This window comes from Pinus tabuliformis, chromosome 2_2 (genome assembly GCF_031772625.1).
Source record: "Pinus tabuliformis cultivar Carrire ecotype Pingquan chromosome 2_2, CPIR1, whole genome shotgun sequence".
Lineage (NCBI taxonomy): Eukaryota > Viridiplantae > Streptophyta > Pinopsida > Pinales > Pinaceae > Pinus > Pinus tabuliformis.
The window spans coordinates 343,294,663-343,366,751 of NC_142300.1; the positions used below are offsets into that span (position 1 = coordinate 343,294,663).

At 37.9% G+C, this 72,089-nt stretch overlaps 1 protein-coding gene and 2 pseudogenes across 2 annotated transcripts; 1 reads left to right on the forward strand and 2 right to left on the reverse strand.

The window, feature by feature from the left end:
- Positions 1–8,584: 8,584 nt before the first annotated feature.
- Positions 8,585–9,266, reverse strand: LOC149192673 (cytochrome P450 CYP72A616 pseudogene; annotated as a pseudogene).
- Positions 9,267–23,634: 14,368 nt separating this feature from the next.
- LOC149192674 (UBP1-associated protein 2C pseudogene) lies at positions 23,635–26,957 on the reverse strand (annotated as a pseudogene). The gene is made up of 2 exons (XR_016254362.1): positions 25,407–26,957; positions 23,635–23,967 (listed from the first exon to the last, which is right to left on the reverse strand). The product of XR_016254362.1 is annotated as a UBP1-associated protein 2C pseudogene (transcript).
- Positions 26,958–31,602: 4,645 nt separating this feature from the next.
- Positions 31,603–35,214, forward strand: LOC149192675 (uncharacterized). Its single transcript, XM_089407040.1, has one exon. It carries the CDS (start codon positions 31,603–31,605, stop codon positions 35,212–35,214), a length of 3,612 nt encoding a protein of 1,203 aa, XP_089263166.1.
- The last annotated feature ends 36,875 nt before the right edge of the window (positions 35,215–72,089 follow it).

The following is a 72,089-nucleotide window of genomic DNA, read 5'->3' on the forward strand; positions in this document are numbered from 1 at the left end:
GAAAAGAATTCAAAATCTCTGTGAGGAGTAGTTGCTTAGGTGGTCCAATGCATGTTCTAAATGTAGGGAAGTCTTAAATTCTCTTGACTGTCATTCAATGCGCTTAGGAAGTTCTACTGTTGGAAAGTTTGATTGGGCTGCATTGAATTAAGCAAGGCTGAAACATTATTGTTGATGTTGTCATTATAGTTGTTCTGCATGTTGTTGAATTTCTTTGCAGGGTTGGTTTCATCGTCCCCATATGCTAAGGAGAGGGTCCTCTTGGGAGAATTGAATTTGTTGTCATTCTCCACTGCTAATTCTTCTTGTTTTGGGACAACTTCATATCGGCAATCACTATAGTTGTCATTGTTATCGCTGAAATTGTTGTGAGAGAGGTTGGAGGACTGGACTTGAGGTAGCCCGTTGTTGTTTCCATTGCCATCCATGGCTTCATCGTTTAAAAAACCATCTATGAAAGGATCGTCACTCTCCAACAACCCATTGAAAGAGGCAATTATGGGCAGTTGCAGTTTGTTTTGCTGATCAATATCAGGCAAAGAAGCCATCACTTCATCTGCACTTGGTGATTCATCTCATTCTACCCCTTGTAATCTCTGAGAATGACCATTTTTCTTGTAAATTCGGCACAGCACCCAATCATCAAGCTGGAGAACAGAAGTACCATCAAAATCAACAATACCAATTTTAGTTGAATGAATCAATTCCTATTCATAAAGAATCAAAACGCAAGAACTGTTAAAGGAAAATCATTCATATTGATCAATATTCAAGAAGACATCACTTTGTAGGGTGTGTTATTTATATTTACACAATTGATTTTTTTATTCAATCAGCTATGACATTCTGTGTGCTTTTGCTGGGTTCCTTCATCACCACCATCATTGGGAAATTCATTTCCCTCTTGAAGTATGAAACGAGTAGCAATTCCCAATTGATCTCACACTACCACCACAAAGAAGCTAGCAATCCTGATATAAAAATCGAACCAGGCATCCTATCAAGCAATCCATGTAGTTCTCAATCTATAACTTTGATAACCCAAAACTCAAATCTTTTATATCTAATATGCACATAAATTTTCACATTAATATGTCTGGATCTCATTCTAAGATCTTTACAGATCTGATACAGAGGTAAACTAGATTTTTCATACTATGACAAGCAATATTAGCAAATCTTGGAGTCTCTCTTATGTAATGTCTCCTCCTTATTTGATATTGTTGCTTTAGTATGGTTTGATACAGAAACTTAATTGTAGATATGGGTCTCCTGATCTCTTCCAAACATTCTGATCTGATGATTGTTATAGCTATGCATCCCATGAATACTATGGAGATTTTAACTGCAAACCTTCTGATTGAATATAGGAATATTATCATACAAGTTTCTACTCTTATGCAGAAATTGGAAGTATAAGCCTTCTCATCTTTAGGAAGGCTTTTGTATGAACAACTTGTCTACTCCTCTATAAACAATAATATACCATAGTGAAAATGCTACAATGGTCTGATGAATAAAGGCTTGAAGCCATAGACAGTTTCTTTGCACCTGATACACTGATTGTATATACCTATTGCTATACACAGAATATAGCAAGCTGCTACTGTTCATTCCATGCACAAATTATGACAATTTTCATGTATACCATAGAAACTATTATACAGATCAGTTGTAGAAAGAACAATCTATTTTGAGTTAGTATCCAAAAAATTTTTACGTATACCAATCTTAGTCCTGTTGAAAACAATTCAAAATCTCTGTGATGAGCAGTTGCTTAGGTGGTCCAATGCATATTCTGAATGTAGTGAAGTCTGAAATTCTGTTCACTGTCATTCAATGCGCTTAGGAAGTTCTGCTATTGGAGTTTGATTGGGCTGCATTGAATTAAGCAAGGCTGAAACATTATTGTTGACGTTGTAGTTGTAGTTGTTCTACATGTTGTTGAATCTCTTTGCAAGGTTGGTTTCATCGTCCCCATATGCTAAGGAGAGGGTCCTCTTGAGAGAATTGAATTTGTTGTCATTCTCCACTGCTAATTCTTCTTGTGTTGCGACAACTTCATATCGGCAATCACTATTGTTGTCATTGTTATTGCTGAAATTGTTGTGAGAGGGGTTGGAGGACTGGACTTGAGGTAGTCCGCTATTGTTTCCATTGCCATCCATGGCTTCATCGTTTAAAAAACCATCTATGAAAGGATCGTCACTCTCCAACAACCCACTGAAAGAGGCAATTTTGGGCAGTTGTAGTTTGTTTTGCTGATCAATGTCAGGCAAAGAAGCCATCACTTCATCTGCACTTGGTGATTCATCTCGTTCTACCCCTTGTACTCTCTAAGAATGACCATTTTTCTTGTAAATTCGGCACAACACCCAATCATCAAACTGGAGAACAGAAGTACCATCAAAATCAACAATACCAATTTTAGTTGAATGAATCAATTCCTATTCATAAAGAATCAAAACACAAGAACTGTGAAAGGAAAATCATTCATATTGATCAATATTCACCGGTATATGAACAAAAATACCATCAAATATTATCACAAAACAGTCAAATTAGAAGATTTCAACAATATTCTGGAGCCCAGATACAGGAATTCAACTAATAGCTATACTTACTCTCAAAGAACCCTTCTTGTTAGGTATGTAATGGGCATCCTCCATTGCACAGTCAAAATGCCAAGATTGCCATTAGCTTATGTCGTTAGCAATAGCCAATTTTCTAGGCATAACAAGGAGTACTTTATCAAGTTTCTACAGTATACAAACTGGGTTTTTTACACCAAAATCCAACCTCCCTTACATTACAAATATATATTCTAATGAAAGAATATATAGGAAAAACATAATCCTCAAGCTATTACAAGATTTTAGGAATAAAATCCTAACAGTAAACTAAAAATAAAATAAATTAGAAGTTGCTACAAGGGATACGGAAATGATAGAAAATCCTCTGCCATCAAATTGGAAATTGATTCTTTGACTGTTGATATCCTGCCTGCAAATTTGAATCTGTTGTAAATATTCCTGAAAATCTATCGACCTCCCTTTAAACAGGGTCAACTACGCCACCTGTTATCCAATGGTCCTTTTATCCAATTTTGAAAGAGACTTTTTTGTCATCTGTTGAAGTATGGTTTATAAAACCTTTTGTTTCATATAACTTATTTGAAAAATATACTCTACTTTATCCATGGGTTAATTCCTCATGTAAAAATATAATTAGTGGTAAAATTCGTAGGATAAATTAATTATTCTTTTGCTAGACATCTGGCAAAACTACAAAAAAAAGTGTCTAGCTATCGAAAACCATGGTTTTCATCTCTTTGATATCCTAATGCCATAAAACAATGATATAAGAGTCCATCAATAATTGGAAATCCATCGTGTTTGGGGTTTATCAATATTTGTACGTTATTTTCCTACCCTCTCTTTTCCAACAAGAGTTACGAATGTACCTATGACAACATCACTGGCAGTCAATTCCCTCATATATGGCTCTGCATGTGCTTCAAGGAAAATAAGCTCCTTCATGTGAACAACTTGGTCATAGACACCACTGAAGCCATCTCTATTATCAACATTTTGCTGCTCTGTTTTGAATCCATGACCAAATTGCAGAGGTAGCATCTTCTCGTGCCTAAGAAACTGCATAGATTGAGATTGATGGAAGCCATCATTAGCTTACATACATAAACTTGTAGCTAACATACACATTATACAATATTAAATATTGAATATTTCTCCATAGACCTTGACCCCATAGTAGACCTATAAACAAAAACCTCAATAATATGTTGTACAATTTTGACATTCACTTGCTTGTTTGCAAACACACTCTCCAAATTATCTAAACAGCTCCTTGGATTGGCAAGATCAAAAATCCAGATCAGCATCAAGATGATACCAAACCAAAGCATTCTCTTTAGCTTCTATGGAAAAACCATCAGTAGTCTCAGTACATAATTTCATAACAGGCTTTGTTGTTTTCTTCCAGTAAAAGTTTGTAGTGGGTTGTTGTTTTTCATTTAGTATCTTGGTTCATTTAGCAATTAAAGGTGTTCCTTTCTTGCACTACTTTTGGCTATTGCATATTCCTTTATTCTTTTGAGCGACATACTTCATTTTATCCTCTCATCTAGCTTTCACAAGAGTTGTCCTTTCTTTGTCTGTGAATATGTCAACTAAAGGCCTGGGTGACTAGGAAGGCCAACATAATATACTTTCTCTCTTAGAGAATGATATAAAAAAATTCTGCAAATTTCCTTGCATTCTTCTGTTGTTTCTTAATGCACAAAGTCATTGTATTTATTCTTCATAGGCATAGCCAAGAGTGAAATGAAGTTAGACCAAACCTTCTGCATTATGTAGGAAATAAATATCTTTGGCCCAACTTCCCCCCTGAAATTGTATCTTTTGGACTCATGATTGTTACCAATACTACAATAACTACCTGTTGATGGAGAGCCTCAAAACTTTGTTGCATATTTATACTACACATAAGTGTTTTTTCACTTGCTTCAAAATATTATATGAATTATTCCCAATGTTGTTCTCTAGTGCTTGTGGATCTTCAATCGAAAGTATGTCGTCGCTTAAAGTTTGAAAATCGTCTTATACTAGATCTACACGATACCCCAAGATTTGATATAGACAGAACTTCAACATTCTCAAATGTTAGTCGGAAACTGGACCAAGGTCTTGGAAATTCCCTTTATAACAAATGCAATTGGTTAGCAGACTCAAGATATTTGCTTTTAGAATGTGCTCAGAGGCAAATTTATTAAGCTATGTATGGGATGAATAAAACTGAATGAATACAAAAGAGTTATGAATAATCTTCTCTTGAATATCAAAACCAGTGACTTCTAAAACTCTGATAGGAGATGCACCCAGATCTGAAAAAGCATTTTCATGATATCAAAGCTTCTAATTCCAAGCCATGAAAGAAACATGCACCCAACAACCAACCTTCAAATAAAGGATCAGTTGTTTTGCAAAACTCGGGCATGCCAAAAACTGAGTATATACCCTTTAGAAAACCAACAAAATCTCCCAAATTGTTGACAATTTTAAAAAAATTCTCGTGTCTCATCTAATTGAGGGCATTTTTCAAAAACCCCATTGTTTGGAATTTTGAAATTCTCCTTCAATTTCTTGGAAACTGCACCTAAAGTTCATTGTTGGAAAATGCCCACGAAATTTTGATGAGTGGTTTCCAAAAGCAATTTCTCAGTGGAGGGGGAGAGGAGGGATGGGTTCCATGGTATTGAAAACTGTCAAGGGGGTGCTACTATGAACCTGCTGCTGCCACATCACCAATAGTTTTTTTCACTCCCTTTGTTAAACATTGAACAAACAGAGGGGGTTCACGATTTATAATAACTATCGATCTGCTATCATCTTATACTAGATCTACACGATACCCCAAGATTTGATATAGACAGAACTTCAACATTCTCAAATGTTAGTCGGAAATTGGACCAAGATCTTGGAAATTCCCTTTATAACAAATGCAATTGGTTAGCCGACTCAAGATATTTGCTTTTAGAATGTGCTCAGAGGCAAATTTATTAAGCTATGTATGCGATGAATAAAACTAAATGAATACAAAAGAGTTATGAATAATCTTCTCTTGAATATCAAAACCAGTGACTTCTAAAACTCTGGTAGAAGATGCACCCAGATCTGAAAAAGCATTTTCATGATATCAAAGCTTCTAATTCCAAGCCATGAAGGAAACATGCACCCAACAACCAACCTTCAAATAAAGGATCAATTGTTTGGCAAAAATCATCCATGCCAAAAACTGAGTATATACCCTTTAGAAAACCAACAAAATCTCCCAAATTGTTGACAATTTAAAAAAAAATCTCGTGTCTCATCTAATTGAGGGCATTTTTCAAAAACCCCATTGTTTGGAATTTTGAAATTCTCCTTCAATTTCCTGGAAACTGCACCTAAAGTTCATTGTTGGAAAATGCCCACGAAATTTTGATGAGTGGTTTCCAAAAGCAATTTCTCGGTGGAGGGGGAGAGGAGGGATGGGTTCCATGGTATTGAAAACTGTCAAGGGGATGCTATTATGAACCTGCTACTGCCACATCACCAATAGTTTTTTTCACTCCCTTTGTTAAACATCGAACACATAGAGGGGGTTCACTATTTATAATAACTATCGATCTGCTATAGTCTTATACTAGATCTACACAATACCCCAAGATTTGATATAGACAAAACTTCAACATTCTTAAATGTTAGTCAGAAATTGGACCAAGATCTTGGAAATTCCCTTTATAACAAATGCAATTGGTTAGCAGACTCAAGATATTTGCTATTAGAATGTGCTCAGAGCCAAAATTATTAAGCTATTCATGCGATGAATAAAATTGAATGAATACAAAAGAGTTATGAATAATCTTCTCTTGAATATCAAAACCAGTGACCTCTAAAACTATGGTAGAAGATGCAACCAGATCTGAAAAAGCATTTTCATGATATCAAAGCTTCTAATTCCAAGCCACGAAGGAAACATGCACCCAACAACCAACCTTCAAATAAAGGATCAGTTGTTTTGAAAAACTCGACCATGCCAAAAACTGAGTATATACCCTTTAGAAAACCCACAAAATCTCCCAAACTATTGACAATTTTAAAAAAATTCTCGTGTCTCATCTAATTGAGGCCATTTTTCAAAAACCCCATTGTTTGGAATTTTGAAATTCTCCTTCAATTTCCTGGAAACTGCACCTAAAGTTCATTGTTGGAAAATGCCCATGAAATTTTGATGAGTGGTTTCCAAAAGCAATTTCTCGGTGGAAGGGGAGAGGAGGGATGGGTTCCATGGTATAGAAAACTGTCAAGGGGGTGCTACTATGAACCTGCTGCTGCCACATCACCAATAGTTTTTTTCACTCCCTTTGTTAAACATCAAACACACAGAGGGGGTTCACGATTTATAATAACTATCGATCTGCTTCAATGAGGAAAAACGTTCAAAATTGATTCTGGACACATGGTAAAATTTGCATTTGGAACTTTCTACTAAGTATGTGACTAGATATAATCTCTAACCATATGCAAAATGATTATTCTGATTAGCTGGAGGGAAAGCATATAAGACTTCTCACGTTTTTGTATAGCATGGTTTGGCATGGACCGCCATGGATGATCCTTTGGAGCAGGTTGAGCAAACCAAACATCTCCACTGTAACCTGCATTGCAGAAAGTCCCAAGAGTTAGCAATTCTGTGAAAGGGAATCTTCTCCCTTGAAGTATATGTCTAGCATATCCTTCGTTCCGGCTGCATGCCTTATCTAAAGTAGAGATTTTATAAACAATTACTCAGAAAACTGTGAAGAATATCTCAGTATTTTTTTATGATTCCTACTGCTGCCGAAAGCAAACTCGTTTGAAATATCCATGCCTTCTTGAAATGGCAGTAATAACCTTTCCTCCTCACCTGCCCGATTATTGCAATGAGATGAGACTCCACTCTGCCCCGGTGTCCACAGCCTACCGTCATCCATTGCCAAGCTGTGCTACCGGGGCCACCAGATTGAAAGTAGGCAAGGAAGGTAGCAACCAATAGTAAGGTTATTGTAGAGGCAGCCACGGGAATAGAATTATCCTCTGAAGTTGATGACTTCTTCACTTTATATTTAGATTTCAATTCTCCTATGGTTGTAATGAGTGTTTCAAATGCACTTAATAAAAATGTATCCGTTGTTGACTCTAGTGGAACGTTCTTCAGCTCTCTGAATAATAATCAAAATGCAGGGGGAGATGATACAATCACCAGTACCCAACAGATGTACAATTATCAAAGCACTCAAGGTTGCTATTCCAAGCAAGTTAAAGCAATCAACTCAGCACTTGGGATCAAATCCCACAAAGCAATTCTATCCCTGCTCTTCAAATTCCTTCAAGCTTTTGAAAGTAAAACCAATGAATTATCAATATAATTTTACAATAATAAAAAACAATTAGAAGGCCTTAATAGAATTGATATATATTGTTTCCCTATTTCATTTTTCTTGAAAAAACAATTTTTAACATTTAACATTATTTTTATCTTAATTATTTTTTCTTAAATTATTTTTTATATACTTACATTATTATTATTATATAATTATAAATATATATAATTGATTTCTCTTAAATAACATACTTTAATAGAACTGATAATTCCTATAACAAAGGAAAAAATAATAATAATTAAATATTATATTGTTTCCCTATTTCATTTTTTTATGAAAAACCATTTTTATCTTTACCATTATTTTTATTTAAAAAGACACGTGTATTGACAAAGTCACGCATAACAATCATCTTAAATAGAAAATGTACTTTTCCACACAATAATAATATAAAAAATAAATAAATAATGCACAACTAAAACTGAATAAACTTTAAAAAGCACCACTAGAAATTACATATCAAATAACCATGGAAAGGGAAAAAATGGAACAGCAAAAGGTCACGTCCTCCATATTTGGGTACGCGGTTTTGAAATGTCTATGGGAGTATTGGTTTGCTACATAAGCATCTAGTGATACGACATGAAGGAATCATTATGTTTACACTTCCATACGTTTAAATAAGATCTACATGCCATGTTGAGGCTGTACGGTAACCATAGCGATGGGAGCATGCCTGTATGCAGGTGAAAGACTGGATGAGAATCTCTGCAAAATCATAGCTAACGCAGTCTTGGCCTCCAACATGGCAAAGTTTTGGCCAATACATGTTCTTGGAACCATTGAAAATGGTAAAAAGGCATTCGGGTCAGTAGCTGCCTTTGAGGGACCATCTGCAAATCTTTCGGGCTTAAACATGTTTGCATCTGGCCCCCAATACTTCTCACTGTGATGCACTCCCAAAATTGAGAAACTCAGGAGTGCGCCTTTTGGAAGTGAAAACGGGCCGAGCTTCATCTCCTTGCATGGTTCTCTTATTATCGAATGCGCAGGTGGGTATAGCCGTAGAGATTCTTTTAACACCATAGTCATCTGCCAGCGAGAAAAAAAACAGACAACAGTCACTATGCTACCTTAAATGAGAAATAATCAACAAATCGAATGAGAAAAGTGATGGAATACATACTGATTTCATCCTGCTAAGCATGTCTGCATCTGGTATGCCCGTGCCACAAATACTGTTAACTTCTTTTCCTAATATTTCCTGCCAATCCAGGTTTATTGCAAGCAAGAATATTGTCTGGACACATGCTTCCGTGCTCCAATTCACTATTGCCAACATGCCCTAGCCTTGTCATTGAATAAAATTTGTGTGAACATGCAATACCAACAAAAACTAATAACAGGCAATGAATTTCTTGAGATCTAATGTATATTTTCAAGAAAATAATCTATAAACCATATACGTCTTATAATGGATTGGAAAATTGAATAATTCTGCATTTGTAATGATATTTCTAGGGACAGCTCGGACATTAGGGGAATTTTGAGTTCTAAAATGGGCCTCCTAAGGAAATTATAAAATAATAGTGGAAATAATAAAATAATATTATATTACATCATCAAATTTTAGAGGGAAAAATTAAAAAACTATTTTTTCAACTCGTATTTTCAACTTATCTCGCTATGGGTTTACTCAAATTTTAAGCAGAAACACTCGTTGGATGCAGAATTTTATTCCTCATCCAAGAAGTACCCATGTTGCATACTTTCGATGGATCCTGCTACACAAATAATTTCTCCAATAATCTCGCATTTTGTTATTAATGGAAACAATATCCTCGTATCTACTCCACTTGTTGAGCCACTCCCCCTAAAATTGTGTTGCTCCACTCGTCATCATTATACTGGGCCCTGTCATATTCTCCCCCTTTGACATCAATAGCAAAGGGATGCAAAATATATGACCCCCATATTTTGACAAATATGTCCAAATACTTCTTGAGGTAGAGGTTTTGTGAAAATATCGGCAATTTGTTCCTTGGTGTTGACATACTCGATTTTGATGTTCCCCTTTGCAACCTATTCTTGAATGAAGTGATACTTGATTGGGATATGTTGTCTTCGAATGCATGACTAGATTCCTTGAGAGGTTGATTTTATTAGTGTGTTCACAATATATGGTGATAGGTTGATTTGTTTCTATGTTGGCATACTTCATGGTTTCCTTCATCCATAGGATTTGTGTACAACAATATGTCGTTGTAATGCACTGGACTTCGGCTATGGAGACATATTCTAATGATTTTTCCTTACTAATCCAAGACACAAGACAATCTCCCAAGAAGAGTGCATTCCCACTAGTACTCTTTCGATCATCAAGGTTTCCTTCCCAATCTTCATCAAAATATGTTGTCAAGGTAATATTTGTGCTCTTAGGATAACATAATCCAAAGTCAAGATTTCATTTTAGGTATTTTAGGATTCTCTTTACACCTAGCATATTAGATTCCTTAGGGGCTGATTGGAATCTTGCCAACATTCCTACTGCTTGTATGATGTTTGGTCATGAAGTTTTCATATATAAGAGAGCTTCAATCATTGATCTGTGAAGAGTAGAATCCACCATAAGAGATTCATCATCCTTACTTATCTTGCAACCTATAATGATAGGTGTCCTCATAATGGCACATTCTTCCATCCCAAATAACATAAGAATATCTCTGAGATAATTTTTTTATGATATGAACATAACTTCTTTAGTTTGAGTTACTTGAAGTCCAAGAAAGTAATCCAATTCACGAATCATCGACATTTTTGATGATTTGTCCTTGTTCATTCATCTTGTTCTTGAACACCCACTTGGTTCTTATGGCATTCTTGTCCTTTGGATGAGTTACTAGCTCCCATGTTCCATTATTTTCAATTTGACGCATATTTTCTTCCATTTCTTTGGTCCAGTGAGGATCCTTCCTTGCTTCAGTCAAATTTTTTGTTCCATTGTGGATAGTAGGGCAATGTCATTCATTTTTTGTGTATTTTTCATCTTCTTCGACTTTTTATTCCATCATCTACATCACCAATTATTTGATCTTTTGGATGATGTTTTTGAATGAAATTTACCCTTGATGGAGTTTGAGATGGTTCCTTTTGATTTTCTGGCTCCTTTTCTTCTTTTGCAACATCTTCTTTTGGATCTCCAAGAATAGGATCTTCTCCATTGATTTCAACTTCTTTCTTAGGAAGAGCCTCATCAATATTTACATCAATACTTTCAACTACCTTTCGCAATTGATTGTTGTAGCATTTGTAGGCCTTGCTTCTTGTAGAGTATCCAAGAAAAATTCCTTCATCAACTTGAGAATCAAACTTTCCTGGTGAATCATCATTGATCTTCATAAAGCACTTGCTTCCAAATATTCTAAAATATTTCATTGAAGTAGGTCTTCGTTTCTATAATTTATATGGATTTTTATCACTATTTCCCTGAAGTTATCCCTTGTTCATACTATATTATTTCCCCAACTGCTTCTCTCGAAAATTTAGGTTGTAATTCGGTTGTTAATGACATTGTACTTGCAATCTCTTGTACAAATATGTTCTTTCAACCACTCCATTTTGTTGTGGAGTCCTAGCAACGAATCCCTCTTGATTCCATGTTTTTCACAGAATTCATTGAATTCCCCTTGAAGAGTTGGAGTTCAGTTTGGCCCGCACGGATCTACATGCATTATTTCTATATGCTTTGATGATGAGTATTATGTTGTCTTGAAGTTGACCCTTGTTTGCTTTCCATGTTGACATGGTGCACAAATAGCCTTTTCAGGTTCACTGCCTAAGTTTTGTTGATCTTCACTTGAGCCATAACCAAATTTCATCTACTTGACTTACGTAACATTTTTATTCTTGAATTTCACTTAGAATGTATATACATTATTTGATCTTATTACTCATTTTCCCACAATTTTTCCTAAAGACTACCTTCTTATCTCACAATCCTTGTCAATAAAGATGGTCTCATGTCCTTGGTCAAAAATTTTGTGATGTTTAGAAGATTTTTCATAATTCCTTCAAAGAATAATGAATTTTGTGTTTTTCTTTTACCATTTATGATCAGTGTACCTTTTCTAGAATTTTTTGCAAATCTACTTCCAAAATTCACATTTCCATCATTCTTGTTTAGTGAGATGAACTTCTTTTGCTCACTAGTCATGTGCCTAGAACATCCACTATCTACGAACCATTTGTTTTCCTAATTTTGTGCACACAAGGATAGACCACACTTTTCAAGGGTGGTTTCTCTAGTCTTCCTTCTCCATACCCTTTCTCTTGGTTCTATTAGACAATGTTGTGCTTCATGACCTGTATTATTGCATTTGGAGAATTCTAGACCAAACTTTGAAAGAGGAGAAAATGAATTGTAAGTTTTAATCAAGTTTTGTCTCCTTTAATCAATAGTCTTATTTTGGTAATTAGTCCCATATGTTCTTGGGTCAGCATTATTACCTCCATAAGCCTTTTAATGTTTAGCCTCACGACCAAAATTTTTGAAAGGAAGCAATGACCAAGGAAAATAGTTTGATAGCTCTTAACATAAGCTTGTCTTGATGTGGCATTCCTTTTTGGATAAGATGGCTTCTCATTCTTTGGATTATTGTGAGGAGGTCCCTTTGGTGTGTCTAATTGCTTCTCACTTCTTGAATTATTGCAAAGAGCATCAACATAGCTTCTTTCATGATGGCCATTAGTGTTCTCCCTTATTAGAGGATTCACATGTATAGCCAAGTCTTGATTTGTCATGTTATGGTATTTGAGTGTTGAGGATGACATCTAGGGTTAGATAAATTTTCAAGGTTTGTTGATCAATACTTCAACACTTTAATAAGATAATGTTACAAGGCTTATTACACCTTTCCAATTAAGAATTGGTACAAGTGACCAAGCTAAGGCCAAGGCTTTCAACCCAAAAATTTTATATCTCCTTAATAACTTTTTAGGAGCATCTCTAAGGCCTAAAATTGATTTCCATTGGGGAAATACTTTACTTCATTTACTTCTGAAGCCTTAAAAGTCTTTAAAAATATCAAGGGATCTCTCCAAACATTACTTCCAATCAAATAACTCTAAAAAGGAATACAATAATGACCAATATCCCAGTTGAAAAGAGATTTCTCCTCTTTCCTTCCCTTGCAAAACAAATATTCCAATGTATTATATTATATTATAAAGAATAGGTTCCCCTTATGGAGAAAATGACTTTCAAACTTAGGAACTAGAATATGAGAAATCCATAGCTATTTTAATCCACCTTTGGACTGATAAAGGCTAACCTTACAGATAAAACATGAGCATAGTCTTAGGATCAAAATAACTCACACATCTTGTCTCTCACACTCTGCAGTCCATAACCATAAATATCACTTTCTTAAAGAAGACATCTACATATAGTATTCATTCATTGATAAGTATAAGTTATTAACCACACACAATAGAAGGTATATACAATTATTTGGAGCACTTAGGCTAGTTGGAAATTAAATTTATTCATGTTATAACAAAAATACCAACCCCTGAACCTTATACATTGACCTCGCTTCCTCATGGCTTCTAATTTCTCACAAGTCCCTTCCTTTTCCTTTAGCTTCTTGTTCATTAATCCTATCCACTTTGCTTCCCTTCCTTTTCCTTTAGCTTCTTGTTCATTAATCCTATCCACTTTGCTTCTGTTTCAATTTTGAGAGAAACGATTTCTTGTGATAATTTTCCATTATTTATCCTTAGTTTTCCATTTTCTTCAATGGCAATAACCAACAATTCATCCTCATTTCCTACTTCTTCTTTAGGTTTATCTGTGTCATCTATGAATTCCATGATTAATATTTCTTTGCTCACTGCACAATCATCATATTCATCATAACCATCACTATCTTGCTTAGAGAATATATTTCTTTTATTTGAGCCTTTCTTCTTGAATGTTCTTTTCTTAGGTTCATCTTCATCAGAATCATCACTGTCTTGTTTAGAGAAGAAGTTATTTTTGTTTGAACCTTTCTTTTTGAAAGACCTTATTTTAAGCTCATTTTCATCATCATTTTCATCCTTGAAAGGACACTTGCAGCTTAATGTCCTATTTTTCCACATTTAAAAACAAATGAGAGGGTACTTACCTTTGAGTTTGGATCATTTCTTCAATTTCTTGAAAAATTACTCCAATTATGTTTGGTATCAGAACCATCATTGTTGCAGCCACAACTCTTCCCCTTCTTTGATGTCTTTAATGATTTGAAAGTAGCTTCTTTATGAGTTGAGTTTCTTGTTCTCATTTCATATGCAATAATAATTCCATGAAGCTCATCGATTTTCAAGTTGTCCAAGTATTTTAATTCTTCTATGGCACTAACATTGGCATCAAAGTAAAGTGTCAAAGTTATCTTAGAATTTCCTGGACAATTGTCTTGTCTTTGATGTCTTCACCTAATCCTTTGAGAGAATTGACAACTTCGTTTACTATAAGAAGTTAAGAAGCAATGTCTTCTTCTTCATTCATTTTGAGACTTTCAAACTTCCTTTTATAGGTTTGGAGCTTTTCCTTCTTGACTTTATCATCTCCTTCATAAATGCTAATGAGCTTGTCCATCAAATTGGGGGACCCTAACATCCTTACTTGCCATTGTGATTCAAAAATCCTTCTTCTAGTTGTCATGCTCAAGTACCAATTGTTGGAAACACTAAGAGGGGAGTGAATCAATATTTCTTTCAATTGTTATTTTAAGCAAATTAATATTATCACAAAATAGACCAAAACGCAAAGATAAAACAAAAATAATTCTATTGATAAAAATAGTGAGGACTCCAATCATCTTATACAACAAATCATGCTCCAACCTATATAATAATATCTTTGAATTTTTCAAAACTCTAATATTGAATAGAACCAAGTTCCTACTTGCTCAAAATGAGGACCCCAATCCTTTCAACAACTTCCAAGCTTCAACTTGGTCAATAAATTAGGACTCCAATCCTCTCACATCCAAGCTCCAACTTGGTCAAATCAAATTTTACAAGAAATACTTCAAAATGGTCCCAGAATGTCTTCAATAAATACTTCAACAAAGCTACTTCGAAGATGTCTTCAACAAGCTTCAACAATGATCCAACTGATCTTCAATAGTCCTTCAACAAATTTGCTCCAAAGATGTCTTTAACAAGCTTTAACAATGCTCTAATTGATCGTCAATGATCCTTCAACAAAGATACTCTATAGATGTCTTTAACAAGCTTCAGTGATGCTCCAAGATGCTTAAATAATGTCTTCAAATGTACGCTCCAAATAGAGACACAAGTTTTTCTTCCAAACAACTCCAAATCTATCTTCAAGGAAGGGTGAAATTTATTTCAAAAAAGTGTCAAATATTTCTCTCAAAGACTACTCTAAGATGAAGTGAAAATATACACTTTATGTTATCCACGGTAGGGCCAAGTTTGTGCCTTGACACAACGATAAGATCAATCCTTAGGAGGGGTCGAAATTTAAGATCAATCCTTAGGAGGGGTCGAAATTATGTTCTGATGCACTAAAGACTCTGCTTCAAAAGGCCCAAAAAATTATGTGCAAAATTTTAGGAAGGTCGTGAAATCTTGTTCTAATACATAAAGAAGTTTACTCCAAAAAATTACCAAGAAGCCTCCTTTGAAAATGGTTGAGTCTACTCTTAAACAGAACAAGGTCTACTCCTGCAAAGGTTGAGATCTTCTTCCTGAAAAGGCTAAATTATGCTACTGAAATATGAGATCAAAATCCAAGATAATAACTAAGTCAAAGCTTTGTATAGATGACAAGGGTTCGAGATCTGTCTTAGCCTTAGGGCCAAGCACCAAGAGCCAAAATCTTAGGTATAGGTCACACAAAAAGGTATAGAAAATGAACCATAGAAGTATAATTAAAAACAAAAACAAATTCTCCTTTGTCTTGCCTCCTTGAACACCTCCTTAGTTCACGAGTTGTGAATTTCTACACTCTCATTTCAAATCATGACTTTTTTGTGTGCAAGACCGATTTGGATGGGTGAAATGAAGAGCCACAACTTCTATTTATACTTGTTCGACCATAATTTGAAGAGACACGTCCATTGGAGAGGGGTTAGTTGGAGAGGGGCCAACTCAAATTCATGTACGCTTGACAAAATATGGGTCTTCAACATGTAAATTAATTTTCTCTCCAACAAAGAGGAGTTAGGGGGCAAGTAAATGCTCGTTGGAAAGGGCTTGAAGTCCTCTACAAGCCTACCAGGTGAAGATAATTTTAAATAGAGGAGGAATGACCTATTATAGAGTTTTATGAACCCAACGTTTCAGACTACCAAGTGAGTCCATCATCAAGGGTTGCGACAATAGATATTCTAGAAATATTAATGATGTATTCATGAACTATATTTAAGGTTATATATATAAATTATGAAAGAAATTAATCTAAGAAATTAAGTCAGCCAATCTCCCCCTTTATTATTGATGGCAAAAATCTCCTCATAAACTACTCCCCCTGTCGTGCTACTCCCCATGTCATTGTGTTTCTCCCTTTGTCATCGTGCTACTCCCCTATCATATTCTCCCCCTTCGACATCAATAGAAAAGGGAGGCTCCAATGGGATGCAAGAGATATGACCCCCATCTTTTAACGAAAATGTTCAAATTCTTCGAGGCAAGGGTTTTGTGAATATATCCACCGATTTGTTCCTTGGTGTTGAAATACCCCATTTTGATGTTTTTCTTTGCAACCTTTTCTCGAAGGAAGTGATACTTGATTGGTAGACATTTTGTCTTTAAATGCATGAATGGATTCTTTGAGAGGATTGTTCCACTAGTGTTGTCACAATACATGGTGATAGGATAATTTGTTTTTAAGTTAACATCCCTCAATGCTTCCTTGATCCATACAATTTGTGTATAATAATCTACTTTGTCTGTGTACTCAACTTCAACTGTGGAGAGAGATACAAATGATTGTTTCTTGCTAAGCCAAGACATAACACAGCCACCCAAAAAGAATGCATTCCCACTAGTACTCTTTCGATCATCAACACTTCCTGCCCATTCTACATCAGTGTATGTTTCCAATGTAATATTTGTGATATTAGGGTACCATAATCCAAAATCAAGAGTTCCTTTCAAGTATCTAAGGATTCTCTTTACAACTAGCATCCACCACAGGAGACTCATCATCCCTCCTTATAGCTTGTAACTTGTAATCATAGGTGCATTTGCAATGGCACGTTCTTCCATCCCAAATCGCTCAAGCGTATCTCTGATATATTTTTCTTTTAATATATACCTACACTGGAGTTTCTTGAAGTCCAAGAAAGTAAGGCAACTCACCAATCATCGAAATTTCAAATACCTTCATCAAGTTTTGGGCAAATTTATAACTCATTTCATCATTGTTTCTCCCAAAAATTAGATCATCCGCATATAATACTGTCATTAGTAGATTGTCTATGTCTATCTTCATATAAATATTACTTCCTGCAACTCCTTTCTTGAAGCCTTACTGTTGAAGGTAATTATCAAGCCAAGCTCTTGAAGCTTACTTTATTCCATACAAGACCTTCAATTTGCAAACAAAATATTTTCCTTCGTTCTAGTTGATCCATGTCTTTAGGTCACTATTTATAAATGATGATTTTAAGTCCATTTGATAAAATTTGAAGCCTTCAAAACAATTAAATGCCAAAAACATCTTTATAGCTTCCAATTTTGCAATGGGAGCAAAGGTTTCTTCAAAGTGAATTCCTTCAATTTGAGAGTACCCCTTCCACACCAACCTTACCTTTTTTTTGATGATCAATATTTCTTCATTCATCTTGTTCTTGAACACCCACTTAGTTCCTATGGCATTCTTGTCCTTTGGATAAATTAATAGATCTCTTGTTCCATTATTTTTAGTTTAATGCATCTCTTCTTCAATTTCTTTTTTCCCATGAGTATCCTTCCTTGCTTGAGTGAAGTTTTTTGGTTCTATTGCGAATAGTAGGGAAATGTTATTCCTTTTTGGTGTATCTATCATCTTTCTTCGTTTTTGTATTTCATCATCCATCTCAACAATAATTTTATCTTCCAAGTGATGTTTTTGAATAAACTCTACCCTTGATGGAGTTTGAGATGGTTCCTTTTGATTTTTTGGCTTCTTTTCTTCTTTTGCAACATCTTATTCTAGATTTCTGAGAATAGAATCTTCTCCATTGATTTCAACTTCTTTCTCAGGCAAAGCCTCATCAATACTTTCAACTACCTTTCGTAGTGAATTGTTGTATCATTTTAAGCCTTGCTTCTTATAAAGTATCCAAAAAAACTTATTTCATGAACCCAAAATCAAACTTGCCTAATGAATCATAATTGATCTTCATAAAGCACTTGATTCCAAATACTCTGAAATATTTTAATGAAGCAAGTCTTCCTTTCCATAATTCATATGGATTTTTATTATTGTTTTCTTGGAGTGGTGCCTTGTTCATAATATATATTGTTGCTCAGGCTACTCTTAAAAATTTCGGTTCTAAATCGGTTGTTAATGACAATGTTCTTACAGCGTGTTCTACAAAATTGTTCTTTCTTTCAACCTCTCCATCTTTTTTTGTTTAGGTTCCTAAATCAATTGTTCTTACAGCGTTTTGTACAGAATTGATTGTTCTTTCTTTCAACCTCTCCATTTCTTTTTGCATTCCTAGCAACAAATAGTTCCCTTTTGATTACATGTTTTTCAGAGAATTCATTCAACTCCGCTTAGGTAAATTCTCCACCTCTATCTGTCCTTAAACATTTGATTTTTTACTCACTTATATTTTTAACTATTGCTTTGAAGTTGGTTATTGCTTTCTTTCCATGTTGACATGGTGCACAAATAGCCTTTCTGATTTTGAAATTACAAAGATATCTCTCATTACCTGAGTTTTCTTGATCTTCACCAAATTATCAAAGTTTGGATGTCCCAATCACTTGTGCAATAACCAAATTTCATAGACTTGACTAATGTAAGTATAGGGGGTTTACGCAGTGCATTATATTAGATATCATTTTTGGAATTCCACTGCGTTAAGTAAGTCATTCATGTATGACCCTTTCCATGAGAGGTAGTCGTAAGTGACTAATTTCTCATGATTTGAATAGTTCACTTAGCACTCATTGCATCGGGTGATGCTCACAGGGGTGAAGAAGTGGGGTTGAAACTGGTGATATAAATCACATAGCGTCAATCATCACTTCCGGGGCTTGCACCCGGTAACCAGGACTTCCCAGGAGGTCACCCATCCCAGATCTCCTCTGGCTCAAGCGCGCTTAACTGTGGAGTTTTCCCCACAATCAAGCCCACTTAGCTTGCTACCCCATTTGCAAAACCTTAGCAAGTATTAACTAATGTAACATTTTTCTTCTTGAATGTCACAAAGAATGTATACATTATTTGATCTCCCTTTCCCACAAGTTTTCCTGAAGAATTCCTTCCTATCTCACAATCCTTGGCACTAAAGATGATATCATTTCCTTGGTCACAAATTTGATTGACGCTTAAAAGATTGAGCATGAGTCCTTCAACAAATAGTGCATTATATGCGTTGCCTTTACCATTACAAGACTCACTATGCTTTTCTAACAATTTTCACAGATCCACTTCCAAAATTCACATTTCCATCCTTCTTGTTTAGGGTACTTAACCTTTGAGTTTGGATGCTTTATTTAGCTTCTTGAAAAATTGCTCCAATTTTGTTTCAATATCAAAATCATCATTGTTGTAGCCACCACTCCTACCCTTCATGTTTTTAATGCTTTGAAAGCATCTTCTTTGCAAGTTGAATTTGAAATCTCATTCATTTTCAAATCACCCAAGTGATTTAGTTTTTCAGTGGCATTGAATTTAGCATCAATGCGGTCAACCTGACAAACCACTTGCTATAGAATTCAAAGTCTTTGAATTTTCCACATCTGCTTTCTTCCCATCAAGATCTATTGGAAGACGAAAAGGGATCTTGCATCAATCGTTCACAGACTTCCAAACTTGGACTCCAAGAGACATGATTAAAAACAAGACGGCCAAGATTGTTAGAGATCTATGGAGTAGCATTGTATAAAGAGCGTAATCTGTCCAATATGATCATGGACAAACATTGTATAGTGTAATCTGTCCAATATGATTATGATTATCTGTGTTGGTCTCCAATCACTCAAAAAATAAAAATTAAAAATTAAATGATTAACAGTGTTAGTCTTCAATCACTCAAAAAATTAGATGCTAACTATATCAAAAATCCTTGGCATCCTTTGCTTATGACATACAAATCTACTTTATTGTTCAAATTTTATATATTTTTCTATTTTCAGCCTATGTTTCACAAACTCCTTGGAACACACTTTCCGATATCACATTTTCGACGTAGCTTGTTTTTATCAAGACATGTATGTATATATTTGATGATATGATTCTTTTAGGGGTTATACGTATCATGGCTAATTTAATATTTTATTTGCTGATTTTCGACTTTTTGGGTGGTAATATGAACAATGGCTAATTTAATACATGATAATATTTTATAATAAACATGTTTGTTGTTTATGACATGCATACATAATGTTGCGAGACAACGAATTTATTTCAGATTAAGTTCCGAGTGATGAAGCACTTTATTTCATTTAGATAATTACTTGATGTTATTATGTTGCATGATTTCATGTAAGAATCACAAGGGCATTTCAGTGGGCAGCAAACTTTTGTGAAATTTTCCGTTTGTCTTTGCGAAAAGCTTTTGTTGATTTAATCATTATGAAAATGGTCGGTCCCAAAAGGAGGTTTTTGTTATCTGAATGTCTTTGTACAAATTCTTTGCATCATACAGCGGGTTGTACTCTAACTATATTGAATTCAATAAAGATCAATATATTGAATTCAACTTGCTGTGAATTGAGCTCAACAGATGGGTGTACTCTATTATTAATAAAAATCAACCTTTCACCGCCATATTTATGATACATACCTCCTTTACAACCATATTTACTGTACATAGCTTTCCGGAATTTCATTTATTTTAATGTTTGAATTGTGTCATATGCTTATTAATTACTAAGATGTTTGTATCCCTTCAAATTCTGATTAACCATATCATTTGCATGCACTACTTCACAGTATCGGATATTTTTAAAATTCAAATTCTGATTAACCATATCATTTGCATGCACTACTTCACAGTATCGGATATTTTTAAAATTCAAATTCTGATTAACCATATCATTTGCATGCACTACTTCACAGTATCGGATATTTTTAAAATTCGAAAATGCAGTAGAGATTTCAGGTAAAAATCAATATAATACCCCTAGTTCACCAAATTTGATTACACTTATACGCTACCCTTCAATTCACTTCGGTAATCGCATTCACGAGTAGAGTCATTCTCAAGTAAAAATAATACCAAACTTTTATTCATATTCCAGAGTATTCGAATAAAGTTCTTTCCCATTTATTTTATTTTATTTTGTTCATTTAGAAAATATTGTAGCAAACCATTTTTAATTATTCTATCAATGAGATTCCCGACAAACACAAAAGCCATTTCTTTGTTTTATAAATGCATATATTCTACAGGATATACTCATTTTGTAAAGTTGCAAACAGACGTTATAATAATGTGACATAGGAATAAAGAGCATCGCATTAAAGTAGAAATTTGTGTGATAAGTTGGCCTCTGAGCTATACTACATGTGTGCCAGTCTTATTCTGACCGAAAGTGTAATGCCCCTTTGCTATTATTTCATCTTTATATTAATTTATTTATTCAATAAAATTATTTTAATGCTTTTATGACTTGTTATACCATGATGGTGAAATATGAGAAAAGAGTGTCATTTACCGATTGCTAAAGATTTAAAGAATAACCCAATAACCAATCACCTGGCCACAAAATAATACTAGCTATTTGTCAATTTGAACAAATCATTCGTAAAATATGATTATGTATATCCTTAAATATGGTTATCAGGAGATGTAAAATATTTAATTCTTTTTAAATCACTGGTTATATATAGCCTACACGATTATCCCGTATTTGAGCATGTCATTACACCGATTCCCTCTTCTTATTACTGCAAAGTAAAATCTCTACCCTCTCCTCTCAGTGCCGTGTCTTGAAAGTTTAACCATTTGTCAAATAGATTTCCTTTATCCCAAGTTGGCTACCTATCCAGGGATTGTAATTTCTACAAGATATTATTATTACACTGATTCCCTCTTCTTATTATTGCAAAGTGAAATCTCTACCCTCTCCTCTCAGTGCCGTGTCTTAAAAGTTTAACAATTTGGAGAATACGTGGGACAAACCTCTACCACTGTGAAGTGACAGTTGCAGGATTTTTAACCAACGGTGGCAATATCACCTGAACCATAACAAGGAGGTGCAGACTGCAGGTGTGCAAAGGATACGGACGGACTTAACACGCTGAAGCCCCGAACGGTACGGAGGACAACATTATCTATGATCCAACTATTTTTGACTCAAAATCAATAGTAATTACGAGGGTAAAAAATATCAAACAGAACCCTTATATTTCATCTCGCAGATAACATTGTTACAAACAGAACCTTGCCTTCTGTACAAGAAAGATACATCCACAAAGATTTGTGACTTCAATTCATAATCATAAAATATTGTTAAAACCAACATGGAGCCATTCACTTCGAATCACTTGGAATCAAGATCAAAAGAAGAATCTAACAACAACAAATAAGTTCATACACCTCTATGAACATCAAAATGAAAAGACATAAGAAAGGTAGTCGCCAAACAGCAACCATTGAAAGGAACAGAGTGCAAACCATGCAATACATAGATTTACAAGGTTAGATTGATAGGAGTTACGATGTGGCACTGTAATCTATCAAAAACAATACACAAAAACATCGAGCAATTTACAATCGAGCGCACATGAGCAATCAACATTCACATGAGTAGCAGTGTATCACAGCCATGCTCTCAAAATTATCAGAATCTATCCCCATGATCTCAAAAGGCAAATCCAATGTATCGCCAATAAAAAAAATAAGCAAACCAAGCCATAATATAACTTGCTTTAGGCAAAACGTGCTCAACCAAATGTATGATAAAATTAAAGAATATAAAAGCACATTCAATCTCACGGATGATAAAGGAGCACCTTGTCACCAAAAAAGATTATGATATAACACCACCTTGTCACTGAAGGTAAACTGCATTACATATAACACTCTTCCTAAAAATATCAATTACAAAATAAGACACACATATAGAAGCCAAAAAGGAAACACAAGGTAATCAGAAATTGTAGGCATCATATACTAGTTTGGAAATCAGAACACGGATCAATTTGTCCAACAATAGAGACAACTGCATTTGAACATATTACTTCATAAGAAAAATTAAACAAGCAATCACTAAATCTAGCATCATTAAAGATTCAAGCTCTTACAAAAGAGATGAATAATTTCAGAAAACCATGCCCTATCAGGAAATTAACATTTTATTAATCAAGCAATAAGTAGTAGACTTGCAACTGTGTAACTGCTAAACATGAGATCCTGGTCTATATTTACAGACAAGCCTTAAATACTTTAGATCTTCCGCATTTGTTCTACCGAAAGAAAACAAAATCATTTAACCATAAATCTATGCTACTTGTATATTACGCTTGACCAAACTGAAGACAAAATTTCATGATCATTTTCCTTGTAAATTACATAGATACTTTAAAATAACATAAAGCAATGTCACAAGTATTTCATAGCTCGTCGTTAAAACTCTCAAGACTAGCATTAGTGCACATAAGCAATTCAAGTAGTGAACTTCACAAACGGAAAGATTCCAGAATGGAAAATCAATCTCCATCCTAGGCAAGAGAAATCATCATCAAAACTTGCAAAACGCTTGAAAGCAGCAGCACTAATCAATCATGTCTTTACTGAGGCATAAAGAAGCTATTCAAACTCCGCGCTTTCATTCGATTAAGAAAGTCTCATGCATCCGTCAAACACCTGAATCACATTAATTGTCAAAATTCAATCACTTACAAATATCAAACTCACTCCTACTCTTGGACAACAAACAAAACTAGTTTAGCTTCTCACTCCTTTTCTGCATTGAAGGGCAGAAACAAATTAGTTTCAAATTGTGAACTAGGCTCAGATATCCCAAACAAAAGAAAACATATTTTAGAAGTGAAACAACTACAGTGACTAGTCAAATCATACAAAACACATCTCTCAGCCACCGAAACCCAACACACCCCAACAATCATTGTATTGTGTCTTCTGAAAATATTGTCCAAAAAAGGGCAACTATACAGAAGATCTACTCCAGCTAAGAAAAATTTCTACAGTGGACAAATTAAATACAGCACACAATTGCAATAATGGAGACCAGGAACATCAAACACGTAAACAGTTCAAGTTCAGAAGCTCGAATTTTTAACAGACATGTATCTTACAAAAGAGACCATGTGGATAAAATTAAATCGATAATTATTAACAATCAATATATAGGACGGTCGGGCAGAACTATGGAAAATATCACAACAGTGCAGCTAGAGAATAGAATGTGCCAATCACTACATAAATTTTTTACTGCCAATGTTCCTAAACAAACAAAAATGACAAGCAATAACAAATTAATACCCAACATCACGGCTAATAACTTAATATAATATATATTAATGCTGTCGAAACACTGTTCAAAACAGAAAGCACAACACCAATAATCAAGCCCATACCTAAAATCAAGTTACTAATAGAAATAATTCAAACAATGGTGCGCAAGATCACATATTACATAAATCAAGAAACAGCCAGCAAAATGCAACTAGGAAAAAATAACAGAGCAGCAAACACTGAGAGTATTAAGTACAGAGAATTAAGTATGTGAAAAGGCATTCGAGTCAATAACTCAAACAACGTTGTGCAAGATCACAAATTACATATAACTAGGAAAAGAAACCAACAAGAGAAAATAACTGCACGGAAAAAACCTACACCAGTTGAACAGTGTGAATTAAGGATTCAAAAAGATGTCTTCTAGATAGTATAGAATAATTACTATAAAACAGTGCAACGAAGTAAAACTCTAATTATATGATCTCCAAAAAGTACTCTGCAATACCAGATTGGCTCGAATTCTATGATGCCCAAAAAGTACTCTGCAATGCGGGATGGGAATAACCTCAAAGATGATACAAAAATTATGCAGAAACCTAGAGTTCAGTGGATCAGTGGCCTCTGCCCTCGTGACAACACGAGTTTCAATAAGGATTAGAACAGCTAAAGTCAGCGGGCAATTTGAGACAGATAGAATCACAAGCCTGGGATCTAAGGCAAAGGAGGCAAACGTGTTCATTGATTTAATCAAACGCAAGAATGTAATCAAATTTTAAAGAAAATAAAACTTGAAATTAAAGAGAGAAAAGAGCAAAGATACTCACCTAGACAGAGTAAAACGGTGGCACGCCTTGATATACCCCTCCTCCGGGAACTCTTGGAGCTGGTGATTGCCCTGATTGCTGATGCTGATTTTGGTAGGATGACAATGGATAATGGCTTCCTTCTGGAAATCCACCCGACTGAGAAGCTCCCGAAGTCGGCGGTACTCCATACAAAGATCCTCCTCCAATACCACCATACCCTCCTGCTGTTTGACCACCGCCGTAACCACCAGCTTGTGGAGGGCCGCCATATGGACCCAAACCCCCACCATGCCCTCCATAACCACCCATCCCCAAAGATGTAGGGACTTGGCCTGACCCACCATGCATACCTCCATGAGAAGAGAGCCCCGGGTTCATAGAAGACGGATTCATGGGATGATTCATGGAACCACCAGGAATCCCACTAGGGTTCGGGTGGCCTCCGAGACCAGATAAAGCAGAATTTCCTAACCCATGATGACTCAAACCCTGATGTGCGGCTAGTCCTGTTGGATTCGAACCCTGGTTAACCCCGAGCGCCGGATTCACAAAACCATGCCCCATACCACCATACTGCATTCCAGGGTTCGAAGGTATTACATTTCCGGGCTGGTTCAAGCCATTGATATCGGACCCATCTGGTTCCCCGGGAACATTAATGCCGCCGGGCTTCGGCTTCTGCCCTTCGCCGGCCAACTTACAGAACATCTGATGCCCATCGATAGTCTTCATGGGCTCCTCCAACGCACGCTTAGTTGCGTCCACTGACTTGAAAATAAAAAGCGCAAAACCCCTCGACCTGCCCGACTGCTTATCAAACCCTAGTGGCCCCTCTTCGATCTCTCCATACTGAGAAAAAAGGCTCAGCAGGCGATCTGCCGCCATGTCCATGGGAACATTCCCAACATAGATTTTCCGGGCAGAGACATCAGCCGCCGGCTGGGCAGGCTGTGAACCAGCAGAGGCCAACTGACTGACGGTCATGCGGCCGTCGATCTTCTTGCTGGGCTCCTTTAGGGCATTAAGAGCACCGTCCATGTGCTTGAAAGTAACGAATCCGTAACCCTTACTCTTACCGGTGTTCTTGTCCATAATAACGACGCCTTCCTCCAGCTCCCCGAACTGGGAAAAGAGGGCCTTGAGAGACTCTGTATTTGTATCCCAGCCAAGGCCACGGACGAACAACTTTCTCTGCGCAGGATCCTTGTCCGCGATGGCGCGCACCTGCTCCAATACGTCCAGGTGCTGCGTCGCCGCCTCCTGCAGAATATCCAATAGTTGCTCTCGGGTGAAGGGTTCCAACATTTTCCGAGCATCTTCCACGGCTATATCGACCACGCCATTCGCTTCTTCGGCCTTTCGCTTCTTCGCAGACACCTCCATTTTTAAGTAGGTCTATCGCCTCCTACTTGCCCTTGGCCTCTCTGCAACGAACCGCTTATACCCTCGGCCAAAAAATCAGAAGAGAGCAATCGTCTTCGCCCCGTGAGCGATTGTAATTTTCCAGGCGTACGAATAACCACCTTGACGCTTATCTTTATAGGAGGAAGAAATGAAAAATCTCCAACAAACCCTAACTTTGTTTGTAACCACTACCATGATTCGCTATCCTTTTTATATAAATAGGTGGTATTACGGTTTCTCTCTTTTGAACCGACAAAGGGGGTGACTTTACCCTATTTGCGAAGGTTGTAGTTTGAGACGTAAGGGTGTATTCGTCCGATATAATTTTTATAAAAATATGTTTTTTTTTTTTTTTTTTTTTAAATTTCGGGGTTAGTTTAATGGGTTATGGATTTAATTTTTTCAATATTCTTAAAGGTTAGGTTTTGTGGTTGAGCTAAAAAAGTGATCCTTTTGCGTGAATTTGTAAAGTACAAATATTAGCAATTGTTCCAAAGTGTAAAGAAAGGTTGATAGATTTTTTAAATTAGAAAAATTGTATAAAGAACACATTTGTAGATATGTATGCCATATGTTATATATTTTGACATATTTTAATTTATATAAATATTGTAAAATATGATATTTTAGTTTTATGGATCTTTATTTTTTATATATATTATTTCTAGAACTTAAATTAAAAACACTAATTTGATATATCTCTAACAAAATACTAAAAATAGAGAATAACCCATGTTAGAAACCACCATTTAAACTCAATTAAAATGATTGGATTATAAAGTTATAATAGAATTATTATTTTTTTATTATAGTGGGAGCAAACCTCTTTCCTCCAAAATTTAGGGTAGAAACATTGTGTAAAACAATTTGTGTACGTTGAGTTTGTTGGTTTAACAAAATACTAAAAGTAGAGAATAACCCATATTAGAAACCACCATTTAAACTCAATTAAAATGATTGGATTATAAAGTCATAATAGAATTATTATTTTTTTATTATAGTGGGAGCAAACCTCTTTCCTCCAAAATTTAGGGTAAAAACATAGGTGTAAAACAATTTGTGTACCTTGAGTTTGTTGGTTTAACTTGCATGTTGTTTAGAATTGAAAAAAGGTTGAGAGAGGGTTGATATGAAAGATTATGCAGAGATGTCATGCTTAATAAGTCGATGGTATCAAAATTATTAATAAAATATATTTTATGGGGTTGATAATAGATTATTTTGGTGGTTGGATAGTTATAATAATGAATAATGAATATCATTTGCATATTCATAAAAGTTTATAAACAAATTGTACATTCATAAAAGTTTTAAAAAATGATGTACAATATAGTTATGAATTAAAGGTAATGGAATCTAGGGGAGTAGTTCAATATAGTTATGAAATTAAAGGTAAGGGAAACTATGGGAATAGTTTAATTGGCTATGAAAATGTTATAAAATAATATGTACAATATGAAATTTAAAGTTTAAATCCTCATTGGTTAAACAAAAAAAATAACTAGAAGTATTGACGAAATTGAAATTAAAATTAAAATATTGAACGTTTAAATATTTAAATTGCCTTTTGGGAGGCTCTTCATTAATTAAACTTGGATTTTATTGACCTCTTGAAATGTTGTTAATTTAACTATGAAACAATGTGAACTTGCCACAAATATAAACTTTGGTATTGTATTCCTTGTTATATCATTTTTTAATATATCCCCATATATGGTTGCATTGAAAAACTTGCAATATACAACAATGTTGTCATGAAATACTTGTAGTGACAAAAGTTGGTGTGTGGTAAACGACTTTGATAAGTATCTGTCGCCATAAGGTATCAAGGGGTATAATACAAAAGAAGGCCATTTCAGCCTCATTAAACCCTATTAAAGGAGAAGTGGATAATTTGTAAGACAAAGTAAAGAGGACTTTGGCTATGGCTTTGGCTATGTAGTCTTTTTCAGAATTTCTCTCTGGAACCATAAACAAATGGCCATGTTCCTGGATAATAGAAGTTTCAGATTTGTTTTCTAGGACATTAGGGGAAGGATGTTCAGCCTTATCAATTGTTGTAATCTCAGAGTCCATATTTATGTCAGACATCAATTCTCTATTGACGTGTTCATACACTGTAGATATGCAGTGTAGATATGGGTTGGGACTATGAAAGAATCGCCCACTAAACATTGCCCATAACATTTTTCTCTGCACAATTTATCACTATTCTCAGTAATTGTTTTCTCAACATCAATCATGGCATCTGATTGTGAATTTGTAGGAACTAATTCCTTTTGAGTATGTTGCTTAGAAACATTAATGAACCATTTGTTGTTGTCCTCCAATGACACCCTTATCTAAATCCTCAACGAATACTTTATTATCACAATAGCCAAGTCACTGGTATGATGCATGTAATAAAAATGAACATTAATGAACCATTTGTTGTTGTCCTCCAATGACACCCTTATCTAAATCCTCAACAAATACTTTATTATCACAATAGCCAAGTCACTCGTATGATGCTTGTAATAAAAATGGTGTTCATATAAATCATCAATCCACCACCATCACTATAATGATAATCACAATATCATGATCATTATAATGAGAAAATCTATAAAAGATTTATAAGTGTGAAATGGAGCAAAATCTAACGAAATATTAGCGCTCTGCGAATCGAGCTAGGTCTACCTGGTTGCTTGCTGCAGCGTTCAGGGCTGCCAGAGCGGCGCTCAGGCCCGAGCCTGAAGATTTTCTGTCGTGCAGGTGGAGCAACGCATCTCTTCTCGGCTGGGTATTGGCGGTGGGCTCCTGCTCTTTTCGGGGGTGGGCTTTACGCCCCCTCCTCTCTGCCCCCTAGTGCAGAGCGCTTTGATGGCTGCTGTGTAACCATTGGTTGCCTGTCCGAGTGCGATCAACATGGAAGCAGCAGGGGCGTCAGACCCCCCTCCTCTGCCACCGGAGGTCTTGGCCTTCAAATCGTTGGTGGCTTCAGGTCCAAAGCGACCTCCCTCTGCGGCTATGCAGAGGTTTGTTAAAAAGATGGACACTATCCCAACAGTGGCTCTGCCCGAAGAAGACACATGCAAAGCAGCCCTGAATCTGGCTGAAAGAGGCCTCATAGGCCAGTTCACAGGCCTCTGGCCCTCGCCAAAATCGGTTGAGGAGTGGACTCAAAGAAACTGGAAACCACTCATAAAAGAGGGAGTCAAAAGCTACTTTGTGGGTAAGGGATTCTTTGTTTTTGTATTCGAAAACCCAGAAGACAAAGGATTAATTTTCAGAAATGGGCCTTACTTCATGGGCCCTCAGGGCCTTTACCTAAACAAATGGTCGCCTGACTTTGACCCTACTCAGGACGTTCCATCGGCTGTCCCGGTATGGGTTAGGCTTCCCCATTTGCCCCTCCACTGTTGGAATCAAAAAACCCTGCAGATCATAGGGAATGCCCTGGGAAAATACATAGATCAAGCTGCAAGGAAGGACCAGTACTCCTGCGCACGCATCTGCGTCGAAGTGGATCTGGAAGAAGGGCTACCGGAAGCCATCAAACTCACAGTAGCTGGGTGGACGTATGTTCAAGAGCTAGACTACGAGCAGCTGCCGTTTAAATGCAGACATTGCCATGGCCATGGACATTTTGCAAAGCACTGCAAGAAGAAGGCAGAGGAACAAATGGATAAGCAAAACGGGGACCAGTGGATCCTAGTGCAGAAAAACGCAAATACAAAAAAAAGTATAGGAAAAGGCAATAAGAATGGAGAAACTAGCAGATCCAAAACAAACCAAGAGGAGGAAGTAAGCCCAAATGGGACAGAGGAGGAAGTAAGCCCAAATGAGACAGAAAGTGAACAACAGATCCACCAAGTTAGCCCAGCAAAGGAGAATGAGGAGCATGATAACAATCCACCTTCGCACAAAGAGGGAGCAGAAGCAACCCAGAGCGATTCCAACCAAGGTAGCCCCACTAACCTAACATATGCTGATATAGCAAGGAAAAAACCAATCGAGAGCTCAGATTCTTCGGAGGATGAAATCTACGAGCGCCCATCAAAAAAAGCAGGAAGGAAATCCCGAAAGGAAAAAAGGGAGGAGGAGGCAGAAAGACTTAAAACACAAGGCAGTCAGCCCACAATAGAAATGTCCATCGGGAGAAACACCAGGCCAAGGCCTTCCAAGGGAGGTCTCACCCATCAAAATAATAAATAATGAAGCTGGTCTCTTGGAACTGTAGAGGACTGGGGAATCCCTCCAAAATCGAGGCTGTAAAAGACCTTTTGAAAGCTGAACCCTCAGATATTCTCATGCTCCAAGAGACAAAAATAGAAGGGCAGGCCCTTCTAGAGATCAGTCGAACAAAGTGGAACAAAAAAGCAGGCAAAGCAGTCAGCGCAAGGGGTACCTCCGGAGGCTTGGCTACCCTTTGGTCTGAAGATCTCTTCCACCTGAACAACTTCCGAGAAACCCAGCATTGGATCTTTACGGAATTGAATCACAAAGCAAGTAAGTTAACCATCTCTCTATTCAATCTTTATGTACCAGTTTCTTATAATGAAAAAAGAGAATGCTGGAACAGCCTCTCCACCTTTTTAGATATGTCCTCCCCCAACAATATCATTATAGCAGGCGATCTAAATATCATAATGAAAGCAAAAGAGAAGAGGGGGGGAACCGCCAGCAGGGACCCCATGCTGCCCATGGTTGAGGAGATCTGTTAGATTTCAACCCTGTTCGGGGTATATTTACCTGGTCCAATAACAGGGTTGGCCCGGATCACATCTCCGCTCGCCTTGATCGCTTTCTGGTGCAAAGCTCCATTATGATGAATAAAAAAATCATCATCACAAAAATTCTTCCTAAGCTCACATCTGACCATAAGCCAGTTCAGCTCCTCTTGGAAGAAGAAGAAGATCTTGGTCCCATCCCTTTTCGTTTCAGTCCCCTTTGGATTGAGAGAGAGGGCTTCTTAGACACGGTGAAAGAAGCTTGGTCTAAACCCATCAATGGCTCAACTAGTTATGTTTGGGAGCAGAAGTTAAAAGCTACAAAACAAGCTTTAAAGGACTGGATCAAGAAACCAACCTATACTCCTCCTGATCTCAGAAAAGAGGCAGTATACTCTTTGCAAAACCTGCAAACTGATATGGAAAGTAAAGATATCACAACCGAATTGTTGGAAACAGAAACACAAGCACAAAGATCAGTTTATCAATCATTCCGTAGAGAGGAAGAATACTGGAGAATTAAATCTAGAAGTCTGTGGTTAAAGGCGGGAGATCGGAACACTTCATTCTTTCACAGGCAATATAGAGCAAGACTGTCAAGGAATTATATTGCAGAAATTAAAACAGCAGACGGTCAAATCTGCAAAGGACACAATCAAGTTAAGGCAGCTGCTGAAGTTCACTTTCAGAATCTCTACAACGCAGATGCTCAAAGGAATGATGAAGAAACTGAGGCTTTTCTTTCAAACATTCCCAAACTCATTAGTCATGAAGACAATGCAATCCTCTGCAGTCCCATAACGGAGAAGGAGATTATAGATGTTATTTGGGCCATGGAGGCGGACAAGGCTCCGGGGCCCGATGGATTCACAATCCATTTCTATAAAACTTGTTGGCATATCATCAAGGCAGATCTGCAGAAAATGATAAGAGGATTTATGTCAAAAGCCAAGATAGGAGGAGGAACCAACTCCACTTACCTTGCTTTAATCCCTAAAGACACCAATCCTGAAACTTTTTCTAGATTCAGACCAATTTCGCTGTGTAATGCGTCCTATAAAATCCTGGCCAAATTGTTAGCAAACAGAATAAAGCCTCTTTTAAAAAGGGTGATCTCCAACTCCCAAAGTGGTTTCGTGGAAGGTAGACATATTCTGGATAATGTAATCCAAGTCCAGGAGACAATCCATTCCAGTAGACAGCGAAAAGAGAAAGGAATGGTGATAAAATTAGACATGGCAAATGCGTTTGACAGAGTCAACCGCAATTACCTTAGCAAAGTCCTTCTCACTTTTGGTTTCTCGCCTTTTTTTGTCCAGCTCATCAAAGCTTGCATTGACAATCCATGGATCGCTCCCCTTGTCAATGGACGCCCAGCAAATTTCTTCAAAGCCAAGAGAGGAATAAGGCAGGGATGCCCTCTCTCCCCCTATTTGTACATCATAATGGCAGACTCATTAAGCCGAAAGCTCAATGCAGAAAAAGTTGCAGGTATCTTACCAGGCCTCAAATCTTCAATAGGAGCAGAGCCTTCGAATCATGCACTTTTTGCAGATGATTCTCTCCTCCTTGGAGGTGCCTCCATAAGAATTGCTCGAGCTTTTGACACTGTCCTCAGAAGCTTCTGCAAAGCCTCTGGAGCGGCAGTCAATGACAGCAAGAGTGAAGTTTTTAGCTGGAATATCAATCAGCAAGAACTTACAGGCATAACTTCTATATTGGGATTCAAAGGACAAACAACCTGGGACAGATTCAAATACCTTGGCTTGCCCATTATCTCTGGAATCAATAAAAGAGCTTTATGGAGCGAAATAATCTCAAAAATGAAAACCAAGATTGCAGCTTGGGGGGGTTACTGGTTGACTAAGGGTGGCAAAGTTATCTTGATTAAATCAGTGTTGTCAGCGCTCCCAATCTTCCAGGCCACTTTTCTTCTGGCTCCTCGAAATGTGATGGAGCAGATCTCCAGACTTCTCAGAGATTTCTTGTGGAAAGGAGGGAAAGGCAATGAAAATAGAATGCATCTGGTGAACTGGGATGTTGTAAAGAGAACGAAGGAGGAGGGGGGACTCCAGATAAGAGACCCTCAGCTAGTTAACTTGGCTCTGGGAGGCAAAATCCTGTGGAAATTGATCCACGATCCAAATCACCCGGTCAGTATAACTCTGCGGTCAAAGTATAGAGTCAGCAAAGATCTCAGCAATGTAATCCACATGCCCACAGCCAATAGCACGCAACTCTGGAGCTTGTGCTGTAAAAGCAGTAAACATTTTATAAAACACCTGTATCGAATCCCTGGAAGCGGCAAACACATTAATTTGTGGACGGACAACATCATGAGAAACGCACCCTTAGCAGAACAAACGGATATAACAGAGCTAAGATCCTGGTTGGAGCGTGCTGGAGTTAAAAGTCTTTATGATCTGTCGAAATGGAACCAGCGTGGAGAGTGGGAGGGCTGGGACTTCCATGGAATCCCGAACAGATTGAAACACCAACAAATGCTGCTGGAAGACTGCCTGGAGGACGCTGCCCCTGTTCACAGATCCGCAAAAGACTGCTGGGGATGGGGCAAATCTGGCGTTTACTCCACTGCTGCCGGATACAGCGCACTGCAAGGTATAAGAAGCAGCAACCACCCATCGACTCTCTGGAAAATCGCTTGGGACTCATTCGCCACTCCAAAAGTTAACTTTTTTTGTTGGACGCTGATACATAATAAAATACTCACGGGAGATAATCTGGTGAAGCGGAATATTATAGGTCCCCACAGGTGCGTCATGTGCAGAAACAACTCAGAAACAGCGCATCATTTATTCATGGATTGCTGCACAGCAAAAGAAGTCTGGAGACTCATGTTAAGGGATCTGGCGCCGGTTCCTTCCTTTAACTCCGCAGCAGAGCTTTTTTCCTCTTGGAGGCAACACTACCCCCATCATATACCACAAAAATCATTCTGGAGCAGAATCTGGGCAGCTATTCCAAAATACGTTTGCTGGCAAATTTGGTTGGCACGTAATCAGCAGATATTCAAAGAGGTGAGATACTCCCCGATGCAAATAGCTGCAAAAGCTAAGGCTTTTCTGATGGAAGCTGCTCAGCAACAGTATATAAAGGAAGATTCTTTGCTTCTGCCTGAGGAAAAGATGTGGTTAGGCTCGCTGGTGCCTTATCCGAGCAGAATCTATCCTAAACCACAAAGTGACAATCAGGATTGGCGCATAAGAGACAAAGAGGAAGATTTTCAAAACTGGTGGAGGACACAAAAAATCTCAACAGCCTTCTTTGATGGGGCGTCTAAAGGGAATCCAGGGACAGCTGGAGCGGGGGGAGTCATCTACTCCCCGGACGGTAACTCTAAAGACATCTTTTATTGGGGACTAGGTCAGAAGTCCAACAATCAAGCGGAGCTCCTAGGGCTGCTCAAAGCCTGCCAAATTGCTAGAGACAAAGGAGTGAAAAAGCTGCAAGTCTTCGGAGATTCAGAGCTAATAATAAAAAACTTAATCATGGGGAATCGATTCAATAATCCTAGCCTCAACAAAACGATGAAAAGGCTGAAAAGAGTTCTTCAACATTTTGACAGCTGCAAATTCTATCATATTCTCAGAGACTTAAACAGTGAAGCGGATCAAATGGCTAACAAAGGTAGCGCTATTATGAAAGGGCTTATTTTTGTTAACAAAAATAGTTTTGTCCAAATGCCCTGAATTTTGTAATCAAGGAAAAGAGGCAGAGTTCAGAAATCTGCATTGTATTTGGGGACAGCCCAAAAAAGTCCCATTTGCTTTCAGATAAATAAAAATCCTATAAACGTTTCAGTGAAAAAAAAAATGGAGCAAAATCTGCTTAGCAAATCATAAAATATTTGGGTATATTTGTATTCAAATATTTTAATTTTTAGGATTGTTATATATATTTTTTAGAATTTTTATATCCCACATGATTTTTGTGAATTGTATTAATCTTTAAAATTACACATGACAATTGTAAAATGTTTTACCATATTTGTATTAAAATATTCGAATGGATTATATATATATTTTTAGAAAATTTAAACTACTTTTAATTATTTTTTTAATAAAATATATTCATCCTATACAATTTGAGTTAATTATTTTTTTTTAATAGAAAACACACAAATTAATTTTAAAAAATGCAAAATCAACTCATTGTGAAACTATGCCCTTATATTTTCCAAATTTTTTATATATTGAACATACCTTAAACCTTAAAAGAAACAAGTGCATCTTTTTTATTTGAATGAGCCATGATCTTTGTTATCCTTTTGATTTGAATCGGCCATGATTTTTGTTGACTGTAAAAATCTATGCCAAACCATCCGTTAAACAAAGACCCAAACTTCAAAACCAGATATGCAAAGACATAAAAGAAAATAAGGACCCAAACTTCAAAACCAGATATGCAGAGACATGAGAGGAAATAAGGACATCCTAATATTAGCTCTTATAAAAGAAATTCAACATCCTAAGAAAAAACTAAAACCTAAACTCAAACATGCCTTAAAAGAAACAATTGCATTATTTTGGTTTCAACCGGCCATTATCTTGTTCTCTGTAAGACAAGTATATATCATAATGTTGTTGATATTATCATGTATCTTCTAAAAATAGAATGAATTTGGGCAAGCTTCAATAATATAATAGACAACTTGAGCAAGCTTCAATGGCAAACCAATTTTCAATATTTTTGTACATAAACTTTGAATAAAGAAATCATCAAAAAAATAATGAAACATATTAATTTGCACATAAACCTTGAATAAAGAAATGATTAAGAAAATAACAAAACATATTAATTTGCATCTAGATTTGCTTTAAAAAAAATCACTTGAAACTTAATACAAAATATATCATTTTTTAATATTTCCCCATATATCGTTGCATTGAAAAACTTGCAATATACAACAATGTTGACATTTTTAAAATATTCCAATATATGGTGACCGTGAAAAACTTGCAGTGACAGAAGTTGTTGCGTGGTAAACGACTTTGATAAGCATCTATCCCCATAAGGTATCAATGGGTGTAATACAAAAGGAGGTCATTTCAGCCTCATTAAACCCTGTTAAAGGAGAAGTGGATAATCTGTAAGACAAAGTAAAGAGGCAACTCTTTGGAGAAGAACAAGACATGCGAAAAATTCAATAAGATGGAAGTAATCTTGTCAACAAGTATAGAGACCGGAGCATAAGGATTGTTTGCTTATACACCACAGGAACATCTGTTACATGAGGAGGAACATGGGGAAGAAAGTTCCAATTTAGCCTTGTATCAGTCTTATCCCTGCTTGTTTCAGCCCTTTTACATTCATTTTTTAAGTTATGCAGCAATGGGGATTCTGTAGAATCCACTATAACTGTATTGTGTCTTCCTTTGGAACATTTTCCCACCTCAGTCCAAGATTTAAATTGAACAAACCATCATTTAAGCAATATGTGTCCACCTTCAGCATGGGTTGTAGGTCATGCTCAACCTGCTTTGATGGAACTTGAAGGAGATACAGTTGTAGGCCTGACTCGATAATGCTCTAAGTGTTTAAATGGTCCCCTGAACATTGTGAAAGAAGCACATCGATGACAATCAATCCCTGTTGATTGGTTTTAAATAAATCTATATTTTGTTGTGGAATGTTTGAATTACCCAGTACTAAATTGAACCATTGATCTTTCTTTTTGGGTACGGAGGATGAAGATAAGAATGTCTTAAACGAATCAAAATGTTTTTGGACACTTATAGAAGGTATTCTTGCTTCCAGAATGATCTGTAAGCTCTTGACAAAGCACTCGGAAACAATTTGTTCCATTTTTGCTCGACTCCTTTGACCTTTGCCAGAGGCCATTTTTCAGATTAGACATGCCGTCAATGGGAAAGTTTCTGTTGTTTTTAGCCTATTTTCCCATGGAGCTTGGGTTTATATATTTGCATTTACAAAGGCTAATTTTAAGCATGATTTTCCCTGTGCTATAACTCACACCAAACCCCTTTACAAAGGTGGCTCCTTTCATCCACCGTTATTGCTTTTGGTTGGCATTCTTAAGGAGTTATCATAAGTGAAAATAGGTTTTAGGGTCGATCTTAAAATCTAGAACAATTATTCAGATCTGAACATTTGTTAGAAATGATTGCAAGATTCAACAACAAAACATCTTGGATGCAATATTTTGATTTTCAAGCACATTTTATTAGCTTGGACTCGTCTGGTATTATCTTTGAGAGCCCAGTCTACCGAACCAGAACTACAAATATGTGCAAATGACACTTATAACCAAGTGAAATCCATCAAATTAAAAAGGTTTAAACCCTAAATTAGAGCATGGACGAGAGAATAAATAAATTTATAATATGTTTATAAATAAAATGATGAACAATTACAAAGGTTGATTTACAATAATAGCTCCCACAAGAATCTAATTCAAATGTGTCAAGCAAGTTGTTTGAATTAGACATTCAAAGCAAGAATTTAACCTGGCTCGGAACAAAAATTGTGGCAAAGATAAAGCAAAACAACAATATAGGCAAAGTGAGGATCGAGTTTAAAATGTTGTGCACAAACTTCAAAGAATGCTAAACAATAATTGTTGCCACTGTACGAGACCTACCAAGATATGGCTCAAATATCTCTAACTAAAAGGTTGCATATTTAACGGTTGCAGGCAAAATACAAAAGAAGATATCTTTAAAATATTAAAAATTTGAATCAATCATTCTAATAAAAAAAAGTTTTGAAGCTTGGAAAGAAGCGTTACAGAGAATAGTATTAGTTTTACCTTTGGCATTAGAGGTTGAAGGGGAAAATCAATATGTATACCCATATATAGAGCATAAAAACTGGAATTTGAGGCATAAATAGAAGACTCTATCAATTTTTTGACCGAGGAAGACAGATTTTCATGTGATTACATATGCATGAACATTGCATATATCAGTTTCATTCAGATGAAAAACTACGAATGTGACGAGATCTCTGGCTAATAACTATGGGCAGATATCAATTTTCTAATCAACAAATCTAAATTTAAGGGCAACATTGAGCGAAAAAAGTGGGACTTTGTTAGGTAGTCATTAATTCCCTGGGGACTCAACGAGTCACCAAGCGAAATGCTCCGGGGCTCTGGCAAATAACAGATCAGAGACAGGGAAAAGAGTGCCAGTTGTGTAATTTGTGCCAGAGAAATATAAGACTATGTGCTGAAGGAAACATACACGACAGAGCCCGACGTTTGCCGGTCTAACCACTCTACTATCTCAATTTCCCGAGGTCCCTGGATTTTGTTCCTACCGGGAAGATTAATTGTCAGCCCGACAACCCACAAAGGTTTATTGCCACCGCTTCGGCTTCCAACACATACACTTTCAAGATGTCGGAGAAATTTTGGCTCCATCTCCATGAACATGTTTAGTAGCAGCCCGTCGGCTAGCTGTGCATAATCCATTTGTCGGCAAATCTCGCTACCGCAAAATCCAGTAACACCAAACTGTCGGTGGTGTCGACAACCTCTGTTATCGTTGGTGGCTCGTCCCTTTCCCAGAACGTGGCCTCCAGGTACAACCACATGTGCGCGCTTATGGTGTTAAAAATGAATGACTGGACAGACACTTGCGCCACCACGACTACGGAAAAGCTCATGAAGGTGTTTCATTATTACTGTAACTAATTCCTCTACCATTTCGCGATGGGAAAAACTTGGGCAATACATAGATACAATAGCAAGGGAGATGGCGTGTTTAAAGCCTATGATTGCAGTGCTCCTCTTCCATTTGGTGACATGGAAAATTCGGGCGAAACATAAATATGATAGCAACGTGTTTTACAAATCATGGGTCAGGTGTTAAACAGAAAATAAAAGTGTAGATGACTAACTGATTCAAAAGAAGGCTTTTCGGCCTAATTATGTGGACGTAATGGTCACCGATCTCTGGGGTACATGAACCACATGATATAAATTTTCCCGATACAAATATTATGTAGATGTAGTGGTCACTGATCTCCAAGGGCCATGAACTACATAAAATATATCATGATAGAAGAGTGATTTTGTTTAATAGTATTAACCTATATTGGTATGAAAATAATATATGTGATAGTGAGATGTTGTTACTATGATTGTGTAAAACTTGGTTGAGTCTCAATGTTCTTTAGGAGAGTGTATCTCAAAATTAGCTTCCACTCTCCACTTCTTCTCATGAGATGCAATAAAATTCACAATTATTTAGTTTCCACTCTCAATGCCCCCTCATGAAATGCAGTGTACCTTATAATTAGGATTGTATACTCCCAAAATTAGCTTCCACCCTCAATCTCTCCCCGTAAAATTTAAATTTTCAACCAAGTAGGAACGAAACCCCACACAACCCAACTAATCTATATCTCATGAATCAAATCTCCTAGTTGTATCAATATACATATTCAAATAATCACTTTTAATGATGTAAAAAAAATCATTATAATAAATAATATTACAATGTGTTGTAAATTAAAGATTTTAATATTAGTGCAATATAATTGTGTAAAAATAATATGTTTTGATAATGAGATGTTCTTACTACGATTGTGTAAAACTTCATCGAGTCTCGACGTTCTTTGGGACAATGTACCCCGTAATTAGCTTTCATTTTCAACCCATCCTCATGAGATGCAACGTATCTCACAATTGTTTAGCTTCCACCCTTAACCTCTCCTCATGAAATGCAATGTACCTCACAATTTTTTAGCTTCCACCCTCAACCACTCCTCATGAAATTCAGTGTACCTCACAATTGAGAGAATATACTCCCACAATTAGCTTCTACCCCCAACCCCTCCCCATAAGATTTGAATCTTAAACCTAATAGGAATTAAACCCCACACAAACCAACTAATATCTCATTAATCAAATTTTCTAGTTACATCAATATAAATCTTTGAATAATTACTTTTAATGATATAAAAAAAGGTCATGTTACAATGTAGTGTGAATTACAAATTTTAATATTAATGTAAAGTCATTTTAATTTTTGATTTATTGATAGAGCCCATTATATAGTAGATGTGTAGGTGTAATGTAACTATGTAAAGAATTTTAAATGTCAGCTTAATTAAAAAATAGAAACAAATTAAAAGTGATATGAGGATGAGTGTAAACATTTAAATGTTGGCTTAATTAATAATAAAAAGTGAAAGTAATAAAAATCAATTTGTTATATTTGATTTTGTTATTAACATGTGAATAGGCTTTGTTACAATACTATGGACCAATATCACGGCTTATCAATACCGACATGCCCAAAAACCATAACTTATTTCACAACCAAAATACTTTATAACAATATGACAAGATTCTTAACCATAGATATTCACCCCCACTTTACCGTGGATATCATTAACTTGTAAAAAATAGGTTTTGTTACAATACCATGGACCAATATCATGGCTTATTAATACCACATACCCAAAAAAACATAATTTATTTCACAATCAAAATATTTTAAAACAATATGAAAATATTCTTAACCATGGATATTCACCCCCACTTTACCATGGATATTATTAACTTGTAAATAGACTTCGTTACAATACCATGAGCCAATACCATGGCTTATCAATACCACATGCCCAAAAAAAAAAACTTATTTCACAATCAAAATAATTTATAACAATATGACAAGATTCTTAATCATGGATATTCACCCCACTTTGTTATTGATATTATGAACTTGTGAATATGCATTGATATTATGAACTTGTGAATAGGCTTTGTTATAATAGCATGGGCTAATGCCAAGGCTTATCAATACCACATGCCAAAAAACCATAACTCATTTCACAATCAAAATATTTTTAACAATATGACAAGATTCTTAACCATGGATATTCACCCTCACTTTACCATGGATATTGTTAACTTGTAAATAAGCTTTGTTACAATACCATGGGTCGATACCATATGGAAATAACATGGCTTATCAATACCACATGCCCAAAAACCATAACTTATTTCACAATAAAAATAACTATGTCGTAAGGCGTTCCCCTTTGAAAAAACTCCCCCAATAACATGGCTTATCAATACCACATGCCCAAAAACTATAACTTATTTCAGAATAAAAATAACAATGTCCTAAGAGGTTCCCCTTTGAAAAAACTCCCCCAATTGCCACTCTGTAACAGCCTAGGTGAAAATTCCATGTAATAAAAGTTAATAAAGGAAAAATAACAACCACGGTTGATGGGACACTTATTCCAAGTTGAATGTTGAGCAAAATCAGTCCTAAGAGGTTCCCCTTTGAAAAAACTCCCCCAATTGCCACTCCTAGGTGAAAATTCCATGTAATAAAAGTTAATAAAGGAAAAATAACAACCACGGTTGATGGGACACTTATTCCAAGTTGAATGTTGAGCAAAATCATGGTGATGGGGATCACTTGTGATTAATTAATGGCTAAGGAAATTGGCAAAAGCGATGACAAAGGCTTTGGAAAGGCAAAAATGGCATTTTGGCACATTTATTTATGAAAATAATGGAAATTAGGAGAAAAGGAAGGTGAAAGATCACAGGTTGCGTATGAGGAGGAAATTGAAGGAAAATAATGGAAAATGAAGAAAATAGAGGCCTCATTAATTCCAAGTTGAATGTTGAGCAAAATCATGGTGATGGGGATCACTTGTGATTAATTAATGGCTAAGGAAATTGGCAAAAGCGATGACAAAGGCTTTGGAAAGGCAAAAATGGCATTTTGGCACATTTATTTATGAAAATAATGGAAATTAGGAGAAAAGGAAGGTGAAAGATCACAGGTTGCGTATGAGGAGGAAATTGAAGGAAAATAATGGAAAATGAAGAAAATAGAGGCCTCATTAATAAAAATGCTTCTAAGGATCAGTACACGGACTTTGGTCAGTTCAATTTTGGAGCTCTCTCTCTATCCTCTCTCTCTCTCATACTCTTGGACACTTAGAGTTTTCTTGGAGCACTCATGGAGGAGTGTGGCATACTTTGAGTTTTGGAGCAAGAAGGCAAAGGAAGATCAGGAAAGTGCAAGAGGACATCAGGATCAGTAGCTACAACGGGTTTTGCTTGTAGGTACCGAGTTGCATGTATGTTTTCCTCACTAGTTTTAGCAAGCATGGCATATGCATGTGGTTTCCTGGTCATGATCTATCACTGGCATGGAGGATTGCCTGGATTGACAGTGGATTTGCCTAGCCTTGCCATTTCCTAGATAATCATGGTGTTGTGGGTTTATTTCTTTGTTTCCTGGTTGGTTCTCATGTTTCGTTTAGCTTGGGTTGAGTTATTAGTTCCTGGAAGCCATGGTTGGACAAATGCTCTGGAAGCCCTGCAATAGCTTGTGTTGAGCTATTAGTCCTGGAAGCCTTGGTTGGACAAACGCTCTAGAAGCCCTTGGTGGGTTGACTTACTAGTCCTAGAAGCCTTGGTTGAAAAAATGCTTTGGAAGCTCAGAGTAAGTTATGCGTTGAGTTACTAGTCCTGGAAGCCTTGGTTGGAACAAACGCTCTGGAGCTTTGGAAGGCTTGGGTAGAGGCCAATCTGATGATGGTTTTGTGATGTCTGACCATGAGGTGTTTGACGAGTTGAGGTGGTTTGGCCTCTGGAAGCCCTGGATGGTTTTGATTGATATGTTTTATGAGATCCCACATTCAGGCTTGGAATATGGCATGGGGGTCACTGGCTGAAGAGAGATTTGGCTCAGCCATGTCTACAGTCGGGTGGTTCGAGGAAGTCCCACAACTGGTTGACCTTTACATCATTGATATGAGGTTATTTCTCCTCATTATTTCATGAGTATTATGTTGGTTTATATGTGGATTATATGGTTGTTGTTTCCTTGGTATTTATGTTGCTATTACATTGGTTATGAACATGTATTATGATGGTGGCTATGTATGGATCTTATCATGTTTTTACTTGTAAATGAATTAACAATGTATCTATGGCCTAATGGATGAAACTGCAGCCAATGTGTTGAGGCATCAATGCTTATTAGCGCTTCTCAGATGAGTATGAGACCCATGTGCTCAGATCTGTTGTTTAAACTTGTAGATTTCATATTTGTGACATGTTTGATGAAATTCATGTCATGGATAATAGGGGTCCATTTAAGTCCTTGTTCAAGTAATTGCATTTGTATCATTGTTATGTAGTTATTCTTTAGTTCTGAAAGTGTCATTTAGTTCTAGGCTATGGGCCTGAAAAAATGGCTCAAATCCTGAAGACGCAGGCACAACACTTGGAAGAAAAGTCCCTGGACACATGTATACCCATGTTGTGGGAGTGTCTAGAGCCTCCTGTACGCATGCTTGCCTATGTCAAGGGAGAATCCGGGGGTTAAATGGTCAAAAACTTAGTGGCACCTAGGGGTTGGTTACCTGAGAGGTTGGGATGGTTCCTGGGAGTCTTGTTGCTGATGTGGAAGGTCTGTATGATGTGTTTCCATCGCTTCCACTTCCTTAAGGTGACTTAGGAGGTCGAATCATATCATAGTAACTTCTCATCACATGTTTACCCCGGTTAGTCGATTGCTTGGGTAGATGTGGGAAGAGTGTGTTACACACTCTATACTCGTCTAGAGAATTGGATGGAGCATTAGACGATTGAAATGAATCCCACCACAAACCCCTAATTGAATTGTGAACCGACTCCATGGTCCTCTGGCTTTTCAACTTCTTCAACAGTCAGGATTTCCACTTTTTCTTCAACAGGAGGCTCAATCGTGGTTGGAATAGGCTCCTCGAGCTTTTCAATTTCTTCAACAGTCGAGGCTTCCACTATTTCTTCAACAGGAGGTTCAGGTATGCTTGGACCTTTGCTAATTGTGCGAGGTGGAGTCTAGGGCGATGGGGGATTCTATGGGAGACTCGACCCTTTCCAGGTTATCCTTCTCTCTTCTACAATATTCAACAGGTGATTAACTCCTCCTCCAGGGTTAGTTTTTGTTTTCCCTAAATTCTTTGTTTCTCTTGCTTAGCGAAGAATTTATAAGAATATGAGGTATGGGTTTTGAATTGCAAGCATGCGAAAAATAGGACTGACTGAAAGGATAACCCTTCTTTCAGGTATATTTCTCTCAACAATGTCTTTCTTTCAAGTTACCTTGGTAGTATATGCGCCCATATTGCTTGTAGTGACTTCATGTTGGAAATTTTGTTTTTTAACAGTTACAGTTTTGTCGTGGCGGTCTCCAACAAGTGATTTTTTACTAGGGCTCGTTGGCTTTTCCCATGTTACTTTTCTAATTAATTATCCCTTTGTCTTTCCAGGAGATGAGCGTAGATTTTGTTAGGGTTTCTTAGGGTTTTGGAGCTTAGGACAATTACAGTCATTGTAACCATAAATTGTTCAAATGATATGATCGTTGAAGGACTAGATCCTACTAAGACTTAGGGTTTTCAATGCTACTACAATATTATCTTCTGTTGTATTAACTTTAACAAGCCTACAACCACAACTCCCTAGGTTTTGGGGAACACTTGCTACAAATTTTCTTCTGTATCGAATTACTTACAACTCTTTGCTAATGTTAATTTTTGTTTGGATTGTGTTATTATAAGACTATAATTTGTAGTTACGTTTTGTTCACAATATTGTATATTTTTTTTATCAGTTAAAAGGTTCGTTATCTATCTGTTCTTATTGTTTTTATTCTTTTGATGGTGTAATCAATATTTCTCAGATAGTTAATTCCTATATCCCTCCCATAATTAGGATTTCTGATGGCGTATCTCTTGTTATACAGTGAGATGTTGAGTTTCTATCGGTTAAGTTGAAAGAATAGTGTAGTATTGTAAGATTCCCTCTTGGCTCTCCTAATTTGTTTATTGTCAAAGGGTCAGGATCAACTTTGGTCATCTATAGATATTATGTTTGGATCGTGTTAAAGGGTTAATGCAATGCAGGTCGTTTCATGTTTAGATGTTCTAGCCCGATCTAATCTGATGGTTATGAGAGCTTCTCCATTCCTTGTCCTTGCCATTTTACCATTTAGCGTTGTTTTTTCTTGAGCATTTGGTCAAAATGCATGTCATGGCTACTATTGCATTGCTCTTTTAGTTTTGCATCACACTTTCCAATGGGGCAGCAAACAAAATCATCAGTTCTTACAATAGTGGCATCCTCGTCTCCACCAAGATTTTGCTTAGTGATGTCATCATAACTTCATGGTGGCCTTCATATGTGTGGGCAAGAATGTTGTCTTTTTCAACTCCTAGGCGTAGAACCTTGTTTATGACAGTAGAAATACCTCACCCCTCAAAATTTCTTCTTGATTTGGAGTATCATCATCCTAAAGGAGAGCTAGAGGACCTTCTTTTTCATTTTCATCAAAGTTGTTATGCATTTGCTCTTTTGGGAAAGAAAGGGTATTATATTCAAATAAATAAGGCCAAGTAATTGAGGTTACCAAGGCTAGGGTAGAATAAATAAAGCAACAACTTATGGTTGTATTGGATCGGGGATTGTCAACTTGTTCAAAAAACGAACGAGAACTGTAAATTACACAAAAAGATTTGTCATGCATTCATGTGAAATTGGAAGAGGTTGAGAACAATAATTTTTCTCTTAATGCTATAATGGACCAATCTTTAAAGTAACTCAAGGATCTTGAAGAAGAATGTTCACGACCCTTGTCAGATTTGGATGCTTAAAAAAGTAGTTGGGATGATGAGAGGCAAACACATCAATTTGAAAAGAAAGAACTTGAATAGATGATGACAAGACAAATGATGGTTACTGAAGACCTCTCTGGCACACAATCCAAACTACAACATATTGAGAAGAAATAGGTTGAATCAATGTTAACGATTGAGACTCTTATGTTAGAAAAAAAGAAACTGGGAAGTTGAAAAGGAAGGTTTGCTTAAAGAGTCATCTAATGCTCATATGCCTCGAATTTGCAAAATTTTATTCAATTTTCCATGCCAGACTTCACATATTAAGATACAGTAGGAAGGATATAGTTGAATTTATTCATCAATTTAAACATAGTAACAGTCGCACTAGAAAAAGAGATGAAATAAATATATGCTTCCAGTAATGTACGAAGCATTCAGATTTGGTATATCAAAATTTACTGGTAAAATATTACTAATCCCAAAAGATGAAAAAATCCTGAGTAAATTCCTTCAAAAATATCAAGAAGTGGTCTTCAACAGTTTGTTCATGAAGAAGCAAAGCAACAAAGAGCTAACAAAGCACTCTTATACCATTCAAGCTGGGTTCAAATCATCAAGCTAGAAGTTGCCCCAAACATGCTCATTTTTTAATTTTTATTTTTGGAAGCTATGCAAAGGTTCTAGTGTTTCTTGTTGCAAATTTTCTCAATGCCTGTTATCTATGCAAATGACAGTTGAGCCATGGGAGGGAACATTTACATGTACAAGTCTGTTATAATTATCATACCATGTTTTCTATTAGATATTGCTTAAAATCTTAGAGAATCACATTGAATTTATTATAGTTTTCCCTTAGCTAGGCCAATGATTCTTTTTGAATTTTAATGGATTTTGTTTTCAAAAGGTATTTAAAACTTCGGTTTCAAAGCTTTCTCATCCTTTGCTTGTTGATTATTGCAGAAGTGACAAAGTATTCTGTAGCGTGGAATGTCATTACCAACAAATTTTGATGGATGAACAGATGGAAGCATTTCTTGCTTCTACACCATCTAGGTTAAGTGCTTCTTCTTACAATGGATCTTTTTTTAATCGGTACAGATGTATTGCATAACAAAGGCATAAGAGAAATATGGGCGCATATATTACCAAGGTAACTTGAAAGAAAGACAGTGCTGACAAAAATATACCTGAAAGAATGGTTATCATTTCCGTCAATCATGTTTTTCTCATGCCTGTAATTCATAACCCATACCTTAGATTCTTATAAATTCTTTGTTAAGTAAGAGAAACAAAGAATTAAGGGAAAACGAAAACTAACCCTAGAGGAGGAGTTAGTCACATGTTGAATCTTGTAGAAGAGAGAAGGATAACCTAGAAAGGGTCGGGTCTCCTGTAGAATCCCCATCGCTCTAGACTCCACCTCGCACAGTTAACAAAGGTCCAAGTAGACCTGAACCTCATGTTGAAGAAATAATGGAAACCTCGACTGTTGAAGAAATTGAAAAGCTCGAGGAGTCTATTCCAACTGCGATTGAACCTCCTCTTGAAGAAAAATTGGAAATACCGACTGTTGAAGAAGTTGAAAAGCCAGAGGAGCATGAAGTTAGTTCACAATTCAAGTAGGGGCTGGTGGTGGAATTCATTTCAATCGTCTAACGCTCCATCCAACACTGTATATGAGTACAGAGTGGCAGCTAGGGGAGTTTTTCCAAAGGGGAACTCCTTACAGTGTAATTATTTTATTGTGAAGTAAGTTATGGTTTTTGGGCATCTGGTATTGATAAGCCATGGTATTGGCCCATGGTATTGTAACAAAGCTTATTTACAAGTTAATAATATCCATGGTAAAGTGGGGGTGAATATCCATGGTTAAGAATCTTGTTATATTGTTAAAAAATATTTTGATTGTGAAATACGTTATGATTTTTCAGCATGTGTTATTGATAAGCCTTGGCATTAGCCCATGCTTTTATAACAAAGCTTATTCACAAGTTCATAATATCAATGGCAAAGTGGGGGTGAATATCCATGATTAAGAATCTTGTCATATTGTTATAATTTTTTTTATTGTGAAGTAAGTTATGTTTTCTTGGCATGTGGTATTGATAGGCCATGGTATTGACCCATGGTATTGTAACAAATCCTATTTACAAGTTAATAATATCCATGGTAGAGTGGGCGTGGATATCCATGGTTAAGAATATTTTCATATTGTTTTAAAATATTTTGATTGTGAAATAAGTTATGCTTTTGTTGGTATGTGGTATTGATAAGCCATGGTATTGTAACAAAGCCTATTTTTACAAGTTAACAATATCCACGGTAAAGTTTGAGGAATTTATGAATTTTTTATTATTTAGCAATGTCATTCATTGTAGTTTAGTCAAGTTGACAAACCATTAAGCTAACAAAAACTATTATCCATTACATTGTGAATTAAAGGTGATATAAGATTACTTGTGCTATGAAAAAAATGAATAAAAAATGGAGTATACTTATAACAATCCAAGGAGATATTTACCCAGTACCAACCTCGGTGGGCATGACACAACATGACATCAATTTGTTGGCAAATGCAAAAGCTTTGGGATTTACTTGCAATGTAAATTACAGTCGCTCTAACCATAAATTGTTCAAATGATATGGTTGTTGAAGGACTAGATCCTACTAAGACTTAGAGTTTTCAATGCTACCATAATATTATCTTATGTTGTATTAACTTTAACAAGCCTACAACTACGACTCCCAAGGTTTTGGGGCAGACTCACTACAAATTTTCTTTTGTATCAAATTACTTACAACTCTTTGCCCATGTTAATTTTCGTTTGGAAAGTGTTATTATAAGACTAGAATTTGTAGTTATGTTTTGTTCATAGTATTGTATATTTTTTTTATCAGTTACAAGGTTCGTTATCAATATGTTCTTATTGTTTTTTAGTCTTATGATGGTGTAATCAATATTTCTCATATAGTTAATTCCTACACCCCTCCCATAATTAGGATTTATGATGGTGTATCTTTTGTTGTACATTATTATGCTAGGTTTCTCTCAGTTAAGTGGAAAGAATATTGTAGTATTGTAAGATTCCCTCTTGGCTCTCCTAATTTGTTTGATGTCAAATGGCCAGGATCAACTTTGGTCATCTGGAGATATTATGTTTGGGTTGGGTTGAAGGGTGAATGCAATGCAGGTTGTTTAGTGTTTACAGGTTCTGGTATGATATGTTTAAATGGTTGTGAGAGTTTCTCCATTCCTCGTCCTTGCCATTTTACCATTTACGTTGTTTGTTCTTGAGCATTTGGTTCTGCAACACACTTTCCAATGTGGCAACAAACAAAATCATCAATTCTTACAGTAGTGGCATCCCCGTCTCCACCAAGATTTTTCTTAGTGATGTCATCATAACCTTCATGGTGGCCTTCATATCTGTGGGCAACAATGTTGTCTTTTTCAACTCCTAGGTGCAAAACCCTATTTATGATAGTAACAATATCTCACCCCCTAAAATTTCTTCTTGATTTGGAGTACCATCATCCTAAAGGAGAGCTTGAGGATCTTCTTTTTCCTTTTCATCAAAGTTGTTATGAATTTTCCCTTTTAGGAAAGAAAGGATATTATATTCAAACAAGTAAGGCCAAGCAATTTAGGTTACCAGGGCTAAGGTAGAATAAAAAAGGCAACAACTTATGGTTGTAGTGCATCAGGGATTGTCAACTTGTAAAGAAAAGGAACAAGAACTGTATATTGCACAAAAAGAATTGGCATGCATTCATGTGAAATTGGAAGAGGTTGAGAACAAGAATTGTTCTCTTAATTCTATAATGGATGAATATTTGAAGCAACTCAAGGATCTTGAAGATGAACATGCGCAACTCTTGTCAGATTTGGATGCTAAAAAAAGTAGTTGGGATGATGAGAGGCAGAGGCATCAATCTAAAAAGTAAGAACTTGAACAGATGATGACAAGACAAATGATGGTTACTGAAGACCTCTTTGCCACACAATCCAAACTACAAACTATTGAGAATAAGTTGGTTGAATCAATGTTAACGATTGAGATTCTTATGTTAGAAAAAATCTACTGGGAAGTTGAAAAAAAAGGTCTGCTTAAAGAGTCAGCTAATCCTCATTTTAAGATTTCTGATAAGGAAGATGAGGTCTTATCTTTGCATGTTATGTTAACTGATGCCAAGTTGGTTGCTTCTGAAAAAACCAGTGAGGGTGCTGTTGTGTTTAGGAAGTTTGAGACATTTATGATTTTGTTATTATTTAGTAATGTCATCCATCGTAGTTTACTCAGGTTGACAAACCATTAAGCTAACAAAAACTATCATCCATTACATTGTGAATTAAAGGTGATATGAGATTACTTGTGTTATGAAAAAAATGAATAAAAAATAGAGTATACTTATAACAATCCAAGGAGATATTTACCTAATGCCAACCACGGTGGGCATGACACAACGTGATATAAATTTGTTGGCAAATGCACAAACCTTGTTATTTACTTGCAATGTAAATTAGAACAAGGTTAAACAAACTAAGTCCATAACAAAAACTTAAACCCCAAAGGAGTACTGGTAGCATACAAATACTACATATGCCCCAAATTTGCAAACTTTTATTCAATTTTCCATGCCAGACTTCACATATCAAGATACAGTAGGAAGGATACAGTTGCATTTATTCATCAATTTAAACATAGTAACAGTCACACTGGAAAAAGAGAGGAAATAAATATATGCTTACAATAATGTATGAAGCATTCAGATTTGGTATATCAAAATTTATTAGCAAAATATTAATGATATCAAAAGCTGAAAAACTCCTGAGCAAATCCCTTTAAAAATCTCAAGAAGTGGCCTTCAACACTCTGTTCATGAAGAAGCAGAGCAATAGAGAGCTAACAAAGCTCTCTTGTACCATTCAAGCTGGGTTCAAATCATCAAGCTACAAGTTGACCCAAATATGTCATGTAGTAAGCAAGTAAACATCATTGTGTCACAATCCATGGTCCAAAATCGGCAACAAGACACATATATTCTTATTATGGTATGGAGAATGAAATTGTGCAATATCGTGTTCGAAAACAAAATGAACAGGGAATATGGAATGTTGAATTGCTACCTCGAAGCTATGAAAAGGTTCCAGTGTTTCCTGTTGCAATTTTTCTCAATGCTTGTTATCTCTGCAAACAACAATTGAACCATGGGGGAGACATCCTTGGGGGCTTCATTGGGGGAGTAATATCATACCACATGCATGCATATTGGGGGATATATATTGAGGAAAAAATGACATTATACATTGAGCATATATTAGGGGTTAAAGAGTTTTTATATTGGCAGGTATAAAAAATGGAGCTCAAAGTTAATGAAAAAATATAAAGGGGTATAAAAACGTTAATGGAAAAATGGATACCTACAACATCTAGTAAAAATAGGGGTTTTCTAAATTGGGAAGGTGTATTGGCCTCATATTGGTAGGGGGTTAAATAATGTGATTTTTAGAGATATTTTCCAATATGTAGTCAAACTAGGGGTATTGTTTAGTATGCCATGAACGCACGTGATATGTCAGAGGTTCATTGAATGAAGCTCCCATGGGGACATCTACATGTACAAGTCTATTATAATGATCATACCATGTTTTCTGTTAGATATTGCTTTAAAGCTTGGAGAATCACATTGAATTTATTATAGTTTTCCCTTAGCTAGGCCAATGATTCTTTTTCAATTTTAATGGATTTTTTTTTCAAAAAGTATGTAAAACTTCAATTTCAAAGCTTTCTCATCCTTTGCTTGTTGATTATTGAATAGGTGACAAAGTATTCTACAACATGGAATTTCATTACCAACAGATTTTGACGGATGAACAAATGGAAACATTTCTTGCTTCTACACCATCTAGGTCAAGTGCTTCTTCTTATAGTGGCAATTTTCTTTTTAACTAGTACATATGTGTTGCATACCAGAGGAATAAGAGTTGTCCATCATCCATACTATGTAAAATAAAATATGTTTTAATGTATGTGTTGTTGCCTCTAAGGAGTCGTAGCAAAATGCACAGGTTTAGATGACATAAAATATGTGTTTTAATGTTGAGGAAAAGGGATGGGATGGGGTGGGATTTTCTGAAGCACACTTTTTCGAGACAAGCTTTTTGTTGTGTACATTGACACAAGTTTTAAATCCCATCACAAGCTATGTACAGGGATGGGCCCTAAATGCTTCCCAATGTACCTGAGTTTCTTAATAAGATACTTTCCTATAGTCAATGGCATATAAATTTAGAAGGTTGAAAGAGTTGAGGCAAACTTGGAGGGAGGTAGGCTTATTCAGGCATATGCTCTTATGTTTTGTTATGATGGTTGAAATGCCAACTACAATAGAAAACCATATGCTCTTATATTCGGTATAATGGTTGAAGATGGTCATCATGTTGAGAGAAGATTAGTTAAGTATATTGTTGGTTGTTTATGATGTTTTCCACATATTTTTATCGAACTTTAGCACTAAATGCTCACAACTCGAGCTTTATTATGTGTTCTCTAAGTTTTGTTTGGGGATGAATTGTACTGCATTGGAGAATGATATTTTTTGTTTATGTTGTTTCTGCAGATTATATTGCAAGGATGATGTTTTGTTTTGAAGTTTCACAAAGAAACTTGAAATATTGAAGCTTTATATGCGTTCACTTAATTTTGTTCCATTGGATGTTATTTTCTTTAAATGTTACTTAAACAACACATGTTACAACAAGATTAGTCAGATTTATTTCTTAGGGCACATAAAAGAAGTATAAGGTTTGGCTACAATGCAAGATCTAGACCTTCTACAACTTTTTTGAAACTCGTAGAATTAGTCTTAACTATGTTTGATAATTCTTATGGGACTATTTTTTATCATTCACTAAATAAAATGGGGTGCCATTCAAAACTTATGTGTACCTTACTTTTCAAGGAAAAAATAGTGTCTCCACAAGCATCTTTACTCACATCACTGCAATTTATCAAATGCACTTCAAAGAAAACTCTCAACAAAATTATTTTGATATAAGTTTCAACAAATAGAAGTGATCAAAGAGAGAAAACAGGGACATCATCATATCAAAGACAAGAAAACAACTCCATCTGCATAATTACAATATGAAAAATGCAGCCTCGAAGATCAATTGCAATTGAAGCAACTGCCATAAATGCCAGTCTAGTAAGAAAACGAAGAACCATTCCAAAGATTGCATTCATTTTCCCAAATGCTATAAGTCAAGGTTTAAAAGCCATGAATAAACCTGTCATCCAAAAAGTTTTGTGATTCATTTAGCTTTGCATGTCTTCATCAAGAAAAACTTAGAAGAGACAGAATTTACACAAGCTACAAATGCCTTAATCTATGTGATATATTGTCCATGGCATGCTAGAACTTGTGCCAACAAAGATGGGGAAGGCATACAAGGTCATTTCCTTTGCGATTTATCAAATGCACTTCAAAGAAAAATCTCAAAAAAACTATTTTGATATAAGTTTCAATAAATAGAAGTGAGTAAAGAGACAAAACAGGGACATCATCAAATCAAATACAAAAAAATACTCCACCTACACAATTGAAATATGCAAAATGCGACCTCGAAGATCAACTGCAATTAAAGCGACTATCATGGTTGCCAATCCAGTAAGAAAACAAAGAACCATTCCAAAGATTGCATTCATTTTCCCACATGCTATAAGTCAAGGTTGAAGACCCATGAATAAAACTCATCCAGAGACATTTACAATACATCCTGTTTAGAAAATGAAGATAACTTTTGCTCCTAAGATAACATTACTCTACACACCCGTTGGGTGTTCTTCAACAGATTAACCGGTATTTAGAATACGTATCTAATTTTTCTTTCTGTAGCTTACATCCAGGTTTCTAGTTTATTATTACAAGTTCAAGATTAGATGTAAGGCCAATCCTATTAAAAGAAAAGACATGGCTAAGCAATCATACATTAATGACATTGCACAATGAAGATAAGTATTTCGAAAAAAGTATCCAAATTCATTGAACTAAGTGAACAACTATTGTAAGCCAATGCATGGAGTTCAAATTTAACTCATCTAAGTCTTCTTTCACAACTTGAAAGCCTTCAATGGACATGAGTTGGTAAGATTCCAGCCACAAAACTTTGCATGTACATCTAAGGTATCAGAATAGAATAGATTGAAATTAAGAATATACAAATTCAATCAAGCAAGTTGCATTAAGTTATTTGAAAATGGTAGCTTTGAACACTCAAGAAGTTACCAAACTAGGGAAAGTAGAACAAATATTATAGATTATCATTTGTAGTGCCAACACTAGTGTACAAGCATGTACCACAATTTTCCCTATGTCACTACAACTCCTAGTCATAATGGCACTAAGCACCCCAATATGACATGCTAGAGAAGACGCGATTTACATAAAGCAAAACAATTAAAAGTTAACAACCACTTGTCATCAAATCATAAATGTCCCATCAAGCAAATATGCTGAAGTGTATGTCAGTCATCAAAAATTGAAAAGGATGAATTGCATTACAATCAACAACCATAAAACTATGAGGGAAACACATCAACACTCTCTCTCTCACACATGCATACATCCCACTGAGAAATTCCAAAGGGAAATCAAATATTAGCCTCCTCGACGACTCTTGTTTCTACGAATTTCTACAATGATTTCGACATCACATGGGGCAATGATCGTGCTAAAATCCTTGACAATGGACAACAATTGCAGCTTACTCTTGACCACTCTTCAGGTAATATTTGAAGTTCTCATGCCATCACGCTTTGTTCTTCTTATGCACTTATTCTGGTACCTACCCCTTTGTCTGTTAATTAACTTCAACTAATCTTATTCTTTGATGACAGGTTGTGGTATTCAATCCAAGCAAGAGTATCTATTTGCCAAGATTGATATGCAAATCAAGTTGGTACCTGGCAACTCTGCAGGCACAGTCACTACCTTTTATGTAATTAACTCCACCTTATTTCTATTCAATTCAATTAATTAGCACTACCTTGGTTCATTAGACTGAAGGTATAAATTATGCTAACATGTTGTTGTTGTTGTTATGACTTTGTACAACTATCATCTCAAGGTCCCAAACACGACGAAATAGGCGTTATATCAATAAATCTTTCTAAAATATGTTTTAAATATGTTATAAGGGATAAATTATTTTATATTGGTATTTTAAATTATATATAGCCACAAGAATAGGTATTTTGTTTCACATGAAATCAAATTGTTTTGGTATTGGTATTTATGTTTGTATAAATATATTCTCCAACCAATATTTTGTTTTTTTGTTCCTAGATTTGGGGTAAAAATGAATCAATAATAGTTTAGGTGAAAGCACAGGCCAAAAGAGCCAAGCAGTTAGTAGTAACTATGTTGTAGACATGGGATGTTGACGTTCTATATTTTTGAATGTTTCTAATTGAATATACATAATGATTGAATCATAGTGCAATTTTCTACCTCAATTGATTCATTATCATGTGAATGGAAGGAAATACTTCCCTTTGTTTGGTATAAACCAATTCCATAACAATTGCCAAAAGTAGTAGAGAAATTTATTGTTTTGGTTATAGATGATTTTTGGAGGATCAAATTGGATGCAAAACTCTATCTAAGAAGAATTACATAGCCTACCATGCTAAATCATTTTCTTGCAAGGTATCCTAAGCAATCCATAAATTGTTTTGTGGTTCCTTTTTGATATTTTATCACAATGTCAAACTATTACACATAGGTTATTGCTCCATGTGGTATGCATTCTTCATCTTGATTCTGTAATGTTCCTTCCTAAATTATTTTGGAACAAGATTAATTTCTATATTTTGGGGCCGATTTTGGAGGTGATGGGGCCAATTCGATTTTTATTAGGAGATTAGACTTAGGAGAAGTTATTTTGTTGTGGTTAAATTACACATGAGGGCCACCCACACTAGGGAAAGACACACTTCCTAGTTTGGTTTGCATGAAGGTGGTTAAGTTTTGCATGTAGGTGGTTAAGTGAGGGCCCACGATGGAGGTAAAATTAGAGGGAAAAGTGCTCCACGAAATATATATAAGGAAGATAGCTCTCCTCATTTCAGTCATCTTATTGGAGTATATCGATCTCTCTTTGGTTGCTTGAGTTGCTTAGCCGAGTCACTGGCTATTTAGCACGAGTTCTTCAGGCAAAGAGCTCACCCTTTCTTCAGGGGACTTTGAGTGCCACCCTAGGAAGGTTTTCTTAATTTCTTTAGGAGGAGGATCACATTGTGATTCCCAATAGTAGCATTCCCTTCCAGGTTGTGCGTATTACTAGGGGATGCAGTGGAGAGGAGGACGAGTTCATTGGTGGTGCTTAGCCATGGAGATTTGATGTGATATTTTCCAGAGAGGAGGCTAGGGAGGATTGTCAGCATCTAGGAGAGCTTAGAAGTTGATTGAGCTTTTGGCTTGGCAGTGTGACTTTCACACTACCTGGGCTAGCGTAGAGGCAATGTGTGGGAGCTCATTTGGTGGGCAGAGTATCAATCCTTGAGGCTAAGCTTTGCCGTGGTGGTTAGAGGAGATATTTGGGGTGGTGTTTTCTTCTATTTTAGAGCTTGGAGGAGGACTTTTGTAGTCATTCCTTGCAGGCCATATTTCTGGCATTGTTTGGAGGGCATGGGCCATAGAAGAGGTCAAATTTGGGTGGTCAAAATCTGGCCAAACCATTTTTGGGTTTTTCTGGCTTTTTGACAAGGATAATAGATATACAGTTTCATAAACTTATGAGCACTGAAAGTGGTGTTTTCAGCTGTATCTTTGCAGAAGATAATGTAGAATTGTTGGGGATTGCACAGTGCCTTTGGGGGTCGATTTTGGGAGGTCAAAATCGGGCCAAACCATTTCTGGGTTTTTGTGGGTTTTGGCCAAGGAGTTTGTTTATGAAGTTTCATCATTTTCTAAGCACCAGAGGTGAGGTTTCTTGTAGCTCCTTTCCAACCAGCAGTTGTAGGTACTTGGAGACAACGCAAAGCATTAGAGGAGTAGTTTTTTCCAACATTGAGATTACTATTTGGCACCTGAGTTCTGTCAAGCTAGCCATTGAGGCAAGCCCAGGTGCATTTTCTGTACTATTGTTCTTGCTCCACTCCATTAATAAAATGGCTCAGTTGGTTCACTTTTCTGTTGTGTATTGAGAATTTGTTATTTGTTTAATTTTTCTGTGTATGAATCGCATTTGCTTTTGTATATCACTGTCTATTCCAAATTTCCCGCACTTGGGACATTACAATGGTATCTGAGCATGATCTTGGCCCAACTGTGGGAAACTAGCCAAAAGATCATGGAAGCATTGGGTATGAGTGCACAGTGACAAGTGAAGTCAGAGACAAAACCATGGCTTAAGGGAATCCAGTATGCAGAAATTCTGGGGTAGAATTCATTGGGATGATGAGCGGTTAGCCCAATTGAGGAGAGTGACAGACCAAACATATCCTCACCCTTACAAAAGAGACATTAGAGGTGAGTAGGCCGTGGGGATGCAACCATCTACATCATGTGGGGAAAGTCGACCAGATTAGGGCACCAGATCTCCTAAAAAGGAGCAGGCAGGACAAAGATAGTTAGAGGGTGAGACCAGGGAGCGCTTTTGCTGGTGGAGACCTGGCTTTAGATATCAGGAGCTTGAGGAGGAGGTTGAGCATGATGTTGAGAGCCCACAGGATGGTGAGGAGCACATCGATATACCTGGTGTGGCAAAGGAGTCTCCTTCATTAGAGACCTCTTTGATAGCCCTAGTTGACACCTTGGTGGAGAAGATAGAGCCTACACACATAGAGCCATCTATTGAGGAGGAGCCACCCATGGACGAGATGCCAACAGTTGTTGAGGTATCTGAAGCTGTGACCGAGTTTACAGGTGATAGATGCCCACGACAATTCCACCAGTTTCAGGCCGACCTTCTAGCATTAAAAAGGAAGGTCGCATTAGTGCGTGAGGCTATTTTGTAGCAAAATGAGGAGTTGGAGGGCATGAGAGCGGTTTGTGCCGAGTCCACAGCCAAATTGACTCACGTTAGGGGGCGGTTGGATTCCCTACTGGTGTAGCTAGAGTGCACGTTGGAGCATGAGAGCAACCCTCTTCGGGCATACATAGACGGGGCTGGCAACACTGTTAGGTTACATTGGCCCATTGGACAAAGAGAGTCAAAGCTACCTAGTCAGATTTTATGTATTGACTAGGATAGCAAGATGAGACGACCTGAGTTGCACAGTGTGCAACACCTGCATGCTGGGGTTGTTCTATGTGCGGGAGTTTGTGCATTCGATCCCTCTCTTGGGGTTGGGTGGCGAGAGATTTTGAGTTGGTACTCGGTGGAGTGGGTTATGGAGATGGTAGTGGACCCAGGTGGAGCTCAATAGGAGTTTCTAGGCACTAGGGATGCTAGAAGCCCCAATTGGGATTGGGATTTGGGAGGGACCACCCATCATTTCCTAGGTATATCGGTTGACTACGACCTAGAGGGTATAGTTGACTTAGCAGTGGAGCGTGTACCTCCACTAGGAGAGTTTCGGTCAACACCAGTGGCTAACTAGTTTATGGTCAAGCTTTTTGGGTTGACTTGGTATGACGTTTATACACAGGATCATGGGGTGATCAACACATTTTGATAGGAGTTTGTTGGAGGAGGTGGCATTGGCAAGCCACCGAATGGCACCTTGTATGGAGTTGGGGATTCTTCACTTTTGTGTGGGGCACAAAGGATGCAGAGGAAGGTGTAGGGGTAGCATCACTACTGACACATAGGGAGATTCACTTCTCGGATCCCTCAGGGAGGATTTGGAGTGAAGATCCATTCACTGGAGGGTATGATGATGCGACGATGGAGGTGATGATACCAGTTAGATGTGGGCCGATGCATAGGGACATAGCTTTAGGCCATCTCATTCGGGGATGGGTAGGAGCATCTAGCATGGAGCATTGGTCTGTAGATGGGCATGGAGACACATGGGGGAGTGCCTCACGTCGCATTGAGTACATGCAGGGAGTGATTGGTGCAGTGACACAAGATGGTGCAGGATGGCATAGTTGTAGCTGGAGGTATCCAGTGGTGTACAGGGACAGGTTATGGCATACAGTGGCATGTTGAAGAATGCAGTGTTTCTTGGTGGTGTGCAGTGACGCATGGTGCAAAGCAACAGGCTCTTGGAGCGTTGCCTCCAAGGAGGCATATGGGCTGGGTCATTAGGTGTACTGTTGGATGCAGCTCACCTAGGATCGATGAGGACATTGTTGAGCATTTGGGAACACCATGCTTAGCAGAGATAGGGATTCAAGGGAGTTATCAGTAGATCTGAGGCTGAGAGAGTGTCGTCTGTAGGATCATTCTTGGGCATTCTGGCAGAATGTTGATCATACCATTTGGGACATATTCACCCATCATCCTCCAGTGTTACTTACAGTCACAGAGTGTTTGGTTGTTTTCCCTTGACACTCTCCATTTAGGTAGCAGGGTATAGGAGGCTCACCTTAGACAATTGGACGAGACACTGCGTGCCATTAGTCAGGAGGAGACTCTTCAGTTGAGACCCTTGGTAGGAGCATGAACTATCAGATATAGGCTTAGGGATGGTGTGGTTGGTAGTCAAGGTAGCATATATTCCACCCCTGAGCTCGCACTTGAGGGACGTTAGATGGTAGACTTCGTCTACAGGAGGGTACCCAGACTCCCAGCAGTGTCGAGGTGTATCATCAGGAGTTGGGATAGCAGATTTCACTGCGTGGTCTGGTAGGAGAAGGGCAGGATCACAGGAATGAGACCCACTCCTTATACTTGGGGTCCACCTAGGGAATACTTAAAGGGATCGGAGATGAGGGCCAGATGGGTTCTAGCAGGTAACAAAGTTATGCAACGACATCCTGTGAGGAGTGGGAGTTATGAGCTCCCTGTATGTTTGGGGAATTGGGGATCCAGTTGGCGGGTAGATCACTCCACTTTGTGACGAGCAAGGTCATGGCAAAGGATGATCCAGTTCACTTTGGGTTTGAAACATGGGGGATCACTGAAACCTCCATTGCATGGCGAGGCAGACTTGTCCTTTTATGGCTCAGAGTTGAGATTGGCAGTGGAGGGGTAGATATTGGCATCATGGAGATGCCCAGGCAGGATGAGCTTGACTCTCACAGATTTTTCACCACTAGGCCTCAAGAGGGGAGGATACTGTCTGCGCACGATGGGGAGTATGTCATAGTCAGAGCAACATAGTGTCAACATGGTGGCACCACTCTAGGACTAGCAGGGTGCTTGGGCATCACAACTCTTCACAGCTCAATAACCTTTAGGGATGCGTTGACTACTATATGGGGAGATCATATGTAGTATACCTAGGGGGGATAGTATGGGGTACATAGGGAGGTACCCAAGGGAATAATGTAATAATGGGATGGACCATAGTTAATAAATAAAGTGGTTAACCCGCATCATATAAGGGACCACAACTAGCTAGCAATAATGTGATAAGTCCATGGTATTAGATATAAGGTATTGAGAGACCCATGGTAATGACTGTTGGGAATGGATCCCCTAGGGGTCAATTTTGGGGTTAAAAACCCAAGTTTTGGGGCAGAAGGCCGAAGTTTGTATAAAGAAATGTAAAGTATTCACATTTTGTGGTCGCGAAGAAGTCAAAAAGGGTTTTCTGCCCTTAGTCTAGATAGGTTGTGTCGGTTTTGGAGAGATTGTATAAAAAGGAGGTCTTAAGAGGAGTCTAGGGTAGTAGTGGAGAGGAGAAGAAAAAGGAAGTAGAAGTACTTGATGAGTATGTAAAAAGCTAAGAGTGAGAGTCTTAGCATAGGAAGAGGCTCTGTAGCTGAGTGCGCAGAGGCCTAGGGTAGAAGTCTGCAGCTGAGTGCACGGACCCCTACAGCTGTGTGCACGGGGCAGATAGAGTCTGTATTGGGAATCCGAATCATCAATAAAGAAAAGTATTTTGAAATTACTGTTTACTTTCCATCTGTGTATGTGTTATTTTACTTCTGTTATAAATGTTGTGATTATGCTATGCTGAATACTAGGGTTATGAATTAATGCTATATTCATCTGTGAATCTATGTATTTCACTTTGTCATATGAACACAAGTAAGAATATATGTTATGCGAAGATAATCATAATGCATGTTAAAGTTAACCAATACTTAAGCTAATTTGGGTAGACACAGAAGTAAGGATAATTACAGAGGCGCGTAAGAACTTGATCTATCTATTTAGGGTCCGCAAAGAACGATCAGAGACTTCCGTGGAGGCTCCAGGGACGAATAAGAGAAGTACATTGATAAGCCCTAAAAGGCTTATCAATTTGTGCGAAGGCAGAGCGAAGGTCTAAAAACCGACATCACAACCATCTCAGGGTGCGGAAACTTGGTTCCTGCATCCCCCCATATTGCTTCGGGTGAGACTTCAGTCCGTGCTCCACGGATTGATGCCGAAAGGGCCAGTAGTGTAGGGATTTGCTTGGATGCCTAACACTGAACCTGGGTCAGGGCCCATCAAACCAACAAATGGTTCTGTTGCCGGGACCAGGATTTGCATAACGATATGTGTGATGTCATATCATTGGAATCCAATTAAGAAAGAGATCGAAGGCTGGTTGGATAGAAAGATCCATGAATTCACAACGCAAGAGAATAGGAGTCTGCGATTGACAAAAGAACAGTAGTTGGATAGATACCTGTACATAGAAATACACAAAATATTCTTTTGTTCCTTCCTGGTTGAGTTATATGAGTGGATTGCGAAGTTGGCAGATGGCCAAGGAAGGTGGAGGCTTGACAATCTGATTGTTTGGACACCAGAGTTAGTGCAGAGATTGGAAGCCTCTGAAGATAGGATTGTGCATCCTATCGACCATTGGCTCGACTGCATCATAGGAGGATTTGTGATGGAGTTCGCGGTCTATACTTTTGTTAGTTATAGCGAAGCAGAGCGTCGCTTCTTCAAAGGACTGCAAGGTAAGTATTTGAAATCACTAAATATTTGGATTAAGATGCTCTTGTGTGAAAAGAGGGTCATGCAGTTACCTTGATGTTTGGAGCTACGTGAAGTGGAAAGTCTTTCAGGGACGGAGGAAGGAAAGGTCCTGAGTATAGCCCATTGATTGAACCTCCTTTGAGTGACGACAAAGGAGCAGTGCAATCTTCTCCACTTAGCATTATTCAGCTAATAAGACAAGGGTTCCCACGAATACCTACACCGCCCACGTCCTCGTCCCATCCATCCACATCACCTCCATCCTCAACTCCACCACTCACCCCATCACCCACACCATTGCCACCTCCACCACTGTTCAACATGGCGAACTCCGTAAAGCCACCTGTATTCAAGGGCATAGGGAATGAAGATCCATACCGGTTTTGGTTCATCGTGAAGGCTATGTGGGAAGCTCAAGGTATCACGGACAACCAAATGAAGAAATCCATGCTGGTTAGTACTTTGCAGGACCGCGTACTAACGTGGTACATTAAGTACAATACTAATAACCCAATGTTTACGTTGGCAGATATCCAGGCTGCGCTGAATAGAGAATTCAGTAGACCTAAGTCTCAAGTGCAATCAATTGTGGGATTCAAGGAGATCATGATGAAGCCTAGGGAGATGCCCTGGGATTTGGATCAAAGATTGAAGTGTACGATCTAGGAATCCAACATGAACCTAACTGATGGGTAGCACCGTGAATGGTTCGTGGCCTCGCTTTTGCCCCACCTAAGGGTTGCACTATCACAACAGAAGATTGGGACCCAGGCAAAAGCTCTGGAAATTGCGATGAGACTGCATGAGACACTAATGTAGGATGCTAATATGAGGGTTCAACAAATTCACACGCAGTTGTAGAACCTTTGCCTCGAAATGCAAAGTTTGAAGAAAGACAAAACAGCTTGGCCAGAGGCGTGCGAAGAAGTTTTGTGCCTAAAATGCAAAGGTTAGGGGCATGACAAGGATCACTGTCCAGTCTTTGCAAACTATGTTGCAGCAGGGGGACCAATGCCTCTAAGGTCGGAAGCTGCAGCGAGGCCAAGTGCAGGGCTCGTGCTATGGTGTGCCATATGCCAAGTAGCTGGGAAACATGCGACCGAAAATTTCCCTTTGCTGCAGAAATTCGTACAGACACCACAACAGCTCTTCTGCAATTTCTGTCAATCAGTAGGTCATGAAGAACGCAATTGCCATAGCTACGAATTAATGATGGACAGGAAACCTACATACAGGGTGTAGGTAGAAACGCAGCCTCTGGACCAAGGCGTTGGGGGAACGCGAGGTGGAGGTGGGCCCGGTAGAGGCTGAGTGTAGCTTATTTGTTATAATTATGGAGGACCAGGACACTACACAAGAGACTATCTGAATCCAACGCAACTGTCATGCTGCTACTGTAATCAATTTGACCGTGCGACTGAGGATTGCCTTATATTGTTGGCTAAGATTCACGAAAAGGGGGCGCAGCCTCCGCAGCCGACGCAAAACCTCCAGATGATGAGGGATGAGCCTCAAGAGGAATACCCTAAGGTAAAGATTATGCTACGGAGCGGAACAATGACTGGTGAGGATAAAGGGAAGCAGCCTGCAGAAGGTGAATGGGTCTGCAAAGCACCAGAAAAGGAGACTGGGTTTGATTTGGAGCATGCAAAAGAAACATTCATGGAAGCAAAGAAAAGCTTCACTGAGGCCTCTACCTTAAGAAGTCCGAAGAAACTAGTTGAATAAATGGACCCATCCATGATTACCATGTTCTTAGAGACTTGCATGAAACTGCTCCACGATAGTAAGGTTGTGAAGGGCCCACAGGAACTGATCAATCGATGTGCTGGCAAGGACGACGCTACTGGCGAATCACGCGTAGTCAGAAAACTTGGCAAGCATAGGGCAAGGACTGGGTGTGAGATGAGGCTCACTGCGCAGATAGGGGAATATGAAATGGACCAAGTTATCTTGGATCTGGGGTCCGATGCGAATGTTTTACCAAAAAAAACATGGAAAAGAATGGGGAGACCTGTGCTCCAGTGCTCTCTGATTTAGTTGAGGATGGTGAATGAACAGAAAATTATCCCAATGGGGAGGCTACAGGGGGTAATAGTTGACATCGAAGGAGCAAGCGCACTGGCGGATTTTGAGGTAATAGAGATTGTGGATGATAACAATCCCTACCTTGCGCTCCTTTGAATCGATTGGGCCATTGATATGAATGGGGTAATCAACTTGAAGAAGCGAAAGATGATATTTGAAAAGAAATCGCTCCACGTAGTGGTGCCATTGGATCCTACAGAAGGACCGCGCTATACAGAATGTGATTATGAAAGTGATGACGATTTGGACCAGATTTACAAGATAACGATGCGAGACTAGGATTGGGTAAATCCAACAGCAGACGAATGTATTGCATGGGACCGCGAGGGCTCCTACACATCAGATTCAGACGAAGAATTGGAGCATTGGTAGAATCGGCTGCATGAAGTATCTATGCTACGTTGTAATATGATGACCAAGTCACTGTAGAAATTTTGAATAATAAACACATATTCAACAGAGATTATCCCGATTATACACTATTGCGGAAAACATGCATAATACATAACCTCCTCTACGTTGATCATCAATTTACAGAAGCAGAAACAATAACATGCGCACATAGAAGCATCAATCACACATATCAACACAGTATTTTCCTGGGAAAAGCATCTCGCTAAAACCCCCAACTATCTGTATATTATATTGATTGAGAACATGTAACAATACATAGTACAATACTCCTCACAAGTATCCAGCACTATCTCCACCTGTTACACACAATACAGCTCAGATCTGATCTCCAAATCTCCTTCGCTGCTTTGCCTGCCTCCACTGCACAATCCTGCAAGAGAATGAATGAGAATGGCTGATCCAAACTCCTATTTACCTTGTGAAAATCACCCACACTGTAAATCACGTGAGCACAAGCTACATTTCACTTGGTATTGGCCCACACTACGTAGATATCATTGGCATAACTCAATCCCATGCATGTGCACAATCTCATGCACAACTGATAGCAATCTCAACCTCTAACACCTGTCTCCACTGAACTGTACATGCACTGAGTTAACTGATGTATTCTTCAGTTGCATTATGAGTTAATAATTAGTGAATTAATTAATAACTAATTTACACAACTCATCACTTAGTCTATTGATCAGTTAGACTAAATACAACTAGTTCAACTAAGTCAAACTGAACACAACTCCATTAACTGCTCATCTAACTCCACAGAACTCAACCACATGAGTTCTAACTGATGTCCTACATGCAATAGCTCAAATAACACATAAGAAAAATGTATTTCCTTCTGTCAGCTGCATGTGCCACATCTGTAGCTCAAACTGAAGTGCTCCAAGAAGATAAGATAAAGTTTATAGTCTAAATATTATTATGAGACAATAATATTTGACTTTTCTATTTTTGACTAGCAGTCTAAAAATAGACTCTGATCACTCCTGTTGTGATCACTCCTGCTATGATCCAAAAATAGACTTTGCGCCATAATTTGCCTACGGGCCCACTTAGTGAAGGCGACTCCTTTCCACTAAGCTCCATCATCTTATTGCATTCTCAACAAGCATTTCTTGTTGCACACTTTTCAACACTCCCTCTCAACAAGAAAGGCTTCCTCTCAAACCTGATCCTTAAACTTTGGAATGTTCTGCATGCAACACATCTGCCCGATCCACTTTGCTCCAACAACACTTGGAACAAAAACACTCCCAACTGACCACTCTGTTGGGCTAGGAACATACTCTGATGCTGAAGCTCTACCTGCTGCTGACAAGTGCTCCCTCTCTGACATCTGCGCTACTGCAACATCTCCATGCATCTCGCACCATTGCACACCTCTCTGTGCCACCTAGCACTGTGAAAAACACTTGTGCCTCTCGCATTGCTGCAGCCTGCATGCTATGCGCTGTCCTGGGATTCCCTGCACTGTCGCTCTCTTTGCCGCTCCATCTGCATCTGTCTCTACCCAATCAGCCAGTTCCTGCTACTCCACATCGGGGCTCCCGTAGCAAGGTCTCATCCAAGAGGTTGGGTACCTCAAGGATCCTGCCCCTCCTCCTTGGGATGATCAATCCACATCACCCCACCTCCTACCTAGAGGTATGGCTACATGCGATCCCTCTGCCCACTTGGCTCGAAGTTTCCCCCTACTAGAGGTCTCTGCATGAGTAGATGTCTCTACTCGATCTCCTCTCAGCTTCCCTTGTTGTGGCTGCTCCACAACCTCCTGAAGCTGCTGCACCAATTGTGGCTCCTCCACAATCGTCTGAGACTTCTTCTAGCTCTGCATGTTGAGAGGTAATATACCCTCCCTCTCAACCACCAAGTCTCCATCAGTTGCCTTGCTACTCAAGGCTTTGCATGCATCTTGAACCTCAATAGCATACAGGTTCTTGACCCGTGAACCAATTTGCTTCACCTGTCTAGTGATGATGTGTCTAAGGAAAACCTTTCCCTCACTGAAGACTACATCATAGCCTCTGTCTTCCAGCTTCGCGATCGACACCAAGTTTCTCTTCAGTCCTGGTACATACTTGACATCGGTCAAGGTAAGATGAGCTCCATGCTCCCTCTGAAAAATAACCGTGCCTACACCTGAGACACTATACTTCTCATCATTACCCATCCCTATGAGTATCTGGAGATCTTTCTCCTCCAAAGTACTGAACAAACTTTTGTCACCGGTCATGTGGAAAGAAGCTCCACTGTCAAGAAACCAACCACTTCCCACCATGGATGAAACCATGCATGCGAAGAGTGTGAAGTCCAACTCAAACTGTGAAGCAAGTGAGGCTGCCTCACCTTCAGATCCTTCCCCGGATCCCTTCTTGGACTTCTTCTTTGGGCAATTAGTAGCATAATGGCCCAACTCATGACAACGAAAGCATCTCATCTTCGACTTGTCAACCTTCTTCCCATCATTGGAAGAACTGGATTCGGAAAGAGAAACCTTCCCCTTCCCCTTCTTCGCCTTACTCGCTAAGGCACGGTTCTCCTCATCATGCATAGATGAAGAACTATCTCTGGTGCGCTGTCTAATCTCCTCTTGCAGAAGATCCAACCAAAGTCTCTCCCATCCTAGCAATTTCTCCCTTCCATTCACCGAGTCCTGGTAGCTATGCCAACTCTTAGGAAGGCCAAGGAGTGCTAGACTCACCATATCCTCATCCTCAACAGTTACCCCCACACTTCCTAGCTCATCCCGGCATTGGGTGAACTTCGTGAGATACTGGGGCATACTGTCTCCATTCTCACACCTAATGTTTCTGAGTTTATCCTTGAGCGCCATTCCACCAGCTCAAAACTCAACCGCTTCTGATCTAAAATTCATGAGAACAAAGTATTTCTCGTACAGAGATCGACTGTATGGGCATTCACCGGATATCTCACCTTCCAAAAGAAGGATGAATCTAGAGGCTACCTGGCCCGATCACAGACTCTCCCTGAAGAAATAAAATGTAATCACTTTCTGAATAATAGATCCGATGATCAATCCTCGCTTTGATCTCCTGTAGAACCTTTTCTACAAATCAACCAGCTCTGATACCATGTAGAAATTTTGAATAATAAACAAATATTCAACAGAGATTATCCCGATTATACACTATTGCGGAAAACATGCATAATACATAACCTCCTCTACGTTGATCATCAATTTACAGAAGCAGAAACAATAACATGTGCACATAGAAGCATCAATCACACATATCAACACATTATTTTCCTGGGGAAAGCATCTCGCTAAAAACCCCAACTATCTGTATATTATATTGATTAAGAACATGTAACAATACATAGTACAATACTCCTCACAAGTATCCAGCACTATCTCCACATGTTACACACAATACAGCTCAGATCTGATCTCCAAATCTCCTCCGCTGCTTTGCCTGCCTCCACTGCACAATCCTGCAAGAGAATGAATGAGAATGGCTGATCCAAACTCCTATTTACCTTGTGAAAATCACCCACACTGTAAATCACGTGAGCACAAGCTACATTTCACTTGGTATTGGCCCACACTACGTAGATATCATTGGCATAACTCAATCCCATGCATGTGCACAATCTCATGCACAACTGATAGAAATCTCAACCTCTAACCCCTGTCTCCACTGAACTGTACATGCACTGAGTTAACTGATGTATTCTTCAGTTGCATTATGAGTTAATAATTAGTGAATTAATTAATAACTAATTTACACAACTCATCACTTAGTCTATTGATCAGTTAGACTAAATACAACTAGTTCAACTAAGTCAAACTGAACACAACTCCATTAACTGCTCATCTAACTCCACAGAACTCAACCACATGAGTTCTAACTGATGTCCTGCATGCAATAGCTCAACTAACACATAAGAAAAATGTATTTCCTTCTGTCAGCTGCATGTGCCACATCTGTAGCTCAAACTGAAGTGCTCCAAGAGGATAAGATAAAGTTTATAGTCTAAATATTATTATGAGACAATAATATTTGACTTTTCTATTTTTGACTAGCAGTCTAAAAATAGACTCTGATCACTCCTGCTGTGATCCAAAAATAGACTTTGCGCCATAATTTGCCTGCGGGCCCACTTAGTGAAGGCGACTCCTTTCCACTAAGCTCCATCATCTTGTTGCATTCTCAACAAGCATTTCTTGTTGCACACTTTTCAACAGTCACTGCGTTGCGTATCACCGGAGGCAAGGAATTTGCCTCACTATGATGAGCTTACTGATGTTGATCACTTTTTGGATGCATTTGGGAGAGAAGTGATGAAGAAGCATCACTTCCAGGCCTTAGATTGGGCACTACATACTACACCTGCAAGATGGTGGGGTACGCACAAGGATAATTTCGGTGATTGGCGTGACTGTAGGAGGATGATGAGAATACATTTTGGACAATCGAAAGTGTGGATGACAGAAAATTATGATGGAAGGGATGATCCGCGTGATCACCTAGCCAAATGGACTAAGGCTTATGGAGTGGAGACCCAACCTGAATGGGTGCATCTATTTTGTCGTACCCTGGATGTCATACCAATGAATTGGTACTTGGAAACAGAACTTCACCATGGCATTGAAGAATGGGACATATTGTGCCAGGGGTTTATAATGACATTCATCTTTGAGGATGGGTTTGACTGTATTGACGCGATGCTACAAGAGGTTAAAGCAGTGATCTTTAGGATACAACAAGGTCCTTTGGACCTGATTTAAGCTGATTGGACTACCCAACTGAACCACGTGCTGGAATGCTATAACATGACCGTTGAAGAAGAAGACGAGGATCCTAGAAAGATTAATATTCCAGAAAATGAGGGTCACCACGAGGTTGAAGGTTCGCAGATAGAGGATCCAAACATAACCACGTCGCTAAAAACTAGGCAGGTCAACATTGGCACAGAGGCAGAGCTGAAATTTGCAAAGATTGGGGACTATTGGGACGATGCGACAGTAGATAAGGTCGTTGAACTCCTCCGCAAATATCAGGATTTGTTCCCCACAAAGTTTTATGATCTAAAGGGAATAATAGGAGACCTGGGTGTCATGAAGATCACCCTGAAACCAGACACGAAACCTGTGAAACAAAGACCTTACTGCCTTAATCCAAAGTATAAGGAAAGGGTTCGCGCTGAGTTAGATAAGATGCTCACGGCAGGAATTATTGAACCAGTGGAAGAATCTGATTGGGTAAGCCCAATAGTGGTTCAGGAAAAGAAATAGAAAGAAGAAATAAGGATATGCATAGATCTCCGGAAATTGAATGACGCTTGTGTGCATGATCCTTTCCCGACCCCATTCACTAACGAGGTCTTGGATAATGTAGGCAGCTAAGAAGCATACTCTTTCACTGATGGGTTCTCTGGGTACCATCAAATCAAAATCGCACCTAAGGATAGAAGCAAGATGACCTTCGTGACTGAATGGGGATGTTTTCAGTACACTGTAATGCCTTTTGGGCTGAAGAATGCGCCAACAATCTTTTCGCATGTAGTCATTGCGACATTCAAAGACTTCATTCATAAATTTATGGAGGTATACTTTGACAATTGGACAATGTTTGGATTGGTCAAGCACCATGTGGCAAGTCTATGCTTGATGCTAGATACATGTCAGAGATACTAGATCGCGCTCAATCTGAAGAAGTGTTTGTTTTGTGTCCCTTTTGGGATCTTGTTGGGTCATGTGGTATGCAGACAAGGATTGATGGTAGACCCTGTGAAGATCGTGGTGATAATCAACTTGGAGGCACCAAGGAATGTGAAACAGCTGCGCGCAACTCTAGGGCATACCGAATACTATAGGAAGTTCATCAAGAGCTATGCCCAGATCACCATGCCTATGGAGAAATTGTTGAAAAAGGATGCTACATTCTATTGGAATGATGAATGTCAGAAGAGCTTGGATGTGCTGAAAGAGAAAATGGTCATCGCGTCGATCCTAGTCTTCCCAGACTGGAAGAAGGAATTTCATGTGCACATGGACGCATCATGTATTGTGCTGGGGGTCGTGCTGACACAATCCATTAAGGGAGAACTGGATCACCCTATAGCATTTGCAAGTAGGAAGCTGTTTAAAGCAGAGAAAAATTATTCCACGACAGAGAGCGAAGGATTAGCTATGGTGTATGTGCTCCAGAAGTTCAGGCACTATTTGTTGGGTGGACACTTTAAGATGTATACGGATCATTCCGCATTGAAGTACCTGGTCAACAAGCCTGTGTTGGGGGGGGGGGGGGGGAATATGTAGGTGGTTGTTGTTGTTCTAGGAGTATGACTTTAAAGTTATTGTGAAACTAGGACAACTAGACGCGGGACCTAATCATCTGTCGCACATTGAAACGGGGGAGGAACCTACTAATTTGGAGGAAGGGCTGCCTTACGCGCAGCTCTTTGCAGTACGTGTTGCGGACAGTCACTTTGAAGATATCATCCACTTCTTGATGACATGATCGGCTTCAGAAGGTTATACAAGTCAACAAAAGAAGGAACTAGTAGTGCACGCGATAGACTTTTCTATCATTGCAGGGCACTTGTACAAAATGGGGTTAGAAGAAATATTGCGACGTTATGTGCCTGACTTTGAACGAAGTAGCATCCTCACTGAGGCTCATGGAGGAGCTGCAGGAGGACATTATGTAGGGAAAGCAACAATGCAGAAGGTTCTACGTGCTAGGTTGTGGTGGCCAACCCTGCATAAGGATTCAAAAGCATATTGTAGGGCATGTGACGCATGTCAAAGGACTGGCAGGCTATCGCAGAGGGATGAACTGCCTTTGATGTTTGTTACACTAAAAAATGTCACCATGACTACTTACAGTTAGTATGGCTCAAATCAACAGTCATGCTACCCTCTTAGGCAAGTCTTATGCCTCTGCTATCCATCTCAAACTCAAAGAAGAGAGAAAGTCTTGTAAAAAATGTGTTTATCTCTGGGGTCGCAGGTTCTCTCTAGCCTTACCTGCGGGGACGCTCACAATGTTCACAAAAGCTGCGTCCTTGGACGCTCTGTATGTTAAGGGACAGGTGCGTCCTTCTGTAAAAGGCAAAATGCGCAAGTTTCATCTTAAAAAAGTTACTTGTGGTTACTTCTAGAACTTTCTAGAGGTCGGTTTGATGAAATGGATGCGCCTCCAGTTGGTTCATGTATCCCTATTAAGGAGGAACTTATCCCATCAATAAGGGAGCTATCCCACCCAAAGAGGGGGATTATCCCATTGATGGTGGACCTGAATAACCTCTTTACAGCACTATAAATAAAGGCATTGAGCCAGAAGGAGGGGAGGTTGGAGCTATACATTTTCTTTGGGTAAATGCTGCAGGAATTAGGACTCCCATTTAGAACCTTGTGAGGAGAGATTGTCTTTGCTTGATTCT

What these genes read in the sequence shown, in the direction of transcription:
- LOC149192675 (XM_089407040.1), top strand. Translation starts at nt 31,603, where the DNA reads ATGAATAAAAAAATCATCATCACAAAAATTCTTCCTAAGCTCACATCT.